At 44.4% G+C, this 72,089-nt stretch overlaps 1 protein-coding gene and 2 non-coding genes across 5 annotated transcripts; all 3 read right to left on the bottom strand.

Moving 5' to 3' along the window:
- Positions 1-31,920: 31,920 nt before the first annotated feature.
- RPS3A (ribosomal protein S3A) lies at positions 31,921-56,162 on the bottom strand. Of its 3 annotated transcripts, none has more exons than XM_073604929.1 (7): positions 56,004-56,162; positions 50,509-50,612; positions 45,577-45,764; positions 40,576-40,784; positions 38,734-38,843; positions 34,751-34,826; positions 31,921-32,093 (listed from the first exon to the last, which is right to left on the bottom strand). In XM_073604929.1, exons 1-7 carry the CDS (start codon positions 56,063-56,065, stop codon positions 32,033-32,035), a joined length of 810 nt encoding a protein of 269 aa, XP_073461030.1. In that variant the 5' UTR covers positions 56,066-56,162; the 3' UTR covers positions 31,921-32,032. The 3 variants fall into 3 exon arrangements, with proteins under 3 accessions (XP_073461030.1, XP_073461038.1, XP_073461047.1); XM_073604937.1 differs by having other exon boundaries at positions 34,751-34,823; XM_073604946.1 differs by lacking the exon at positions 34,751-34,826.
- Positions 45,849-45,915, bottom strand: LOC141125016 (small nucleolar RNA SNORD73). Its single transcript, XR_012241321.1, has one exon. It is a non-coding gene; the product is annotated as a small nucleolar RNA SNORD73 (small nucleolar RNA).
- LOC141125015 (small nucleolar RNA SNORD73) lies at positions 52,421-52,492 on the bottom strand. Its single transcript, XR_012241320.1, has one exon. It is a non-coding gene; the product is annotated as a small nucleolar RNA SNORD73 (small nucleolar RNA).
- Positions 56,163-72,089: the final 15,927 nt, after the last annotated feature.

Raw genomic sequence — 72,089 nt, 5'->3', positions numbered from 1 at the left:
ACAATATAAATGTACACAGAATATTGATGCATGATAACAGCACTAATAAGATAAGAAGAGTGTCTTGAATCATAACCATTGATGTCACGGTACAGATAATATACAATAGATAGATAAAATGGTAACAGCATCAATTTAAGAGCATTGTAATTCCATGAGAAATTCCAAGGTTCCACAAGAACATAATTGGATAAGATTATAATATATAAGGTAAAACCTGCAGGGCCTATGGCCTCACCGAGCCTGTAAAGGTGATGATTGAATAAAAACTTAAGCCAGGTATAAAATAGATGGAAAGACAGCATCATGTAGCTCTCCGCGTTTCGTGGCTGATACGCCACTCGTCAGGAGCATGCGCGTGGTAGTCTAAAAAATAAATAAATGTGAGGATAATCATAATACCATAGAGAGAGATGGGATAACATCACCAGCAGCACTTCAGTGCATACTTACTGGTTGAGGTCCGCAGGATAATGGAGCAGCGTGAGACGCCAAGGCATCCGAGAAGGCCTCCAAACGGGAGCTGCAGTGGATGGCCCAACGGAGGACCCCACACACAGGCCGTCAATCGGGCAGGCGTGAAACCACGAGGATTGACTGTGAATGAGTGAAAATAATTGAATGGGAGTGAAGGAGTGACAACGGGAACTGAAAGTGAGGATGGGAGAAAAGGAAGAAGAGGAAAAGGGCAGAGGCTGTGACAAAGGTAAAAATTGGGAGATGAGTAGAAACCGGCAAAGGGATGCCAGAAGAAGAATTAATAAAAAGGAGCCAATATGTGAAGGAGAAAGTGAAAGAGGGAAACACAAACCAACCATAGAAAATATGCATATACAAGTAAGCCAGTGTAAGAAGGAACCCACTGGAAACAATAGTGGAGTGAAAACAAGGTGACTGGTAGTGAGGGGTATAAATGTGCACATCTACCTAGATGAACAAGATGCCCGTTGCAGAGGAAGAGTTGGGTGCGAGGTAGGAAATCCACAGGGCCTTGAGTGTCAAGACCTCCCGACAGGACGCCTATGTAAGTGCCGTCAAGGCTCCACCCACCACCATCATGCTGCGTGGCATTGATTGGGGGAGGGAGGGCGCCGCTGATCGGAAGACTCCGGCCAGACGGCACCTAACCTCCGTTTGGAGGCCTTTTCGGACGCCTTGGCGTCTCACGCTGCTCCATTATCCTGCGGACCTCAACCAGTAAGTATGCACTGAAGTGCTGCTGGTGATGTTATCCCATCTCTATCTATGGTATTATGATTATCCTCACATTTATTTTTTAGACTACCACGCGCATGCTCCTGACGAGTGGCGTATCAGCCACGAAACACGTAGAGCTACATGATGCCGTGTTTCCATCTATTTTATACCTGGCTTAAGTTTTTATACAATCACCACCTTTACAGGCTCGGTGAGGCCATAGGCCCTGCAGGTTTTACCTTATATATTATAATCCTATCCAATTATGTTCTTGTGGAACCTTGGAATTTCTCATGGAATTACAATGCTCTTAAATTGAGATGCTGTTACCATTTTACTGTCTATTGTATATTATCTGTACCGTGACATCAATGGTTATGATTCAATACACTCTTGTTATCTTATTAGTGCTGTTATCATGCATCAATATTCTGTGTACATTTATATTGTAATAATAAAATTCCTTTGTTCCACTTAATTATCATTCTTTCGCTTTCATGTGCTTCAATTAAAGTCCCACCCTCCTTGTTTTACTCTCAATAGAAACATCCAACTTTTCACCGACATATCCCCATCCGCAATTTAGAAGAGACGACGATCCCTGAAAGTTTTGCTCACCCACCTAGTGAACCAAAACATCTAATACCTCTGGGCCTTCCCCTTTCACCTAGTCTTCACATACAAAGCCAAGACACACTGCTTTGCTAATCTACAAGATGGAAAGAAAGTTCTACTGAGAGCCTCTCCCATCCTTTGGAACTCCCTACCACAATCTGTCTGACTGTGCCCTAATCTATCCATCTTTAGACGATCCCTGAAAACCCTTCTCCTTAAAGAAGCCTATCCTGCTTTGAACGGATACACTGTTTACTTTCTCCATCAACTCATCCCCCACAGCTATTACCTTTTGTATCAATTGACTCTCCCCTCTAAGATTTTAAGCTCTAACGAGCAGGACCCTCTGATTCTTCTTGTACCAGATTGTAACACAACTGCAATGTCTGCCTTCATTTTGTTAAGCGCTGTGCAAACTGTTGGCGCTATATAAATACTGTAAAATAATAAATAATAAGACTAGGACTGATCTCCTAAGACCCCTCTATTCCAAAGACTCAACATCCTAATGCTCGGCAACTATCAACTATATGGTTACAACCGAAAAGGCAATTACTAAAAAAGGGCCTTGTCTACTACCTGAACATTTAAACAACTTCTCTTCAATACTTTACTTAACACCCCATCGAGACTGTACCTATTGTCTATGGGACTCTTTCACTGTAAAGCCTTGCACATGCGATCAGATTTTCAGACGAACGTTCGTCCGTTTTTTTGTTGCATGCTAGTCTCATTTCAAAAGTGAAGAGTACTCACCATACGAAAATTCTCGTACGACAGAATTCAACTTCAGAAGTAACTTAATGTGTTGAATAGTTTTATATTCTTTCGTCTGAGCATGTGTAGTCTTGCGCTTACGATTTTTTTTTTCGGGCAAAAATCATACTAAAGTAAAAAAAAAAAAAAAAAAAAAAAATAATCGGACGTTGTGTTCACGTACGATTAAAATTTTAGTCTGCACAGGCAGCTTTTGTCGTACGAAAAATCAGAATCAGCTGTTGAAAGCACCATACTAACAATCCAAAAATCGGCAGATCGTTCGGACGAAATTTCACTTCAGATTTTCGTATCGCGAGTATGGGCCTCAACTTTACTCCATTCTGATTTACACTTTGCTTGACTTGCGTTCTACATACCCAGCACACAGCTGGGTCATAGTCACCCCACCCCCTGATCTCCTCCCTCTTAGCTCCCATCCCCTATTTTCCCTCACCATTACGACTTTCGTAAGTATTGAACTTTTCTATGTTCCATATTTTTTTTTTCATTACACAGTTCACCTCTGGTGTTCCAAATCCTGCAGTGCCAATGATTTTTCTAACTTATAATCCATAATGGCCCAATAACTTTTACGTGTCTCTGACCCCCTATATCTGCCCATTGCATCTGCCCTACTTGAAAAGCCATCTAGCTACTGATCAAGGTGATCTGAAATCTTATTTACTGTACATTAAGCAGTATCTCCTCCCATTGTTTTTTAGAGATCATGGATATGGTTCAGGGCAGAAACATGTGCCACTCCTAGGGAACTGGCCCATACCTCACAGATGGCAACTTTACGCCTCATACTTACGGACTTGCTCCCTCAAGCAGTTGTTCAGCAGTTGTGTGTTCTTGTACTTGTTGAGCACCTTTTATTCAAATGCACTCCATTTTTGAGCATACTGTTTAGTTCTAATGACAGGGTTTTTTTTGTTTTTTTTTTACTTTTCCTTCTCTATTTGCACCCTCCAATACAGGGACAGAAATCAGACACATCCCCTATTATCAACTGGACCACCCACAAAGCAACCAATCGGGGCAAACTAATCGAAACAGCTTCCAGAGTCAAACACGTTCGAGGGACCACCATTAAAAAACAAGAGCAACAGAAAACCCCTTACACAAGAATTAAAATCTTCAGGTAGACCTCTTACAGGAAATAGATTCAGCGCGCACTGCCTTAAGCACTTGCCGACCGGCTCATGATGATATATACGGCGGCAGAACGGCACGGGTGTGCAAAACGACATACCCGTACGTCACTCCATCATCGGCGGCTAGGGGGGCGCGTGCACGTCACCAGCGGCCATGGAAATGAATAAAAATGCCATAAAGCTACCCCCCATTTTGTAGACTAATAACTTTTACACAAACCAATCAATATACACTTATTGCGATTTTTTTTACCAAAAATATGTAGAAGAATACATATTGGCCTAAACTGAGGAGGAAATTTTTTTATATATATTTTTTGGGGATATTTATTATAGGAAAAAAGTAAAAAATATATATATTTTTTTTTAATTTTCGCTTTTTTGCTTATAGCGCAAAAAATAAAAACCGCAGAGGTGATCAAATACCACCGAAAGAAAGCTCTATTTGTAGGGGGAAACAAAAAAAAAGGACATCAATTTTGTTTGGGTATAACGTCCCACGACCGCACAATTGTCAGTTAAAAGGGACGCAGTGCCATATCACAAAAAAGGGCTTGGTCAGGAATGGGGTAAATCCTTCCGGGCTGAAGTGGTTAAACGTTTTAACAAAAGCTGAAAAATTAAATCAGATGGTCTGGACACCACTATTACACAGTGGACAATGAGCCCTATAAAATAAACAAATAATTTTATAAAATTTTTATACTAAACTTTATGCCACTCCAAAACCTCTCTAATACGCTGGCAAAGAGATTCAGGATATTCAGCTACCTTGCTTTACATGGGACCACACAGAATTAACAGAACGCAAATTAACCAAAGGTAAGGTCAAAGCAGCCTTCAAAAGCCCCAATCCCTCAAAAGGGCCAAGTCAATGTTTTTTCCAGACACTACTATAGGAAATGCTTAGATCCTAATTCCTCACTTGTGCTCCCATTTGCCTCCCCACAAAAACAATGTATGCATGTCACACAAACCGGGCAAAGGTCAATGAGATTGTGTCAATTACCACACAATCTCACTCAAATGTAGACCGCAAAATCATGACAAAAATCTTAGCTACCAGAAGAAACACTTTCCTATCCAAATACATACACCCTGACCAAGTAGGGTTTGTCACCCATAGACAGGCCCCTGACCGAACCAGAAGTCAAATATACATCTCTGCACTACATTCCAACTGGGGCGAAAGACGAGGCAGGTCATCATTAAACCTGCACAAGGACTTTTGACTGTCGTGGAATTGGAGCGATATGTGTTTGGACTCAACTTCTTGAGACTAATAACTATACAGCAAACCCACGGCACAATTACTGGGAAAGGGTTACTAACAGGCCAGATTTGCAAGAGAACAGAAATACATCACAGGTGACAATTTGCTGCTCAGTGATTGCAGTATTCTAGTCTGTATCTCCCCAAGGTAATACTTAAAATCTGGCCCGTTAGTGGGTCCTGAGAACAGGAGTTGAGAACCAATGCTGTAAACAGATCCTATCCCCAATATTGTTCATTTCAGCCCTGGAACCTTTAACAATAAAGCTTGGATGCGATGCCAATATAGAAATGCATCATGAACACAAATGTGCCCTCTTCTCCCATCACCTCTATCCCTAATATATACTGCATTCTGCAACCGTTTTTGTCCATCACTAGTGTTAAATAATTCCTTGAAAGAAAATAGAAAAGTTTTTTTTCATTCAAAAGGCAATCTTAATGCCCTCCCTACACACCGTGTATCAGTGATGGCGAACCTTGGCACCCCAGATGTTTTGCAACTACATTTCCCGTGATGCTCAACTGCACTGCAGAGTGCATAAGCATCATGGGAAATGTCGTTTTAAAACATCTGGAGTGCCAAGGTTCGCCATCACTGCCCTATATCAACAAAGCTACCCTACGTTATATAAGAAACTCACGGATAGCCTCAAAATGGATGACAAATTCCATTTTACTATAACAAACATGCTGCCACCGATATTGTACTTGTTTAGAACTATCCAAGTGGGAAAAACCGTGTCGGATCTCAAGACCTTTCAGCAGAAGTTCCTGAATTTTATATGGGGTGACGAGACTTTGGGTGAATAAATATACTTCATACATTGCCAAAGTGAGGCGAGTCCTGGGAGTTCCAGACCAGGCTAAACATTTTTATGACACTTAGCCCACCTAATTAAATTTCACTCAAACCTTTTTTTATGGATGAAACAAATCACCTCTCCATTCTGCAAGGTTGATCAGCCACCTAATGTGGCAACAGACCAAGGACAGACTTGTTATTCTATTCAACCTTGTCTTTTTGGTTACATTTATGGGACTGGTGGCAACAGATACATTTAGATCCATGCATAATCCCAAAGCCCCATTGCTTCCATAACACCACCTTCACCCCCCCAGGGTTTTATTCTCCAAGATTTTGCATGGTAGACCTACAAAGGCCTGTTATGCATTGCATACCTGTGTGATGGACAAGGTGCTTTAGCAAATAATTCCTGCAGGAAATCTACCAACTACTACACACAGAAATGTATCACTACATTCAAATAGCACACTTTTTAAAAACATTTTTTTGATCTTTTTTCCTTTAAAAAGTAAAAAAGATTTGGGGTGTTTTTGATCCCAGTTCTCTTCATAAAGAGGACCTGTAGTCCTTATATCTATTACAAGAAATGTTTACATTCCATGTAATAAGAAAAGTGATTAAAAGATTTTATAAAAAAAAAACGGACAGAACCCCCCAAATTTTTTTTTTTTTTTTTTAGCAGAGACCCCGACACTGCAGAGTGCATGAGCATCATGGGAAATGTAGTTCCAAAACATCTGGGGTGGCAAGGTTCGCCATCACTGCCCTAGAGAATAAAATGGCAGTCGTTGCAATATTTTATGTCATACTATATTTGCGCAGCAGTCTTTCAAACGCAAATTTTTTTTGGGGAAAAAAAACAAAAAACACACCACACTTTAAGGCCTCATGCGCACAGGGCATTGAGAAAACGAGTTGTAAAGCCACTACCAACGCCAGGGAAAAGCAGCTGTAAAAACGTGCTTTTAGTAACCTTTTGCATTGGGGCGGGACGGGGCTGCTGGATCAAGTCACCGGTTGGCCCTGCCCCATGGCTATATAAGTAATGGAGAAGAACCGGAGGATGAGGACATCGACAGAGAGAAGAAATCAGAAGGGTGAAGAGACGCCGGAGCTGCTTTAACTAAAAGTATTTGTCAAAAACCTGTGTACTGTTTTTATTTGTACCCCATACTCATTCACATAGGCTGGGGGCCCGGGATCTTCCAGATTCTGATAAGCCCTCCACTCGCAGACCCCGACAACCACCGGCCAGGGTTGTCAGGAAGATGCCCTTGTCAAAATGGGGATGAGTTGCGTGAATAAGGGTCTGGTATGGATTTTGGGGGGGAACTCCACGCCCGTTTTTTCTACATTTTGGTGAGGGTTCCCCTTCAAGAAACTCAACACACAAGCTGCACCGCAAGTCGGGTCATCACGATCAGACTTGTGGGGCAGCTTCTATTCAAATGGGCTCTCATAGGGAACCATTGATTTTGACATGTTTAACCACATGCCGAACAGCAACTGCAGTTGTACTGCGGCAGAATGGTACGGCTAGGCGACACAACGTTATGTAAAGTCTCTTCACCCTGTGGCCATTAGGGGGCGCGCGCAGATGCGAGTGCTCGCGGTCTCGATCGCCGCTGACACACAGAGAATCCGGAACTGTGTGTGTAAACAGTTTCTGGTTCTCTGAGGGGAGAAGTGACAGATAGTCTGTTCATACAGAGTATGAACAGCATCTGTTATCTTCCCTGCAGTCCCATCCCCCTTCAGTTAGAACACAAACTAGGACACTTAACCCATTCACTGCCCCCTAGTGTTAACCCCTTCACTGCCAGTGGCATTTTTACAGTAATCAATTCCTTTTTAATCGCACTGATCGCTGTATTAATGCCAACGGTCCCAAAAATGTGTCAAAATTGTCAGTGTCCGCCATGTCGCAGTCACGGAAAAAAAAAAAAAAAAAAATTTAACACTAAAACTATCCCTTATTTTGTAGACGCTATAGCTTTTGATCACTTCTATTCCTATTACTAGGAATGTAAACATCTTTTATAATTGAAATTATTATTACAGGTCCTCTTTATTAAGAGATCATTAGTCAAAAAAGGCCCCAGATCTCATTTACCTTTAACCACTTGAGCCCCGGACCATTATGCTGCTTAAGGACCAGAGGTCTTTTTTCCAATTTGGCACTGCGTCGCTTTAACTGCTAATTGCGCGGTCATGCAATGCTGCACCCAAACGAAATTTGCATCCTTTTCTTCCCACAAATAGAGCTTTCTTTTGATGGTATTTGATCACCTCTGCAGTTTTTATTTTTTGCGCTATAAACGGAAAAAGACCGAAAATTTTGAAAAAAAATGATATTTTCTACTTTTTGTTATAAAAAAAATCCAATAAACTAAATTTTAGTCATACATTTAGGCCAAAATGTATTCGGCCACATGTCTTTGGTAAAAAAAATGGCAATAAGCATATATTTATTGGTTTGCGCAAAAGTTATAGCGTCTACAAACTAGGGTACATTTTCTGTAATTTACACAGCTTTAATTTATGACTGCCTATGTAATTTCTTGAGGTGCTAAAATGGCAGGGCAGTACAAACCCCCCCCCAAATGACCCCATTTTGGAAAGTAGACACCCCAAGGAAATTGCTGAGAGGCATGTTGAACCCATTGAATATTTATTTTTTTGTCCCAAGTGATTGAATAATGACAAAAAAAAAAAAATATTTACAAAAAGTTGTCACTAAATGATATATTGCTCACACAGGCCATGGGCCTATGTGGAATTGCACCCCAAAATACATTCAGCTGCTTCTCCTGAGTACGGGGATACCACATGTGTGGGACTTTTTGGGAGCTTAGCCGTGTACGGGGCCCCGAAAACCAAGCACCGCCTTCAGGATTTCTAAGGGTGTAAATTTTTGATTTCACTCTTCACTGCCTATCAGTTTCGGAGGCCATGGAATGCCCAGGTGGCACAAACCCCCTCCAAATGACCCCATTTTGGAAAGTAGACACCCCAAGCTATTTGCGGAGAGGCATATTGAGTTCATGGAATATTTTATATTTTGACACAAGTTGCGGGAAAGTGACACTTTTTTTTTTTTTTTTTTTGCACAAAGTTGTCACTAAATGATATATTGCTCACACAGGCCATGGGCATATGTGGAATTGCACCCCAAAATACATTTAGCTGCTTCTCCTGAGTATGGGGATACCACATGTGTGGGACTTTTTGGGAGCCTATCCGCGTACGGGGCCCCGAAAACCAAGCACCGCCTTCAGGATTTCTAAGGGTGAAAATTTTTGATTTCACTCCTCACTACCTATCACAGTTTCGGAGGCCATGGAATGCCCAGGTGGCACAAAACCCCCCCAAATGACCCCATTTTGGAAAGTAGACACCCCAAGCTATTTGCTGAGAGGCATGGTGAGTATTTTGCAGCTCTCATTTGTTTTTGAAAATGAAGAAAGACAAGAAAAAAAAAATTTTTTTTTCTTTTTTCAATTTTCAAAACTTTGTGACAAAAAGTGAGGTCTGCAAAATACTCACTATACCTCTCAGCAAATAGCTTTGGGTGTCTACTTTCCAAAATGGGGTCATTTGGGGGGGGGGGGGGTTTGTGCCACCTGGGCTTTCCATGGCCTCCGAAACTGTGATAGGCAGTGAAGAGTGAAATCAAAAATTCACGCCCTTAGAAAGCCTGAAGGCGGTGCTTGGTTTTCGGGGGCCCGTACGTGGCTAGGCTCCCAAAAAGTCTCACACATGTGGTATCCCCGTACTCAGGAGAAGCAGCAGAAGGTATTTTGGGGTGTAATTTCACATATTCCCATGGCATGTTTGAGCAATATATCATTTAGTGACAACTTTGTGCAAAAAAAAAAAAAAAATTTGTCTCTTTCCCGCAACTTGTGTAGCAATATAAAATATTCCATGGACTCGACATGCCTCTCAGCAAATAGCTTGGGGTGTCTACTTTCCAAAATGGGGTCATTTGGGGGGGTTTTGAACTGTCCTGGCATTTTATGCACAACATTTAGAAGCTTATGTCACACATCACCCACTCTTCTAACCACTTGAAGACAAAGCCCTTTCTGACACTCATTGTTTACTTGAAAAAGTTATTTTTTTTTGCAAAAAAATTACTTTGAACCCCCAAACATTATATATTTTTTTTAAAGCAAATGCCCTACAGATTAAAATGGTGGGTGTTTCATTTTTTTTTTTTCACACAGTATTTGCGCAGCGATTTTTCAAACGCATTTTTTGGGGAAAAAACACATTTTTTTAAATTTTAATGCACTAAAACACACTATATTGCCCAAATGTTTGATGAAATAAAAAAGATGATCTTAGGCCGAGTACATGGATACCAAACATGACATGCTTTAAAATTGCGCACAAACGTGCAGTGGCAACAAAATAAATACATTTTTAAAAGCCTTTAAAAGCCTTTACAGGTTACCACTTTAGATTTACAGAGGAGGTCTACTGCAAAAATTACTGCCCTCGATCTGACCTTCGCGGCGATACCTCACATGCATGGTGCAATTGCTGTTTACGTTTGACGACAGACCGCCGCTTGCGTTCGCCTTAGCGCGAGAGCAGGGGGCGACAGGGGTGCTTTTTTTTTTTTTTTTTCTCTTTATTATTTTTTTTGCTTTTTTATCTTATTTTTAAACTGTTCCTTTCATTTTTTTTTTTTTTTAATCATTTTTATTGTTATCTCGGGGAATGTAAATATCCCCTATGATAGCAATAGGTAGTGACAGGTACTCTCTTTTGAAAAAATTGGGGTCTATTAGACCCTAGATCTCTCCTCTGCCCTCAAAGCATCTGATGACACCAAGATCGGTGTGATAAAATGCTTCCCCAATATCCCAATGCCGCTATTTACATCCGGCGAAATCTAAGTCAAAAAATGCTCGTAGCTTCCGGTTTCTTAGGCCATAGAGATGTTTGGAGCCACTCTGGTCTCTGATCAGCTCTATGGTCAGCTGGCTGAATCATCGGCTGCATTCTCAGGTTCCCTGTTGAGACAGGAGAGCCAGAGAAAAACACGGAAGACGGTGGGGGGGGGGGGGGGGCTTTCCCTCCCACGGCTTGTAAAAGCAGTCTAGAGGCTAATTAGCCACTAGGATTGCTTTTACATGAAAGCCGACCGCTGGCTGAAAAGAATGATACCAAGATGATACCTAAACCTGCAGGCATCATTCTGGTATAACCATTCAAAGTCGTGAATGGCGTACCTGAAGACAAAAAAATGGTTAACAATAAAGCACAGTAAACGGTAAAGTATAAAAAATTGCATACCTGAAAAGCAAACATGATAAAACATAACAACAATAAAACATTGCAGAATAGAATACAGTAAAAAAGAGCAGAACAAGAGAGAGAGAATAGAGAGAGAGAGAGAACGACAACTATTTTTTTTTATTTTATATATATTTTTTTACACTTTTTTTGTAACTAACTTTTATAACTGTAACCGGTTCCATGTTCGGGTCTCTCAAAATGCGATGGCATCTTGGGAGACCCTGTGAAAGTGTGCCTAGTCTGTGCAATGCTGTACCCTACGCTAATACTCAACTAGTGAATGGTAGCGTTCAAAACATTCACCAATGCAAAGACCAGGATTGTCAGGACAGGAGGGACAATAATAGAGGGTGTCACGCCTATATTCGCGCTTGCTGCAGACACGACATCTTTTTTGGGGGTTCGTTGGGTAGGGGTACTCGGGAGGACATAAAGAAAATGCCTCTCATGCAGCCGACTGCATTTGGTTGGGGATGTGAATGGGGGAAGTACGGGCGCTGCAGAAGCGGTGGGTTCCCAATTAGGATTGGCGAATGCAGCAGGAAGGGCACTATGGGCACGACGGGCCTGTGTTTGTCTTCTTGGTGGCAGCGGGACACTACTTGTGCTTGCCACCTCACCAGCTTGAACTGCACTTATGGGACTCGCCACGTCACCAAGTGTTACTGCAGTGCTGGTTTGACTACGACCGGGGTGTACTAGGCCGCTGGCGCTTGCCAGTTCAATAAAAAGCTACCAAAAAAACTGTTAGCGATCGTAGGGATCAGGCCTGACTCTGCGAACGCTGCAGTTATGCATTTAGTGTTTTGTAAGTGTCAGTGATCGATCGATACTGCACTTGGGTGGGCTGGGCTGGGCCGGGCGGAGGGGCAAAACGCAGGTGCTAGCAGGTATCTGGGCTGATCCCGCTAACACTGCGTTTTTGGGAACCCTAAACTGCTGGGGACGCTAGTATAGATCTGATCGGATCAGATATTGATCCGTACAGATACTATACCACTAAGGGAGGTGTATGCTGCGTGCGTGGGTCTTAGCGGTACTGGCGCTAATCTGACGCTGCCTGGGGCGACGCATATCACCGCCGGGCGATCAGGGGGCTAAACCTTTATTCGGTAATAAACGGCGGGTGCCCTGACACTATAAAAAATAAACAAACTAACCAGCGTCACCCGTAACAGTTATACGGTGATCAGTGGTGAAAGGGTTAACTAGGGGGCAATCAAGGGGTTAAAACATTTATTAGGTAGTATATGGGGGTCCCTGTCGCTATAAAACGCTGACGGCAAACCTAAATATTTAGGTCCCTAAAAAGCGTCACCAGCGACACTAATACAGCGATCAGAAAAATGATCGCTTAGCGACACTGGTGACAGGGGGTGATCAAGGGGTTAAAACTTTATTAGGGGGGTATCCTAGACCTAAAGGGGGGTAATACTAACTGTCCCAACACTGTAACTGTCACAAACTGCTGGTGTCAGTTTGTGACGGGGGGGGGGGGGGGGTGACGGGGGGACGGATCGGGGTGTTTAGTGTGCCTGGCATGTTCTACTGTGTGTGTGTGTGTTGTGCACTCACATACCTGTCTTCTCTCCTCGGGCCGGAACGGAAATTACCGAGCCGAGGAGAGATGACATCATTTCCTTTGCTGCTGTTTAGCATACAGCAGCAAAGGAATGATGTGATTGGCCGGCGGCGATCGCGAGGGGGGGGCCACGAACGGATGGCCTCCCCCTCACCTCTGATCGCCGCTGGACAAAAGATGACCGCCTCGGCCACCGGGGGGGGGGGTCCGATCGGACCCCCCACCCGCGGAAGGCAAATCACGTATATTTACGTGATTTTACTACAGAGGGAGGCAGGGAGTAGGGCAGGCCGCAGTTCGCTACTTCTGTCGGCAACTGTCCCTACCCCCCACATGCAAGAAAACAACACAGGGGACTATTTCGGTACTGAGGATAATTAAATAATAGTACAAAGGAATGAAGAGAAGGTGGTAGGATAAAAGCTATATTTTTAATAGAAAACCATTTTAAAAGAAGATATATACATATATCTAAATATTAGAGTAATAATAGCATATACAGTTGTAATACAGGACAAAGTAATGTATACAACCACATAAATTGTATCTAGCAATGACAGAGGTTCCAAGAGTGACTTAGGTTCTCGACCGGTTTCGCGGTATTCACCGCTTCCTCAGGAGAATAAAGTCTGTAATGTGGCATAAAAAACAGATAATAGATATATAACAATTCACAGATACATGGTTTTTGTGGTGATTACAGCGAAATCATTAAATAATACAATAGACAATAAGGTACAGGTTGAATAAAAGAAGGACAGGCTCACCCGTTCAGGTATTCTCTGTAGGTATATAGGACCCCAAACAAATCCCCCTGCGACGAACACAGGGGTAACAAAACAGCCTCTGGTGGATAAAATATTTAAGTAATTGAGTGTGGATCATTAAACCACAAGATAGACATAGCGTAGTAGAGTATAAGGGTACCCATCAGAAGCTATGAATTTAGAACCCGGTGTGCAAAAAGGAGAAGGATGAAAAGGTGGTTGGAGAGGACAGGAAGGGAGGGGGGGGGGGGGGGGAAGGGGGGGGGGGGGAAACAGGAAGGGAGAGGAAAGGAAAGAGAAGAAAAGATAATAGGGAATAGGGGGGGGATAATGGGGAGGGGGGGGGGGGGAGAGGGGAGGGAGGGAGAGGAGGGAGGGAAGGGGGGGGGCCACAGGGGGGGGGACGGGGGAGAAGGGGAGGGGAAAGGGGGCGGGGGAGGGAAGGAGGGGGGGGAGGAGAGGGGGGGAAGGGAGCGGTGGGGTGGTGAATAGGACCTATAACTTAGATCCAGGTGGAAAAGGTGAGACTGGGAAAAAGAGAGAGAAATTGCACACAGATAATACGGGCCATCACTTACCCCTACGACATAGATCAACGAGAAGGATGGAATGAGGTAAGGGGGGAGCATATAGTAAAAGGGATCGTGGCATTAAATGGGTTAAACGATCCGGGCGCTCAGGGGTTAATGATTAACACTCCACAGGCTGGGGTCAGTGGTATGCGCAGGGACAAAAAATCACCACAGCAGCTGTAATAAAATAAGGAAATTTTTTATTCCACCATATTAACGAAGGGGGGGGGAAAGAACAGACAGTTACCCACACAGCAAAATAGGGGGGGGGGGAAAGGGGGAACAGCAGCGGTAACTCACTGGGATAAAAAGTATCATAGAGAATATAATAATAAAAATGAATATAAAATTAGGTAGCCAGTACCAGAAGATGACAAGGTAGCAAGTTATATAAAGTCCCCAGTGAGGCAGGGATATTGGGATACCAGCAGAGCAATATATAAAAGTGCTGCAAGCAGCCACTGTGTGTGCGGGCGATGGTGACCAAGCCCGCCGTGGATGGGAGGGGAGATAAGTAGGAAGGAGAAACCAGCCAGCGGGGTAGAAAACGGGAGGGAACAGCGAGGAGGGGGGAAGGTGCTGAGACTTACCCGAGATACTGCTCCTCATGAGGCACGCCATCAGAGGCTGTAGGCTTATACAGCGGCCGTGTCCGGCCGCTATATAAGCACCCCAACCCGGAAGTCAGGGACGTCCTAACGGAGGCGGTCCCTGACGTAACCCGGGTCTGCTCGCCCGCACTGCGCAGGTGCACCATGAGTGCTACTGCGCAAGCGCGCGCTCCCGTCAAAGGGAGTCTAATTCCCAAACGAGGAGACGCAAGCAGTCAAAGGACTGCCAGGGCGGGCATATGTCCGTCGCATAGGAGAGAGACCGGGGCAGCCTACCAACAGGGTCTGAAAGCGGGGGATGGGAGCCTGACCTTGTACAGCAAAAAAATATATGAATATAAAGCAGCAAAATACAACATAATGCAATAAACATAAAGGAAATTTCTATACAGGCATTGTATAAAATTATTATGTAAGGGTGTCAGTTACCCATAACTTATGGGGATAAATCTTGGGCAGACATGGTCAATTCATTAGTACTCGGCCCTGGGAGTGCCAGGGTGGGGAAGTGGGAGGGAGGGAGGGGAATGGGGGGAAAAAAAAAAAAAAAAAAAACACAAGGGGGAGAGGGGGAGGGGGGGAGGAAGGGGAGGAAAGGGAAGAGGGGTGACCATGGACTCATAAGAAAGCCCTATAGGACACCGACTCGTTTAGGCCAGGTGGGGTGGTGGCGTTGAGTCGCTCGATCCAGAGGGACTCCTTCTGCAATATCGAGCGATCCCAATCGCCACCTCTGGGACTGGGTTTAACCACCTCTAATACCAGGAATTTGGCCACGGAATTGTCGAATCTATGATAAAGTCCGATATGTCGGCCAATAGTAGTCAATTTACCGTTTTCTGAGTCATAGAGGTGGTCACCGATTCTCTGCCTAAGTTCCCTGATAGTTTTGCCCACATAAAAGGCTTTGCATACACATTTCATAAGATAGATAACCCCTTTGTAGCACAGTTCGCGAAGGCCCGTGGAACCAGAGTTTCTCCGTTAGGTAGGGTCACTGTTCTACTTTCGTGGACCCAAGGGCACCGGGGACATTCCCCGCATTGAAATGTGCCATTGGGGCCACTGCGCCCGGGTTTGGTAGGATTGTAGTGGCTGGTAGTTAATTGATCACGTAGTGATCGAGCTCTGCGGAAGACCACCTCTGGTGTATGTCTAATGTATTTAGTTAAAATATGGTGTTGAGCCAAAAGATGCCAATGTTTGGCTAAGATATTCCGCAACACATGGTGGTGTGCAGAATAGGTGGTAATAAATCTTACAGTTTCTGTGGGGGGAGGCGGTTTCCTATCTTTGAAGAGCAGAGAGGTTCGTGAACGTGACAGAGATTTATTGTAGGCTTTACGTAGAGAGGTGGAGGAGTAACCTCGTCGTAAGAGGCGGTCACGTAGTGCTTTAGCCTGGCGTTTGAAGTCGTTATCATGTGTGCAATTCCTGCGTAGTCGTAGGTATTGGGCATAGGGTATACTCTGTATCAGGGAATTAGGGTGGGCACTAGTGGCAAATAATAGGGTGTTCCCCGCCGTGGGTTTTCTATACAGGTCCGTTCCTAGGGTACCATCAGGTTGTTTAATGATTAGTACGTCTAGGAAGGGGATTTGTTCTGTCTCGATTTTGAAGGTAAATTTAAGGTTAAGGTCATTGTTATCAAGTTGACGTAAGAATTGTAAAAGTTTTTCCCTGGAGCCCGACCAGATCATGAACAGGTCATCAATAAAACGATACCATACCAAGATATCGCTTAGAAATTCCGTGTATTGGTCATGAGCATGAATATGTCGCTCCCAGCCCCCTAGATATAAGTTGGCATATGCTGGGGCACAGGACGTCCCCATTGCGACACCCTGTATTTGTAAAAATAATTGATCATTAACCACTTGCCGACCGCCTAACGTATATATACGTCGGCAGAATGGCACGGGCAGGCAGAATCACGTACCTGTACGTGATCTGCCTCCCGCGGGCGGGGGGTCCGATCGGACCCCCCCCCGGTGCCATCGGCGGTCGGCATCTGACTGGGAGCGTCGGGAGGCGAGGGGGAGACCATCCGATCGTGGCCCCCCCCTCGCGATCGCTCCCAGCCAATGGGAATCCTCCTCTGCCTGTGTATAGTTTCACACAGGCAGAGGATGTGATGTCATCTCTCCTCGGTCTGGCAGTTTCCGTCCAGCGCCGAGGAGAGAAGACATGTAAGTCCACACAACACAAACACACACAGTAGAACATGCCAGGCATACTTTACACCCCCGATCCCCCCCCCGATCGCCCCCCGATCCCCCCCCAATCACTCCCCCCCCCCGTCACAAACTGACATTAGCAGTATTTTTTTTTTTTTTTTTTTTTTTTTTTCTGATTACTGCATAGTGTCAGTTTGTGACAGTTACAGTGTTAGGGCAGTGAGTATTACCCCCCTTTAGGTCTAGGATACCCCCCTAACCCCCCCTAATAAAGTTTTAACCCCTTGATCACCCCCTGTCACCAGTGTCACTAAGCGATCATTTTTCTGATCGCTGTATTAGTGTCGCTGGTGACGCTAGTTAGAGACGTAAATATTTAGGTTCGCCGTCAGCGTTTTATAGCGACAGGGACCCCCATATACTATCTAATAAAGGTTTTAACCCCTTGATTGCCCCCTAGTTAACCCTTTCACCACTGATCACCGTATAACTGTTACGAGTGACGCTGGTTAGTTTGTTTATTTTTTATAGTGTCAGGGCACCCGCCGTTTATTACCGAATAAAGGTTTAGCCCCCTGATCGCTCGGCGGTGATATGCGTCGCCCCAGGCAGCGTCAGATTAGCGCCAGTACCGCTAACACCCACGCACGCAGCATACGCCTCCCTTAGTGGTATAGTATCTGTACGGATCAATATCTGATCCAATCAGATCTATACTAGCGTCCCCAGCAGTTTAGGGTTCCCGAAAACGCAGTGTTAGCGGGATCAGCCCAGATACCCGCTAGCACCTGCGTTTTGCCCCTCTGCCCGGCCCACCCAAGTGCAGTATCGATCGATCACTGTCACTTACAAAACACTAAACGCATAACTGCAGCGTTCGCATAGTCAGGCCTGATCCCTGCGATCGCTAACAGTTTTTTTGGTAGCGTTTTGGTGAACTGGCAAGCACCAGCCCCAGGCAGCGTCAGATTAGCGCCAGTACCGCTAACACCCACGCACGCACCGTACACCTCCCTTAGTGGTATAGTATCTGATCGGATCAATATATGATCTGATCAGATCTATACTAGCGTCCCCAGCAGTTTAGGGTTCCCACAAACGCAGTGTTAGCGGGATCAGCCCAGATACCTGCTAGCACCTGCGTTTTGCCCCTCCGCCCGGCCCAGCCCAGCCCACCCAAGTGCAGTATCGATCGATCACTGACACTTACAAAACACTAAACGCATAACTGCAGCGTTCGCAGAGTCAGGCCTGATCCCTGCGATCCCTAACAGTTTTTCTGGTAGCGTTTTGGTGAACTGGCAAGCACCAGCCCCAGGCAGCGTCAGGTTAGCGCCAGTACCGCTAACACCCACGCACGCAGCATACGCCTCCCTTAGTGGTATAGTATCTGTACGGATCAATATCTGATCCGATCAGATCTATACTAGCGTCCCCAGCAGTTTAGGGTTCCCACAAACGCAGTGTTAGCGGGATCAGCCCAGATACCTGCTAGCACCTGCGTTTTGCCCCTCCGCCCGGCCCAGCCCAGCCCACCCAAGTGTAGTATCGATCGATCACTGTCACTTACAAAACACTAAACGCATAACTGCAGCGTTCGCAGAGTCAGGCCTGATCCTTGCGATCGCTAACAGTTTTTTTGGTAGCGTTTTGGTGAACTAGCAAGCACCAGCGGCCTAGTACACCCCGGTCGTAGTCAAACCAGCACTGCAGTAACACTTGGTGACGTAGCGAGTCCCATAAGTGCAGTTCAAGCTGGTGAGGTGGCAAGCACAAGTAGTGTCCCGCTGCCACCAAGAAGACGAACACAGGCCCGTCGTGCCCATAGTGCCCTTCCTGCTGCATTCGCCAATCCTAATTGGGAACCCACCGCTTCTGCGGCGCCCGTACTTCCCCCATTCACATCCCCAACCAAATGCAGTCGGCTGCATGAGAGGCATTTTCTTTATGTCCTCCCGAGTACCCCTACCCAACGAACCCCCCCAAAAAAGATGTCGTGTCTGCAGCAAGCGCGGATATAGACGTGACACCCGCTATTATTGTCCCTCCTGTCCTGACAATCCTGGTCTTTGCATTGGTGAATGTTTTGAACGCTACCATGCACTAGTTGAGTATTAGCGTAGGGTACAGCATTCCACAGACTAGGCACACTTTCACAGGGTCTCCCAAGATGCCATCGCATTTTGAGAGACCCGAACCTGGAACCGGTTACAGTTATAAAAGTTAGTTACAAAAAAAGTGTAAAAAAAAAAAAAAAACACATACAAAAATATAAAATAAAAAAAAAATAGTTGTCGTTTTATTGTTCTTTCTCTCTCTATTCTCTCTCTCTATTGTTCTGTTCTTTTTTACTGTATTCTATTCTGCAATGTTTTATTGTTATTATGTTTTATCATGTTTGCTTTTCAGGTATGCAATTTTTTATACCTTACCGTTTACTGTGCTTTATTGTTAACCATTTTTTTGTCTTCAGGTACGCCATTCACGACTTTGAGTGGTTATACCAGAATGATGCCTGCAGGTTTAGGTATCATCTTGGTATCATTCTTTTCAGCCAGCGGTCGGCTTTCATGTAAAAGCAATCCTAGCGGCTAATTAGCCTCTAGACTGCTTTTACAAGCAGTGGGAGGGAATGCCCCTCCCCCCCAACGTCTTCCGTGTTTTTCTCTGGCTCTCCTGTCTCAACAGGGAACCTGAAAATGCAGCCGGTGATTCAGCCAGCTGACCATAGAGCTGATCAGAGACCAGAGTGGCTCCAAACATCTCTATGGCCTAAGAAACCGGAAGCTACGAGCATTTTATGACTTAGATTTCGCCGGATGTAAACAGCGCCATTGGGAAATTGGGAAAGCATTTTATCACACCGATCTTGGTGTGGTCAGATGCTTTGAGGGCAGAGGAGAAATCTAGGGTCTAATAGACCCCAATTTTTGCAAAAAAGAGTACCTGTCACTACCTATTGCTATGATAGGGGATATTTACATTCCCTGAGATAACAATAAAAATGATTAAAAAAAAAAAAAAAATGAAAGGAACAGTTTAAAAATAAGATAAAAAAATAATAATAATAAAGAAAAAAAAAAAAAAGCACCCCTGTCCCCCCTGCTCTCGCGCTAAGGCGAACGCAAGCGTCGGTCTGGCGTCAAATGTAAACAGCAATTGCACCATGCATGTGAGGTATCGCCGCGAAGGTCAGATCGAGGGCAGTAAGTTTAGCAGTAGACCTCCTCTGTAAATCTAAAGTGGTAACCTGTAAAGGCTTTTAAAGGCTTTTAAAAATGTATTTAGTTTGTCGCCACTGCACGTTTGTGCGCAATTTTAAAGCATGTCATGTTTGGTATCCATGTACTCGGCCTAAGATCATCTTTTTTATTTCATCAAACATTTGGGCAATATAGTGTGTTTTAGTGCATTAAAATGTAAAAAAGTGTGTTTTTTCCCCAAAAAATGCGTTTGAAAAATCGCTGCGCAAATACTGTTTGAAAAAAAAAAATGAAACACCCACCATTTTAATCTGTAGGGCATTTGCTTTAAAAAAAATATATAATGTTTGGGGGTTCAAAGTAATTTTCTTGCAAAAAAAAATTATTTTTTTATGTAAACAATAAGTGTCAGAAAGGGCTTTGTCTTCAAGTGGTTAGAAGTGTGGGTGATGTGTGACATAAGCTTCTAGATGTTGTGCATAAAATGCCAGGACAGTTCAAAACCCCCCCAAATGACCCCATTTTGGAAAGTAGACACCCCAAGCTATTTGCTGAGAGTCATGTTGAGTCCATGGAATAATTTATATTGTGACACAAGTTGCGGGAAAGAGACAATTTTTTTTTTTTTTTTTTTTTTTTTGCGCAAAGTTGTCACTAAATGATATATTGCTCAAACATGCCATGGGAATATGTGAAATTACACCCCAAAATACATTCTGCTGCTTCTCCTGAGTACGGGGATACCACATGTGTGGGACTTTTTGGGAGCCTAGCCGCGTACGGGACCCCGAAAACCAAGCACCGCCTTCAGGCTTTCTAAGGCCGTAAATTTTTGATTTCACTCTTCACTGCCTATCACAGTTTCGGAGGCCATGGAATGCCCAGGTGGCAAAAAAACCCCCCAAATGACCCCATTTTGGAAAGTAGACACCCCAAGCTATTTGATAAGAGGTATAGTGAGTATTTTGCAGACCTCACTTTTTGTCACAAAGTTTTGAAAATTGAAAAAAGAAAAAAAAAAATTTTTTTTCTCGTCTTTCTTTATTTTCAAAAACAAATGAGAGCTGCAAAATACTCACCATGCCTCTCAGCAAATAGCTTGGGGTGTCTACTTTCCAAAATGGGGTCATTTGGGGGGGGTTTGTGCCACCTGGGCATTCCATGGCCTCCGAAACTGTGATAGGCAGTGAGGAGTAAAATCAAAAATGTACGCCCTTAGAAATCCTGAAGGCAGTGATTGGTTTTCGGGGTCCCGTACGCGGCTAGGCTCCCAAAAAGTCCCACACATGTGGTATCCCCATACTCAGGAGAAGCAGCTAAATGTATTTTGGGGTGCAATTCCACATATGCCCATGGCCTGTGTGAGCAATATATCATTTAGTAACAACTTTGTGCAAAAAAAAAAAAAAAAAAAAAAAATTTGTCACTTTCCCGCAACTTGTGTCAAAATATAAAACATTCCATGGACTCAACATGCCTCAAAGCAAATAGCTTGGGGTGTCTACTTTCCAAAATGGGGTCATTTGGGGGGGTTTTATGTCATCTGGGCATTTTATGGCCTTCAAAACTGTGATAGGTAGTGAGGAGTAAAATCAAAAATGTACGCCCTTAGAAATCCTGAAGGCGGTGATTGGTTTTCGGGGCCCCGTACGCGGCTAGGCTCCCAAAAAGTCTCACACATGTGGTATCCCCATACTCAGGAGAAGCAGCTAAATGTATTTTGGGGTGCAATTCCACATATGCCCATGGCCTGTGTGAGCAATATATCATTTAGTGACAACTTTTTGTAATTTTTTTTTTTTTTTTGTCATTGTTCAATCACTTGGGACAAAAAAAATGAATATTCAATGGGCTCAACATGCCTCTCAGCAAATTCCTTGGGGTGTCTACTTTCCAAAATGGGGTCATTTGTGGGGGTTTTGTACTGCCCTGCCATTTTAGCACCTCAAGAAACGACATAGGCAGTCATAAATTAAAGGCTGTGTAAATTCCAGAAAATGTACCCTAGTTTGTAGACGCTATAACTTTTGCGCAAACCAATAAATATACACTTATTGACATTTTTTTTACCAAAGACATGTGGCCGAATACATTTTGGCCTAAATGTATGACTAAAATTGAGTTTATTGGATTTTTTTTAGAATAAAAAGTAGAAAATATCATTTTTTTTCAAAATTTTCGGTCTTTTTCCGTGTATAGCGCAAAAAATAAAAACGGCAGAGGTGATCAAATACTATCAAAAGAAAGCTCTATTTGTGGGAAGAAAAGGACGCAAATTTCGTTTGGGTACAGCATTGCATGACCGCGCAATTAGCAGTTAAAGCGACGCAGTGCCGAATTGTAAAAAGTGCTCTGGTCAGGAAGGGGGTAAAACCTTCCGGGGCTGAAGTGGTTAAAGGTAAAATAGTTTTTGGTTAAAATAAAATATAGTAGTGTCAAAATGAACTGATTCAGGGGCCAGGTCGTTGTGTCTTGTTCAGCTAGGAAGGAACCAGCCGTCCGTACGCCCTGCTCGTGGGGGATACTGGAGTAAAGAGCCTCAATATCAACAGCCACGAGCAGGGCGTCAGGAGGGATCTGGATACCATCAAGATGTTGTAGCAAGTCGGTAGTGTCCCTGATGTACGACGGGAGGCTACGGACATGGGGCATTAGGAAGGCGTCAACAAATTTGCTTGCATTGTCTGTTAAGGAACCTATCCCCGACACTATAGGTCTTCCGGGGGGGCGGTGTAAATCCTTATGGGTCTTGGGTAGGGAATAAAAGGTAGGGGTGCGGGGAAATTTGGGGACCAGGAACTCTAAGGTGTCTTTGTCAATGAGGCCTGAAAAGTAGGCCTCAGTGCAAAGAGCCCGGAGTTCCTGTGCAAAGGAAAGAACGTGGGTGGAGGAAATGGGTCTGTACCAGTGTTGATTGTGCAGTATAGTAAGGCACATAGATTGATATTGATGATTAGTCATGAGGACAATATTCCCACCTTTGTCTGATTGTTTGATCACAATATCAGAATGTTGCTGTAGGGACCGAAGGGCTCGGATTTGACTAGAGTCGAGGTTTGGGGAGAAATCGGGCCATTTTTGTTTCTTAAGATCATTAATTGTAGCTCGTAAAAAGGCCCATATCTCGGGGCAGGTATTGAGATCGGGGAACCTGCGAGATCGCAGACGGAAGGATTTTGGCAGGGGTATGTGGCTCTGCTTGACCGGAGGGTCACAGCTATTGGGTGCAGGGAGAGTAGGTACATCTGTCCCTGCTGCCGGTATATTTGAAGAGATATTTACACAATCCATGCTCGCCTGTGAAGCTGCGGGGTCTCCGGTATCTCCCTCGTCGAAGAGGAGCATTAGATCACGGAGAGCCCTGAATTCCTCCATCGAGAAACCCTTGGTGCGCTCCGTGAGTTCGCGCTCTAGTCCCTGATTGGTGCGATCTTTATCATACATGAATCTGAAGGTTAAATTACGGGCAAATAAATAAAGGTCTTTAATTGTTTCAGTAACCCTAAGCGCATCAAGGGGACAAAAGCCCAGTCCTAATTGAAGGATCGAAATTTCCTCATTATTAAGTGTGTAGGGGGTGAGGTTAATGACATTGCGGTCAGTATGGTGTAAGGAAGATGGTGCTATTGGGACGGTGGGGGTTTTAGGACATAAGCATCTAGATTGCTCTGTTGTTTTTTTAGATCTAAAAAAATAGCGTCTTCATTGACTTTAGTGTATTTATTGGTCATTAGACCTGAATTCAAAATTTTTGGAATAGTGCCGTGCAGTGTGGAATAGCCAGTTGCCCCTTCCACAGGGGTATTAGTATCCTGTGAAGTTTGTGTAGGAGGTGCCTGAGTGGGCAAAGGAAAGGATAAAGCTGCTTTTACTGAGGGTTTGGCCTACCGTTGGCCTGGGAGAGGCCGAGGTAGACGAGGCCCCCCCCATACCAATAATAGAAACTTTACCACTGACATTGAATCTGACTCATCACTGTCTTCTACGGTATCTTCTCTAAACACTACCCAATCTACCACTTCATCTGCACTTAACGCCTCACGAAAGAGACTTCGCTTTGGAGGCAACACCCCACCCACAAATCCTAAAAAAGATAAGAAAGGCCCTAGAGGCCCTAGACCCACTCAGGCACCTCCTACACAAACTTCACAGGATACTAATACCCCTGTGGAAGGGGCAACTGGCTATTCCACACTGCACGGCACTATTCCAAAAATTTTGAATTCAGGTCTAATGACCAATAAATACACTAAAGTCAATGAAGACGCTATTTTTTTAGATCTAAAAAAACAACAGAGCAATCTAGATGCTTATGTCCTAAAACCCCCACCGTCCCAATAGCACCATCTTCCTTACACCATACTGACCGCAATGTCATTAACCTCACCCCCTACACACTTAATAATGAGGAAATTTCGATCCTTCAATTAGGACTGGGCTTTTGTCCCCTTGATGCGCTTAGGGTTACTGAAACAATTAAAGACCTTTATTTATTTGCCCGTAATTTAACCTTCAGATTCATGTATGATAAAGATCGCACCAATCAGGGACTAGAGCGCGAACTCACGGAGCGCACCAAGGGTTTCTCGATGGAGGAATTCAGGGCTCTCCGTGATCTAATGCTCCTCTTCGACGAGGGAGATACCGGAGACCCCGCAGCTTCACAGGCGAGCATGGATTGTGTAAATATCTCTTCAAATATACCGGCAGCAGGGACAGATGTACCTACTCTCCCTGCACCCAATAGCTGTGACCCTCCGGTCAAGCAGAGCCACATACCCCTGCCAAAATCCTTCCGTCTGCGATCTCGCAGGTTCCCCGATCTCAATACCTGCCCCGAGATATGGGCCTTTTTACGAGCTACAATTAATGATCTTAAGAAACAAAAATGGCCCGATTTCTCCCCAAACCTCGACTCTAGTCAAATCCGAGCCCTTCGGTCCCTACAGCAACATTCTGATATTGTGATCAAACAATCAGACAAAGGTGGGAATATTGTCCTCATGACTAATCATCAATATCAATCTATGTGCCTTACTATACTGCACAATCAACACTGGTACAGACCCATTTCCTCCACCCACGTTCTTTCCTTTGCACAGGAACTCCGGGCTCTTTGCACTGAGGCCTACTTTTCAGGCCTCATTGACAAAGACACCTTAGAGTTCCTGGTCCCCAAATTTCCCCGCACCCCTACCTTTTATTCCCTACCCAAGACCCATAAGGATTTACACCGCCCCCCCGGAAGACCTATAGTGTCGGGGATAGGTTCCTTAACAGACAATGCAAGCAAATTTGTTGACGCCTTCCTAATGCCCCATGTCCGTAGCCTCCCGTCGTACATCAGGGACACTACCGACTTGCTACAACATCTTGATGGTATCCAGATCCCTCCTGACGCCCTGCTCGTGGCTGTTGATATTGAGGCTCTTTACTCCAGTATCCCCCACGAGCAGGGCGTACGGACGGCTGGTTCCTTCCTAGCTGAACAAGACACAACGACCTGGCCCCTGAATCAGTTCATTTTGACACTACTATATTTTATTTTAACCAAAAACTATTTTACCTTTAATGATCAATTATTTTTACAAATACAGGGTGTCGCAATGGGGACGTCCTGTGCCCCAGCATATGCCAACTTATATCTAGGGGGCTGGGAGCGACATATTCATGCTCATGACCAATACACGGAATTTCTAAGCGATATCTTGGTATGGTATCGTTTTATTGATGACCTGTTCATGATCTGGTCGGGCTCCAGGGAAAAACTTTTACAATTCTTACGTCAACTTGATAACAATGACCTTAACCTTAAATTTACCTTCAAAATCGAGACAGAACAAATCCCCTTCCTAGACGTACTAATCATTAAACAACCTGATGGTACCCTAGGAACGGACCTGTATAGAAAACCCACGGCGGGGAACACCCTATTATTTGCCACTAGTGCCCACCCTAATTCCCTGATACAGAGTATACCCTATGCCCAATACCTACGACTACGCAGGAATTGCACACATGATAACGACTTCAAACGCCAGGCTAAAGCACTACGTGACCGCCTCTTACGACGAGGTTACTCCTCCACCTCTCTACGTAAAGCCTACAATAAATCTCTGTCACGTTCACGAACCTCTCTGCTCTTCAAAGATAGGAAACCGCCTCCCCCCACAGAAACTGTAAGATTTATTACCACCTATTCTGCACACCACCATGTGTTGCGGAATATCTTAGCCAAACATTGGCATCTTTTGGCTCAACACCATATTTTAACTAAATACATTAGACATACACCAGAGGTGGTCTTCCGCAGAGCTCGATCACTACGTGATCAATTAACTACCAGCCACTACAATCCTACCAAACCCGGGCGCAGTGGCCCCAATGGCACATTTCAATGCGGGGAATGTCCCCGGTGCCCTTGGGTCCACGAAAGTAGAACAGTGACCCTACCTAACGGAGAAACTCTGGTTCCACGGGCCTTCGCGAACTGTGCTACAAAGGGGGTTATCTATCTTATGAAATGTGTATGCAAAGCCTTTTATGTGGGCAAAACTATCAGGGAACTTAGGCAGAGAATCGGTGACCACCTCTATGACTCAGAAAACGGTAAATTGACTACTATTGGCCGACATATCGGACTTTATCATAGATTCGACAATTCCGTGGCCAAATTCCTGGTATTAGAGGTGGTTAAACCCAGTCCCAGAGGTGGCGATTGGGATCGCTCGATATTGCAGAAGGAGTCCCTCTGGATCGAGCGACTCAACGCCACCACCCCACCTGGCCTAAACGAGTCGGTGTCCTATAGGGCTTTCTTATGAGTCCATGGTCACCCCTCTTCCCTTTCCTCCCCTTCCTCCCCCCCTCCCCCTCTCCCCCTTGTGTTTTTTTTTTCCCCCCATTCCCCTCCCTCCCTCCCACTTCCCCACCCTGGCACTCCCAGGGCCGAGTACTAATGAATTGACCATGTCTGCCCAAGATTTATCCCCATAAGTTATGGGTAACTGACACCCTTACATAATAATTTTATACAATGCCTGTATAGAAATTTCCTTTATGTTTATTGCATTATGTTGTATTTTGCTGCTTTATATTCATATATTTTTTTGCTGTACAAGGTCAGGCTCCCATCCCCCGCTTTCAGACCCTGTTGGTAGGCTGCCCCGGTCTCTCTCCTATGCGACGGACATATGCCCGCCCTGGCAGTCCTTTGACTGCTTGCGTCTCCTCGTTTGGGAATTAGACTCCCTTTGACGGGAGCGCGCGCTTGCGCAGTAGCACTCATGGTGCACCTGCGCAGTGCGGGCGAGCAGACCCGGGTTACGTCAGGGACCGCCTCCGTTAGGACGTCCCTGACTTCCGGGTTGGGGTGCTTATATAGCGGCCGGACACGGCCGCTGTATAAGCCTACAGCCTCTGATGGCGTGCCTCATGAGGAGCAGTATCTCGGGTAAGTCTCAGCACCTTCCCCCCTCCTCGCTGTTCCCTCCCGTTTTCTCCCCCGCTGGCTGGTTTCTCCTTCCTACTTATCTCCCCTCCCATCCACGGCGGGCTTGGTCACCATCGCCCGCACACACAGTGGCTGCTTGCAGCACTTTTATATATTGCTCTGCTGGTATCCCAATATCCCTGCCTCACTGGGGACTTTATATAACTTGCTACCTTGTCATCTTCTGGTACTGGCTACCTAATTTTATATTCATTTTTATTATTATATTCTCTATGATACTTTTTATCCCAGTGAGTTACCGCTGCTGTTCCCCCTTTCCCCCCCCCCCCCCTATTTTGCTGTGTGGGTAACTGTCTGTTCTTTCCCCCCCCTTCGTTAATATGGTGGAATAAAAAATTTCCTTATTTTATTACAGCTGCTGTGGTGATTTTTTGTCCCTGCGCATACCACTGACCCCAGCCTGTGGAGTGTTAATCATTAACCCCTGAGCGCCCGGATCGTTTAACCCATTTAATGCCACGATCCCTTTTACTATATGCTCCCCCCTTACCTCATTCCATCCTTCTCGTTGATCTATGTCGTAGGGGTAAGTGATGGCCCGTATTATCTGTGTGCAATTTCTCTCTCTTTTTCCCAGTCTCACCTTTTCCACCTGGATCTAAGTTATAGGTCCTATTCACCACCCCACCGCTCCCTTCCCCCCCTCTCCTCCCCCCCCTCCTTCCCTCCCCCGCCCCCTTTCCCCTCCTCTCTCATTCCTCCCCTCTCCCCTCTCCCCTCCCCATTATCCCCCCCCTCCCCATTATCCCCCCCCTTCTCCCCCCCCCCCTATTCCCTATTATCTTTTCTTCTCTTTCCTTTCCTCTCCCTTCCTGTTTCCCCCCCCCCCCCTATTCCCTATTATCTTTTCTTCTCTTTCCTTTCCTCTCCCTTCCTGTTTCCCCCCCCCCCCCTTCCTGTCCTCTCCAACCACCTTTTCATCCTTCTCCTTTTTGCACACCGGGTTCTAAATTCATAGCTTCTGATGGGTACCCTTATACTCTACTACGCTATGTCTATCTTGTGGTTTAATGATCCACACTCAATTACTTAAATATTTTATCCACCAGAGGCTGTTTTGTTACCCCTGTGTTCGTCGCAGGGGGATTTGTTTGGGGTCCTATATACCTACAGAGAATACCTGAACGGGTGAGCCTGTCCTTTTATTCAACCTGTACCTTATTGTCTATTGTATTATTTAATGATTTCGCTGTAATCACCACAAAAACCATGTATCTGTGAATTGTTATATATCTATTATCTGTTTTTTATGCCACATTACAGACTTTATTCTCCTGAGGAAGCGGTGAATACCGCGAAACCGGTCGAGAACCTAAGTCACTCTTGGAACCTCTGTCATTGCTAGATACAATTTATGTGGTTGTATACATTACTTTGTCCTGTATTACAACTGTATATGCTATTATTACTCTAATATTTAGATATATGTATATATCTTCTTTTAAAATGGTTTTCTATTAAAAATATAGCTTTTATCCTACCACCTTCTCTTCATTCCTTTGTACTATTATTTAATTATCCTCAGTACCGAAATAGTCCCCTGTGTTGTTTTCTTGCATGTGGGGGGTAGGGACAGTTGCCGACAGAAGTAGCGAACTGCGGCCTGCCCTACTCCCTGCCTCCCTCTGTAGTAGATTTTTCGGGATGATGGTACTCTACATTTGACAACCTAACCTTTTGACCATAGGCGCTTTCCCTTATTATTTACGTGATTTTGCCTGTCCGTGCCACCTCGCCGACGTAAATCGGCGTGAGGCGGTCGTCAAGTGGTTAAATGCCAAAAAAAAAAAAAGCCGTCAATCTGGCCAGGGCCCGGAAGTGATGTCGGAGGTTGCTATGGTTCTCCAAGGGCATAGAGCCAAGTGGGGGCTATCTTGCCCTCACGCGGCTTCCTGCCTAGCCATTGGCCACATCAATTTGCTTGAGAGCTTACCGACGGCTCTGGGAAGTTTGGAACGGAGCGAGAAGCGGCAGGAAAAGGTTAGGTCAGGGGCACCTCTCCCACTGCCTATAAAAGTGAACTCGTGGGGAATCCACCGCTGTGATTACGTATCTGAAAGTTGGCCGCCAAAGAGAAAAATCAATACCGGGGTTATGGCAGCTAGCTGCTGTCATAACATAATTTTATTTCAAAATAATGACGTACATTCCCAGTTGGCGGACGGAAAGTAGTAAAAGTGATTTTTTTTTTCCAAAAAAAAAAAAAAAAAAAAATTGTGTTTGCAAAACCGCTGTGCAAATACTTTGACATAAAATATTGCAACAATCGCCATTTTATTCTAGTGCGTCTGCTATTAAAAAAAAAAACCCACACAACAGTTTGGGGGTAAGTAATTTTCTAGCAAAAAAAATACTGGTTTAAACTTGGTTAAAAAATAAACTCACAAAATTCCCACCATGGGCACTATTAGGTCACCCAGTGGAAGATGAACACCAGGAGATTAAAGCGATTGTAAAGTCTTGTTTTTTTCCCTATAAAAATAAAACATGCTGCAATGGATTTGCAGAGCAGCCTGGATCCTCCTCTTCCCCGTTATCCTGGCCCCTCCCTCCTGTTCAGTGCCCCCATAGCAAGCAGCTCGCTAAGGGGGTCACAGCTCCCTGTGTGCATTCAGACACGGAGCCCCACCCACTCTCCCCTGATTGGCAGCAGCGGTAGCCAACGGCGCCGTTGCGGTGTCTCAGCCAATCAGGGGGAAGAATCTCAGACAGATGAGACACTCGTGGACATCTCTGGACAGAGAAAGACCTCAGATAAGTATGGGGGGGCTGCTGCACACAGAAGGCATACCACCACTTTAATGGCGTTAATCTTTGTAGCTGCTAGAACCTCTATTGCCAGATCTTGGAAACCCCACATTTCCATTTAAACTGCTAAAGGCCAAACTGTCGTGGACCACAGTTCATGAATGCCTTTCAGCTGTCGTACATGATAAAGTAACTTTCTTTGGGAAAAAAAAAAATCTGGGATCCCTGGATTACATATCTTTCTGGAGCCTCGTAATATGCCTGTGATAAAGCAATTCTGCAACGGACAGGTTGCACTCCCCCACATGCTTTACCTCAATTTAACCATTCCCTTGACAGTTTAGGGGTGAAAGCCTGAAGAGCACACAACAGACACAGGTCTGTGATCACAGGGCTTAGGCCATAGCCAATCGGGGTGTTCCGAATGACTTGGACACCCATAACTAAAAAAAGTGTGCTCCGCCTAGGACCTATAAAATTTACCTAGCGTGCAGGAGGGTTTTTCTATACATCATGTTGTAAAGTGATGTGCAAACTTATGGCGCTTTATAAATCCTAAATAGACCCCTTTCACACTGGGGCGTTTTTCTGGCGCTTTAGCGTTAAAAAAAGCGCCTGAAAGAAGCCTCATCTGCAATCCCAATGTGAAAGCCCGAGTGCTTTCACACTGGGGCGCTACGCTGGCAGGGTGTCAAAAAAAAGTCCTGCAAGCAGCTTCTTTGCAGCGCTTTCCTGTTTTTGCCACCGGGCTGGGTGTGCCAATGGCCCGAGCCCTTTCACACTGTCAGCGCCCAAAATACGCCTGAAAAATGCCCCAGTGTGAAAAGGGTCTCAAGTGGCGCTTTACCAGCATTTTTCGGGCGCTGGCAGTGTGAAAGGGCTCGGGCTTTCACATTGGGATTGCAGATGAGGCTTCTTTCAGGCGCTTTTTTTTTTTAACGCTAAAGCGCCAGAAAAACACCTAAAAAACGCCCCAGTGTGAAAGGGGTCTAAAGCGTTACTAAACCCAGTTATATGAAAATAGTTCATGTGTCTACCCACAGCTTATAAATCATTTTACATTAAAATATTGCCACCATTATGGCTGATCTGTATACCACGGTCAAGGTAACCTGTAGAGTTTGTCCAGAGCGGTGTTCAGGTAGGAGAATTCCACTATAGCCTGTATACACGCCCACATGTGTGATGTCAATATCATGTGACCTGGCTAGCTCTGAGAACAAGGAAATGTTCTCTCCAGCATAAAAGATAACTGAGCATCTGCAGGTTGGCTACCCTGCCTGTGCGTTAGCTGGCCTTCCCCAGATACAGTGCAGGAGGGAAGGATCTATGCATACAGGATCAAAGAGCCTTTATACACAAAACAGAGGTTTAACCCCTTAAGTTCAACAGTGGGTATAACAAGCATGCTATTTTTACCGTTCTGGGTTTAGTAACACTAAGAATGCTGTACAAGGTCCTTCATAGTTTCACACTGAAACAGGTGAAGCAATAGGCCTCCGTTTAGATATCCTGAATATCTTAAGCCTATTCATCCTAAGCTACACCATGGGAACATTGTAACCATTTCTCCGTCACTTTGCTCTTCTGCATGAAGCAATAAAAAATTTTTGGAAACGACACATGGTAGACAGCAAATTAAAGAACAGATGTTTATTTTACAGGCTGAATCAGATTGTCTCAAACAGATTCCTGCACAGGGGGTTCATAACCATCCGCCCTTTCGACTTTGGCGCCTGTATCATCTCCAGTTGGCTTGCCAGAACTGCCACCCTCTCCGTGCAGTTCCATGAGTTTGCCCACTGCAAAAGAGAAATTGGAGAAAATTAAAAAAAAAAAAAAAATTCAAGGAACAGAACTGTGCTGAAACTTAGGAATATGGGAACATCCATCAGAATAATAATATATATATATATATATATATATATATATATATATATATATATATATATATATATATATATATATATATATATATATATATATATATATATATATATATATATATATATACACACATATACATACATACACACATACACACTATTTTTCTTATGTATAACAAATCAACACATATCAAATGTTTAAAAAAAAAAAAAAAAAAAAAAAAAAAAAGAAACTAGAACAGCAAAACATTTGAACCCGTCTACTCAAGTAATCCATTTTGAATATATATTCTATACTTTCAAACCATTCTTTTATAGTGGGTTTTCCCAGCTCCAACCATTTTTTTTTATTTAAAAGGGATTATCCCTTTTGCTGCATTCAATAGGTATGGTATCAAGGTTCTCTTTTTTGTACTGTTTGCGTTATGATATAGACATACCCATGCATCATTTTAGGATTTCCTCTCCTGTAATTTCCCTTATATAACAGTTTCCTGCCAAGACTCCTTAATTTTTGTACATTCCCACCAAATGTGGGTCATAGTACCTTTCTGATTGCAACCTCTCCAGCATGGGGGGGGGATTGAATTTGATGGCATCTTGTTTAGCTTTCACAGGAAATATATACCATTTTGCTAAACATTTAGAATTAATTGCTTTTGCGTTCATATTGTCGCATTGTCACGTATCGCTTCCAACACCTTGGTCACCTGTTCTTCCAGTCGTTTACCCAATTCCTCTGCCCATTTTTATATGAACGGAGGTGCTCCCAGCCCCACCATCTCCGTGAGTATTCTATAGGTCTGTGATATTCTGTGCTTTAATGTTGACTGTAAATGACAATTCCTCAACTAATTGGTTGTGGTAATGAAGTCACAAAATGCTTTAGCTGAAAGTACCTCCAGTTATTAACCTTCATGTTTTCAGTTTTGTGCATTATTTCCTGCATAGATCTTATTTTTACTTTGTTCAATATGTCTTAATTGTGCTTTTCCTATCAAAAATTCCATAAAGCAAATTTGTTTTCCGAAAAAATTGTGTTTGCAAAACCGCTGTGCAAATACTTTGACATAAAATATTGCAACGATTGCCATTTTAAGCTAGTGTCTCTGCTAAAACAAACAAAAAAAGTTTAGGGGGGTTATAAGTAATTTTCTAGCAAAAAAGTACTGGTTTAAACTTGTAAATAAAAAAAGTGCCAGAAAAAGCCTGGCCAGCAAGTGGTTAAAATATAAACTCACACAATTCCCACCAAATTTCCTATCAAAAATTCCATAAAGTGCCCTTTACCAGGTAAAAAAGGTCTCTGAAAGTTCAATTAATGACGAGTTATATTCCCATTTTTCCTGCCTATAAATTAAATCCCACACTTTAAAAACATTTCTTCAGATCATGTGTGTCTAGGTCTAGTGTTCTGTATTTTGGTGGAATCCAACTGTTCTTTAAATTTGCGTTTTACTTATTGTGTTCACCACCTTAACCCATCTTTTTCCACATGTGTTGCTAACCCCCCCCCCCCGCATGTGTTTTATCTCTACTTAATAGTGCAAACTGTACTCTTGGCTTTTTGTCTTGCCATATGTATCTTAATATCTTTGTCCCTAAAGTCTTAATGTGCAAGGGAGTGTTATTGGTATCGTCTAGAATTTATACAATATTTTCGGGAGTATTACCATTTTTACCTTGTTATTCTTCCCATTCATGACAGTGGACCTATTGATATTTTCCTGATCTGTTTTGATCCCCCCCCCCCCAAGTGGTTAGTTTTATTGCCAGATATTTTAATTTCTTTCTCCCCCAGGTAATTGGAAATTACCTCTGTAGTGCCAATTCCCCTTTCTTACTTAGGCTTATATTTAAGATTTCCGATGTTATAGGATTGAGGATTTTAAAATTTTGAAGTTTCCCATATCTCTTCAGTTTTTGTTAGGTTTGGAAGTTTTATTCTAGGGTTGGAAATGCAGAAGATATCATCTGCATATGCCACAACCTTATGTTCATCTCCACACCCCCCCCCACCCCCCCCCCCCCCCCCACAGCTGTGCTATTCCGCATGGTTGCCAATAAGGGTTCCAGCAACAAAACATAGAAGCGACAGTGGGCATTCTTGTCTCGTTTTGTTTTATTGAACATCTCAAAGGATAAAGACATACTTCCATTGACCTTTACCGACGCGGTGGGGAGATTATAAAAGTTTTTAATCCATTTTCACTCCTATTCCCAGGTTTTCTATTGTATCCATCATAAATACCCAGTCTACCCTGTCAAATGCCTTTTCGGCAGTAGAGCGGAGGGCCTTCCTCCTCTCCTTTTCTGTAACAATAGTAATGTTCTTATGCAATTTTCTTTACCTTCTCTGTTATGAACCCTGTCTGATCTACATGGATCCATTCCAGCATCAACTTTTTTTAATCTTTCGCTAAAATTTTTTTTACATACAAATTTTGTATTTGCATTTCCCCACCTTAGGTATGTCTGTTACAGACTCCAATAATGATTCTCTCATCTCCCCCCTCTCCCAAATTATTCAGGTATCCACAAGAGCTGCACAATTAATCGTCAATAATAATTACCGCAATTTTTTCCCCGTTGCGATCTTGACAAAAGTATTTCCCCCGATTCTTTCTATGCAGAGAATTCTCTGCTCTGCTGAAGCCACAGCCATCAAAAGAAAGGAAGAAAAAAAAACGGGCAGTCTGCCAAGTATCACAACATTCTTTAGCAGTGGGACTGTAATGGAAATTTGTAAGTTCTGTATATAATTGTATTGTATTTTGTATGTATTGCACTCTGCCCTCACTGTGCACACGGCACTAATAATGTTTTCAGTAAATGTTTACATTCTTTTGAGTCCTGATTAGAATAAGCCTGCCTATGTAACTCCCCTTGTTACCATAAACGTACAATTGTAATATTAATGTGATACCTACGTAATCATGTGCATAAAAACCTTCAATTGCGTCATAATAAAGCAGAACAGTAATTTGGAAAGATGCTGAGCGTATCTTTTGTGTCTGTTCCCTACTGCAGTAGATATTATTAATTTGGAACCACTAATCAATATGAGGATAGGAGTTGCCTATCATCAATTTAACCGAGTCAGAACCAAGTCTAAACAATGTAAAAATTTGTCAAAAGGAATAGACTTCGATGTGTAAACGAGGAAAGTTTAAGCACTTAAACCTTTTTCTGACATTTGTTGGTTACATATTAAAATTTTTCTTGCTAGAAAATTACTTAGAACCCCCTGTGCTCTCCCGGTGGGTGCTCCCTCAGCCAGCAGCTTGCTACAGGGGGCACTCGAGCCGAGTCAGAGCTCCATGTATCCAGAGCCCCGACTCGGACCCCTCTCTCCCGACTGGCTGATTTTGATTGACAGCCACAGGAGCCAATGGCGCTGCTGCTGCATCTCAACCATTTAGGAGGAGTGTCTGGGACAGCGACAACACTACAGAGAGAAAGTGCTCAGGTAAGCGATTAGGGGGGCTGCCACACAGGTTTTTATCTTAACTTATAGAATGCAGTAAGATAAAAACCTGCCTTTACAACTCCTTCAACTGATAATCGCCAGTCCCCAGGGCATGCAACGTACTATCCATTCGTGGATCCATGCAGAAATTAAAGTCCCCTGCCAGGATTAATCTGCCTTTCTTAAAGTCCGTCAATTTGCATAAGACCTTTTTCAAGAAACCTTTCGAATACTTATTGGGACCGTATACGTTAGCCAATGTACATTCCATCCTTTGTAGGTTTCCTTTCAAGAATAGATAGCATCCCTCCGGGTGCACTTTACTATTGGGGAGTCACCGTAGAACCACATTGGATAAGGTTTTAAATATAGTTTAACATTTGTATCTAATGCTATATGTGTGTCTCCTGTAGGAATATTATGCCTGCCAAGCATCTCCTAATTTATTTTAAATACCTTTTTTCTAGGGAGTTCAACACTCTTCCATTATGTGTTAAACAATTTATGGTTGTCATTTTAATTCTCCATCTCCCATATTCCCCCCCCCCCCCCCCCATCTATACACCCACAAAAAAAAGGCACACTCGAGAAGCTGGGAGAAAAATAAATGACTAACCACTTCCGTTGTGAAGTCTTTATGCGGTCTGCTGCGGTTTTTTGAGAGGTGTAGAGGGGTGTCAGACTTACACTGTCACTGAAAAGCACTCCACATCAATAGGGGGGTTGCTGATCTTCCTGTCCCTTGGGGGATGATCTGCTGTCTCTAGCCAAAGCCAATATCCCAGTGCTCCGCTTGTCTGGCCAAGCTCTCTCATGCCGAGCGCCAAAGCAGACACCTCCATTTCCGCTCTACCCCGAGCACCGCCGAGTATAGTCAGGGTGTCTGAGTACGCACTTCGTTATCTTCTGTTCCAGGTCTCGGCTGAATCTACCGCTCCCTTCACACACTCGCATCTCCTGCGCTGCAGTACCGACACACCACTGCTTTCTGCCTTCCCCCTTCGGTACAGGTTCGTGTACCTAGCTTGTGGAGCTGGACATGTAGTTGAGGGTTTGAGGTGAAGGGGGGGGGGGGTGCGAAGTCACTGCCACTACATGGGGAGGGATGGTTTCATCTGGATCCTCCTAGCATAAGCTCTCTAGAAGTGCCATTCCTAGGGCCCCCCCCCCCCAATCTCAAATGATCATTTGGGACCGAAACAGTTTGTCATCACTGTTCCCACACAAGTACGCAGATTATGTATGTACAGTGGGGACGGGAAGTATTCAGGCCCCCTTAAATTTTTCACTCTGTTATATTGCAGCCATTTGCTATAATCATTTAAGTTCATTTTTTCCTCAATGTACACAGCACCCCATATTGACAGAAAAACAGAATTGTTGACATTTTTGCAGATTTATTAAGAAAAACAAATATCACATGGTCCTAAGTATTCAGACCCTTTGCTCAGTATTTAGTAGAAGCACCCTTTTGATCTAATACAGCCATGAGTCTTTTTGGGAAAGATGCAACAAGTTTTTCACACCTGGATTTGGGGATCCTCTCATTCCTCCTTGCAGATCCTCTCAAGTTCTGTCAGGTTGGATGGTAAACATTGGTGGACAGCCATTTTTAGGTCTCTCCAGAGATGCTCAATTGCGTTTAAGTCAGGGCTCTGGCTGGGCCATTCAAGAACAGTCACGGAGTTGTGAAACCACTCCATTATTTTATCTGTGTGCTTAGGGTCATTGTCTTGTTGGAAGGTAAACCTTTGGCCCAGTCTGAGGTCCTGAGCACAATGGAGAAGTTTTTCGTCCAGGATATGCCTGTACTTGGCCGCATTCATCTTTCCATCGATTTTAACCAGTCGTCCTGTCCCTGCAGCTGGAAAACACCCCACACAGCATGATGCTGCCACCACCATGCTTCACTGTTGGGACTGTATTGGACAGGTGATGAGCAGTGCCTGGTTTTCTCCACACATACCGCTTAGAATTAAAGCCAAAAAGTTCTATCTTTGTCTCATCAGACCAGAGAATCTTATTTCTCACCATATTGGAGTCCTTCAGGTGTTTTTAGCAAACTCCATGCAGGCTTTCATGTGTCTGCACTGAGGCGAGGCTTCCGTCGGGCCACTCTGCCATAAAGCTCCGACTGGTGGAGGGCTGCAGTGATGGTTGACTTTCTACAACTTTCTCCCATCTCCCGACTGCATCGCTGGAGCTCAGCCAGTGATCTTTGGGTTCTTCTTTACCTCTCACCAAGGCTCTTCTCCGCCAATAGCTCAGTTTGGCTGGACGGCCAGCTCTAGGAATGGTTCTGGTTGTCCCAAACGTCTTCCATTTAAGGATTATGGAGGCTACTGTGCTCGTAGGAACCTTGAGTGCAGAATTTTTTTGTAACCTTGGCCATATCTGTGCTTTCCCACAATTCTGTCTCCGAGCTCTTCAGGCAGTTCTTTTGACCTCATGATTCTCATTTGCTCTGACATGCACTGAGGTGTAAGGTCTTATATAGACAGGTGTGTGGCTTTCCTAATCAAGTCCAATCAGTGTAATCAAACACAGCTGGACTCAGATGAAGGTGTAGAACCATCTCAAGGAAGATCAGAAGAAACGGACAGCACACGAGTTAAATATGAGTGTCAGAGCAAAGGGTCTGAATACTTAGGACCATGTGATATTTCAGTTTTTCTTTTTTAATAAATCTGCAAAAAAGGCAACAATTCTGTGTTTTTCTGTCAATATGGGGTGTTGTGTGTACATTGAGAGAAAAAAAATGAACTTAAATGATTTTAGCAAATGGCTGCAACAAAGTGAGAAATTTAAGGGTCTGAATACTTTCCTTCCCCACTGTACACTTCATTACGTTTCTGAATCTGCATTAGAGTGCACTAAAGATCAAGTAGTAATTAGAGCAGCTATAGTAGTTGGTTTTCTATATGATGTGATGCAAGATTGATATTGTACAGGACCAAGAAGAAAAAGTGGTTTGTGAAGGTCCAATTCCCCTAAACAGCAGGCAACCAAGCATAGTTGACATTTGTGTGCCTTCAAACTGATGTCTTATAAAGAGAACACAAGCAAAGACTACATTAACAAACTTACGCTCAAATTTTGGCTTCTTCAACATCTTGACTTTACGTACATAGACATCATGAAGAGGGTAAATTGACTGACAAGCTTTTTCAATGTCTTTGCCTACGCTGTCTGGAATTCTAAAAGGGAAAGAAAAGAAGAAGTTATAAAAAGCGCCACATAAGTGTCCTACAAAAGATTTGCCACGTTACACTATATAATTTGCAGTATAAAAAGGAACCTATTGCAAGAGGTTAGGAGCTGCCACTGCTGATCTCTTTTTGATATTGCCAATTCCCAGGCTGTCACTCTGAAACTTTGACTTCGGAGCTGTGAGTCACTGACCCGAACAAGATGAGGTTTGAAGCTTCTTTACAGCATGCTTGTTCCAGGTCCAATTCAAAGCCAGGCATCTAGCATTTGTAGAAGAAGGCAGCCCAAAATGACAGCTCTCCTCATGACAGGGCAACCTAAAAGTTATTACAATTTATAACATCCTATTGCCAGAAAGAATTTCAAATTACTAGAAGGTGGGACACTTACAAGGCAGCAGTATTCACACTTTCAAGAATGCTTATTTCTTGATCAAGCAATTAGCTTATTTCCTTCACCATCTTTAAGGCACAAGCATAATGACCCAAAAATTGAGAAAAAAAAAAAAAACCCCAGCAGTTAATATCAAAGAAAGTCAAACCTAGCTCTGAAAACAATGGTCTGCTAAAGAAAACTGGTACACGATTAAAAAAAAAAAAAAAAAAAAAGCCTTTTAAAATTTCAATTAAAGAGCAGCCCCAAATCTCTTCTGGGGTTCCCCACCTGCGATCTTAGCTCCTCCTCTACTGTGCCTGCTCCCATAGCAAGCCTTGCTATGGGGACAGTTGTGCAGGCTTGATCCTGAGCCAGGCTAGGTGCATCCACTTCGGCTCAGCCCTGCCACTCTCTCAGAATTTGACAGACGAGAGAAGATTGGCAGACAGGCACAGCATCAATCGATACAGAACTCAGGCAAGTATTTGGGGGAAGTTTTACCTTCAGAACTTTTTTAATGGTATAATACAAAAAAAAAAAAAAAAAAAAAAAAAAAAAAAGCAAATTTGCATTTATTGTAAAGATGTATATTTGCCCAGACATACAGTTTAACCGCAACGACAGGAGCCAAGATTTACCAGATGTCCTTGAGGAAAAGTGGTCCCATAATTACCCAATTATTCTCTCTGAAGGATGAAAATGTTATTTGATATCTACCTTTGAAGGAGAAAGAACATTTTAAAGAAGTCCCCCCCACCCCCACAAACACTACAAAGAGTTGGTTAAGCATGTCAAGCAAAACATACTGTAGTGACAATCATAAAAACTGTGCTGTAGTAGTAAAACTTCCAGCTAGGTGTCACGTTCAGATACCTGCCAAATGGGAAAACCAAAACACTGAAGGAATCCTGTCAAGACTGCATTTATAGGCACGCACTGGCAAAGCAAATATGCATTTAGTGAATACCTCTTGATCCATAGAGCAGGCCAGTGCTTTGGAAAATAAAATAGGATTAAGGGATTTTTTTCCCCCGCTTAAATTTAAGATATTTTACTTGCCTGCTCTATGCAAGGATATACCTCTTATGGAGTCCAACACCAGTGCTCTTCACTTCTCTGAATACCCCCTCAGCAAGGTGTGAGCTGAAGGGGGCACCTGTGCAGGCGTGCTTATAAACCAGGCTATGTGCATATACACTCAGCCATGCCCCCTGGTCCACCCTTACAGGATCTGACAGCAGCAGGAGCCAACGGCTCATGAAGAAACCCTTTGCAACATTAAATTTCCATGTTCAGAAATAATGTAAAAAAAAAAAAAATCAATTTTGCTTGAATGATACTTACAGCTTGTTAACAACCTCTTTTAGGTCATTCGTTTGGACTTCCCGAGTCATGATTTCCATCATTTTCTTGCGAATCTGACGGACTTGCTGATGCTGGGCATAGGACGTCTTCCTGATCTGATTATTACGTTTTTTAGTAAATCCAACGCAAAATAGACGGAGCAGGTAGCCATCTGTTGTCTTTACATCAACATGAGCTTCAATCATGGTCTATGGGAGGAGAGAAAAATTTTTTTTTTTATATATATATATATATATATATATATATATATATATATATATATATATATATATATATATATATATATATATATATATAACTACAAGCAATCACCGACTGTTCCAAAAGCAATACCTTTTCAAACATTATCATGATTGGAAAACATTTTGTTTTACAGCGGCAGAAGCTCTGCCGAGTACACATCCGACAACGGCTGTGAAATGAATGGGGAGTGATGTCACCCGTAATGTTATTATTGGGCTTCCATTGTCAGACGTGTCATCTGCACCTGCCTCCACAGCAAAGCCGCGGCTGGCAGCTCAGCGTGGGACAAGAGCTTCCGCCGTTAGAAATTGGGTCAGATTGTCGGCAGAAAATGTATGTATGCTGATTTTCTTCTTTACAGGGCTAGACAGGTTAGTGTTAGAGGCTATAGATGCAGGGATTTTAGTTTTAGCATGGACTTCTACTTTAAGTGGAGGTCAAATGCAGGCCGGAAAAGCTCACATGAACTCAAGTGGCACCACAACATGAATGGGCCTCCCTCCACTCCAAAAACAATCACACTGCGTTTAAGGGTGGCCATTAAGAAATAATGGCACTGTAAGCATGTTACATGTTTTTGTGCCATTCTGAAATTGCAGGCATAATCACACAACTCCAAAACGCTCAGGTTTGAATGGGGCCTAAGTCAGTCAAATTAATTTGTTGTACTTATTTGTAGTTAAGTTTACCCAGGACAAGAATGCAAATGATAAATTTCAGAGTTTAAATATATACTTGTTTCAGGTCTGAAAGTACTATTACTACTACTAATACTATAGAGCAGTGGTGGCGAACCTTGGCACCGCAGATGTTTTGAAACTACATTTCCCATGATGCTCATGCTCTCTGCAGTGTTGTTGAGCATCATGGGAAATGTAGTTCCAAAACATCTGGGGTGCGAAGGTTCGCCATCACACGCTCTCTTCACTGACATGGAACAAGAAGCAAGGATACATTAGAATGATCGCAAAGGCATAATGAATATAAAAATATATATATATACACACATATATATATATATATATATATATATATATATATATATATATATATATATATATATATATATATATATATATATATATATATATATATATATATATATATACACATACATATACATACACACATATACATACACACATACATATACATATACATACACACACACAAGGTTCAAAACATTAAAATCAATGCAGATTTATGCAGGCTTACATTTCTTTAGGAACTTTACATTTCCCATTTACTACACTGCTGAACCTTAACATCGCTGCCAGAGCCATTTTTGCATGTTTAAAAAATCATTTTAGGCCTAAAGATTACACAAAGCAGACGCCCTAGAGGATTAAATAGTGGTAGTACCAATTTTTTGTCACACGATATTACCGCAAAAGTCTAGGAAACACACAATTTCAGGGAAAAAAAAAAAAAAGTAAAAAACAGTAAACAGTTGAAAAAAAAAACAACAGACTAACCTGGATTTTAGGGCAAACAAAAGCAATAAATTACCTCAAATTTTAGGTAAAATATGAAAAAAATACAAGGTTGCACCAAGTAAATAGATGCCTCAAAATTTTTGTGCGCCCATGAAATGGCAAACTTCAGTACCCTATTTTTTCTATAGGCGATGCTTCAAAAGCCCCCTATAGGTATCAGTTTAGTGTTACGGATGAAGTCTTGTGTTAGAATTATTGCTCTCACTCCGGTGTGCGCGGCAATATGCAACGTATATCGCAATCAATGTTTTCACGCGTAGGCGCCCCGACACATGCATTTACATTTGTGTGTATATGTGGGGGTGGGGATTATGTGCTTGGGTGTAACTTTTTGCAAACAAAAAAAAAAAAAAATTTTCTTCTTCATCATATAAAAGGGACATATGTCCCCTATGTGATGATTTTTAGGTGACCGGTTCTCTTTATTGAGATATGCAGGGTCTTTGTCTCCCCTGTGCTCCACTAAATGTTTTGCAATGCAGATCACATTGCAAAACATTTTCCGGCTGAGATAGCTGGGGACACGAGAGCTTGACCCGTGACATCAGATATCACGTTCCGGGTCACAAGAAGACGCGTGTCGGCTCTTCCGTTCTACCCGCTAGCACCCACCATGGAGCTCCCGGGACTGCTGATGAGCAAGCAGAGCCGGGTAAGCATGATGGGGCACAGTGGCGGGGGTACTGGGGGTGTGTGCAAGCGATCAGGTGGACACAGAGCTGCCTGAATGCTCTCACCCAACAGGCAGGAGTCGGCCTGTCAGTTTCACACACAAGACACCGGATTTTGAGCGATACCCCCCCCCGCTGTTAGCTGTGTACGATGTACGGACCTGGCAGTGAAAGGGTTAAAAGACATTCTTTCTCCAGTCAGGGCAAAGTGAAAAATTCCAAACATTTTACCCCCCTGCCCCCAATCAAGTTTGTATACTTAAGTTAGCCATACACTAAAAGATTTCCCTGTTTCAGACCTGCCTGTTTTGCTCCAGTGTTAAAATAGTGTTAGGGCTTGGACAGGTGTGACAGTATTTGGGCCTGGCTGTCCAGGTTCAAGCACTATTGCATAGTGCGGGCTGCGTGTACCCTCACACTTGGAAGCCCTGCTTTGTTTAAAGTATAATGTGGGGTAGCAGCAATGGAGTATGCTAGGCAAGTATTCAAGCCTTCAAGATGGGCTAAGTGCAAACTGTCACCTTGCCTAGAATATGCCAAAATCAAGAAAAATTTGGCATAAGTAACATCAATGCTGATATTTTCCTTCAAAAGGCATCATTTACTATTTTCTCTATAAACTGTATTCTGTCTTGACAAACAGCAAAATGAATGCTAAAATCAGCATATGCAATTGCATTATGTACACAGTGCACATGTCCCTCTATGCTTGGCATTCCCAATGCCACGGGAGATAATAGCTGCACTCCTTGGCTACCAGTCAAGTTACATTAATATGTCACTTGGGATTCCTATGGATTTGAAAGTGCCTTGAAAATAGAAGAGAAATGAATGTGCGGCTGAAGAGCCTGTGTTTGCCTCGAGTAGTAGTTGTGATCAGCAGGGAATAGGACCACTGTGGGACTTTAAAAGTCGATCGGAAACACATTCATGGTGCTGCCGTGGCAACCACGAACAGTGCACATGGGAAGGAGCTTCTTTTAAGTGCAAGCAGTGGACAGTTCTTCAGTTCAAGAATACAGGAGTAGGACCACACTGTGGAACAGGCAGCCATCTACAGAGTAGATAAATATTAGTGTGGGAAATATAAGATGAGCATTTAGGATACTGGTTTACGATGATGCCAGAACCGATTTTTAACTAAAATCTGTAGTTATATTTCCTCTCTATTGTGTTTAAGTGATCTGTGATCCTAAAGAACACCTTTAAATATATATGAACAGTGACTACCACGTTATGTCTAAATCTGAAAATGTTACATATAGAAGCTTATTAGTCCTTCGATGTGGTGGTTGTATTTGTTCCCCCCCCAGGTATTTTTCACCTGCCAAACCTGCAAACACTCCCTGTCCTAGGCTGGCAACACTCACTTCAGTGTAACTATGGAGGGAGCCATGGGTGCCCTCAGGCTGGACTACAGGACACTGCATTTCTGGTAAGGTCAACAGGTATTTTTTGCAATAAAATATTCTTAGCTTGAAAATAGGAAATTAATGCAGCGACCACATATAAGGTCTGGTAAGATACAGTATTAGAAAAAAAAAAAAAAAAGTTCGTTCTTGGCTTTAGCAATCCCGAAAGGACAAGTTCACCCTTTAGAACACATTACACCTGTATTCAGAGTGTAACAGGTTCTAGTCCCTGCCCTCATCAGTGCAACAGCAAGCTGGGGTCCTCCCCACACCAGCTTGTCACATTTTGAAAACTGTGCAGCTGAGGGAGGCTCTGCCCACACAGCTGCATCATTCATTTACAGGAATCAGAATGTAGAAAATACAAGTCCCATCTGTCACTGTGGCAAACTTGTAGTTTAAATGAACAGCGAGCATGCCGCCAATGAAAGGTTTCCACCTTCTGGTACAGGCACACCTCTGCTAAGAGGGAAAAAAAAAAAAAAAAAAAAAGGGTACAACTGCAGAGAATGAGGTAGGGTATTAAGATAAACCAGGGGTTACCAGGATAGGATACACCACCTTAATCCAACAGGTTCTGTGATTTTTTTGCAAACGCGCATTTTGACTTAATACAATATATTTCTGGTGCTGACTATACAGCAATATAAATACATATATCTTGCCTATTTCACATGCTTATGAGTAACCTGAAGTTTATCAAAACTGAAAGCAAATCCCACAGATCATAAAATCTGTTTAAAATGAGAAATATATCTCAGCTTATTCAAGGAGTGCATATGAGCGTCTCCTGAAGCAAAACGCCTGAAGCTCAAAAAAGTACATGAGCTTCTTTTTGGCAGAGGGCAAGCATTTTTGGCCCCATAGACTTCAAAACAAATTCCTGACCGAAGCAGAAAAATGCTCGAAAAACGCTCAAATAGCAGCTCTCCACCTTCTCCCTCTCCTCCTAGTACTTTCTATTGGCTAATCAAAAAAAAAACCTGAAACTGTAAAAAACACTTGTAATACACTTCAAAAAAAAAAAAAAAAAAAAGTCAGAAAAATGCCAGTCAATTGATACGCTCAGGTGTGAATGGAGCCATATTCTGACTTCCAACCAATACATTACTAATATATTGAAATCAGTAGGGCTTGCAAAACTGTCCAGAGACTTACCTGCCACTTCTTGACCATAGAGCACATCTTGTCGCGGGTCAGATCCATGCCATGAAAGTTGGTGAGACAGTTCTTGCCCTGAACATCTTCAGTAATCAACTTGAATTTACGGAAGGCCACTTCATCATTCTGCAGGTCAGCAAGGCTTACCTCAAAAACACGCCCTTTGAGGCCATCAGATGCAATCTCTACATTAAGCAAAAAATAGGAAAAAAGATATTTAAAAGAAAACTTTTCTAAAGTAAAACCAAGTTAATTATAGTGAGTAAGGGAATGTCAGAACGATCTCAAAGTTAGTAATCACAGATGTCATTTGGGACCGAAATGTCCTCATTCATTCCCATTTTTAAAATACCAATACTACAAAATTAGGTTTGCACCAATACCAGTTTTTCTATGACCAAGTACCGATACTTTTCCTCAAGTACTCGCCGATACAGATTCCTATTTTTACAGTTACATTTCTATAACTAGATTTTTTTTGGGTGGAGAGGGGGGTTATTGTTTCAGCTGTCAGTGGTGATTTCCTTGCCCGCAGTGAACATGCCCCCATGGCGGCGATGAATAAATTAGTTTTTTTATATATTTATTTTTGGATATGTATTATAGCAGAAAGTAAATAAAAAGCAATAATTTTTCAAAATCATCGCTCTTTTTTGTTTATAGCGCAAAAAAAAAGTCTATTTTGTTTGGGAACAGCGTCGCACGACCGAGCAATTGTCAGTTAAAGCGATGCAGTGCCTTATCGCAAAAAAATGCTCTGGTCATTAAGGTGGTAAAATGATCATACCAATGTAAAAAAAAAAAAAAAAAAAAGTCTCAGCTTTTAGAACTAAAAGATTTATACCTTGCTTCCACCCTTCATATAGCTTCATGTCTGGCTCCTAGTGTGTGTATGTATATATACACACTTCATATCGCTTCATGTCTGACACACACATAACGCTCTTTTTGTACTATGAAAGGCTAATTTTTGTTTTTTGAATGATGCTGCTACTACTGAACGTCTTAGGCCTGGTTCCCACCTATGCTTTTTGGTGCTTTGTGCAGAAACGCACTACAGTTCATTTAACATGGTTTCCTAAGGGACACGTTCACATCTATGCTTTTCTTTCAGCCGCTGCATTTCAGGAAAGGGTCAAGGACTTTTTTCAACGCACAAGGGTACATTTTTTGCTTGTTTGGTTCAATAGACTTCAATGGAGAAGCTGCAGAAAAGCATGTTGTGCGTTTTTGCCGCAATTTTTAACCACTAGACATCCGCGCTATGGCCGAATGACGGCCACAGCGCAGACCTGCATTCCCGGGAGGCCGTCATATGACGGCCTCCCCTGTGCACGCTCCCTGCTCACTGAGACTCGGCTGATCACCGATCCGAGTAAGGGGCCGGTCCCGGCCCCTTACCATGTGATCAGCTGTCAGCCAATGATGTAAACAAAAGATCGGTAATCGGCTTTTTTTTTTTTACTCGCGCTGACAGCGCGAGTAGAGAAAAAAAGCTGATCACCGGCTCAGGTGTCAGGGACATCGGTCCCGAAGTTGAAGCACAACATCTGCATCATCAGTGCCACCTAGAAGTGCCGCCCATCAGTGCCCAACACTACCGCCCATCAGTGCCCACCACTGCCGCCCCATCAGCGCACATCAATGAAGGAGAAAAATTACCCGTTTAAAATTTTTTAAAACAAAATATAAAAATTTTTTTTTTTTTTAATTCAGTTTTTTAAATTTTTTTAACAAAAAGTAAAAACCGCAGAGATGATCAAATACCCCCAAAAGAAAGCTCTATTTGTGGTGAAAAATTATAAAAATTTCATTTGGGTACAGTGTTGTATGACTGCGCAATTGTCATTCAAAGTGCGTTAGCGCTGAAAGCTGAAAATTGGTCTGGATAGGAGGGGGGTTCAAGTGCCCTGTAAGCAAGTGGTTAATCTGCCTGACCGCAAAATTGGCAAAAAATAAATAAAAACTGCAAATCACAGCAAAAAGCATTGCAGAAATGGATCAAAAGCAAACTGCACAGGTTTTCGGATGAGAATATTTACATGAAAAATCTTTGTACATTCGCTGAATGAAAGAATGTCGTTTGAAAATTTCACTTGCATTTAACACAGTTTTAAAAATGAATGTAATTTCTGAATGAAAACTACATATACTGTCTGAAAATTCCTTTGACCAAAAAGTTTGATTCTGCTCCTTCGAATTTTCCTGTCACTGGTCAAAAACTCACGTCGTCTCAACCCCACTAAAGATTAGAAAATCGAAGGAATGTTCTTAAAAAAATAAATAATTTTAAGGAAGACATTGTTTTTGTGTGGCCAGCATAAGTGACAGCAGGCACAGGTAGCTTTTGTCAAGCCACCTGCCTATGACAAGGGAGTCTGTCATACAAAATATATTACAGTTCTGTCTAAAAATCTGCAAAACAGTCTTTAAAAGAGAAAGGCAAGTATAAATGGGGGGGGGGGGTATAATTCCTAGGTGGGTGCAGCATTGGTCCAATGCTGCATCTGTCCCCCGGTGCCTGAGAACAGAGCACTTAAACCCCAATAACTCAGTTTTCAGAGCTCCGTGAGCAGACAGCTGCAGACTGTCAGTCACAGCTCTTTGCTTGTCCCCCTCCTCGCTCATTGGAGCGCTGGGCTGTGGAGGGGTAGGAGCGATTGGCTCAGTCTCTCAGCGCCTTGCTGAGAGGCTGAGGCGGGTGTCAGTCCAGGCACCTGGCGGATCTAGACTTTGTTGCCAGGATGACGCGGTGCTCGGACTGATATCTGACGTCAGCAGAGAGCGGACTTCAGCCTGCTCTCTGCAGAAAATGGGTCGCAGGAGTGCAAAACAAATTGCACTCCTGTGATCCATAGAAGTACAGCCAAACAAGCTTTGGTTATACTTCTCCAATTTTTTTTTTTTTTTTTCTAAATAAAACATTTGATCTGAGTCTGGTGATATTTAGCAGATTCAACCTCTAATAGTATATATACACAGTATATTTCTTCTGTCTGTTATTCTCAGAGTAGATTAGAGATTTTGCTTCCTAAACATATAGTTGTTTATTTATATTTACCATATATCTATTATAGATATTTAAGGATAAATAGCTTTTTTTTAACTTTTCATATTAAATAAAATATACACCACACTTTAAAGCGGAGTTCCACCCATATAAAAGTCAGCAGCTACAAAAAGTGTAGCTGCTGACTTAATAATCAGACACTCACCTGTCTCATGAAGGCAAACGAAGCGTTGCTGCTCTCCTCGGCATTGTGACTGTGGACGCCGGCTGTGGCTTCACAGCTAGGCAATCTTCTGGGACCTGTGACGTGTCCCAGAAGATTGCACGGAGGAAGGGGGGAGAGGTGAACGGGAGAAAGTGGGAGCTGAATGCCCCTGAAAAGAGGGTATCTGCCCCCCCCCCAAAAAATATTACATGCAAAATGTTGCATGTCAGGGGGTCACCTTTACTTACAGTGGAAGTTACATTTTTGGGCGGAACTCTGCTTTAAGGTTATTATCCGATTAATCGAAACAATACTCGGCCAACTAATTGATTATGAAAAATAATCGTTAGTTTGCTACCCTACAGGAGTCCCTTTTGGCTTAACCAAGTCTCCCCTTTAAGAGCCAGTATACACCACAATTTCTGCATAAGGGCAGGTTCACACCAAAAAAAAAAAAAATATCCAGATCCGTTCCAGACTTGTTTCTGATTGAACAACTAACACATATTTGATACGTTCCAAATTATTCTTTCCCCACTTTACTCATCTCAATTAAGGACATGTGTGTTAAGCATTTTTTATGCGCTTTGCAGCACTCCAGATATATGCTATACAAAAAAAATTCAGCATGTTCCTACTTTTGTTGACTGCACTGGTGTGAACTAGGGCCACCGGAATACATGAAAAACACTGTGCATGTGTTTTTGATGCAGATTAAAAATGCACTGACTGCATGTAATGACAGTAATGCTCAATGTGTTCAATTTGAGTCCATAAGATGGGATAGCTTAGTCTACACCAGGGGTCTCAAACTGCAGCTGCTGCGAACGTCCCATGAGGCATTGCAAGGCTGACAGTTACAAGCATGACTCCTACAGGCAGAGGCATGATAGGACTTGTAGTTTCGCAACAGCTGGAGGGCCGCCAGTTTGAGACCCCTGGTCTACACCAATGCATATAAGCCACCTCCACAAGACTGGTTTTGCAAGCAAAGAGAAATGAGCATAAGCTGCTGCACCAGTGGATTGGTCCAGCAGCCACAATCTCTGCCATTTACACAATAAGGTATGCAATCTCAGGAGGAGATTAGGTTAGTAAGGCTATGAGGGCTTTTAGAGCCGGTTCACACAGGGGCGGCTTCAAAGTCGCCCGACTCTAAAGCCTCCCCGTACAGCGAGGCTTGCAAAACAACTTCTGTATAGAAGTCAATGCAAGCCTCTCTGAAGTCGCCCTAAAGTAGTACAGGAACTTCTATCCAAGTTGGAGCGACTTCAGTCGCTCCTTTTAGAACAGTTACATTGTACAGAATGGAGCGCGACATGTCAGGCAGCTAAGTCGTCCGACAGGTCGCCCCTGTGTGAACCGGGTCTTATGGGGCAAGTGTAAACATACATGTATCCTTATACTGTAGTGATCACAGAATGGAATATACTGTCGAGACAACTTAGTAACTGGATTGTTTGGCATGTTCTTTACCACAACCGTACCCTAAACTGAATTGGCATCAGATGGAATCTACATCTAACAGTAAATAAAGCAGAATACACTCAAGACATGACAGTGGTAAAAGGCTTACCAACAAGATCTTAGGGGAGATTAGTAGTATAAGAAAACTTGACTCAGACAAAACGATCCTCCCAACTGTTAAGACAGTTCGGCTAACACGCCTAAAAGTTTGCACCTCTCAATCACAAATCAGCTCACTGACACTTACTGGTTCCTTGTGTCCTTGTTACCAAAGTCTTGCCAAGGTTGCGGATATTGAACATGGCTGGTGCTTTAACATCATACCAATCTTTTTTGGAAAAGGGGTCAACACTGGAAAAAAAAAAAAAAACAAAAAAAACATGCATCTTAAAACTAGTTGGTTGCCTAATTTTAAATCACGCTGGAACACAAAGATGGTAAAACATTTTGTAGACTAATGTTACATATTACAAATTAGTAAGAAATCTGCTGATTACCATTTTAGGACTATGCAAAGTCCTGTAGGTCTTTGGCCAAACTATCTATGAAGCTGTGATCAAACATACACTATGGATAACGGGCTTCCTTCAGAAAACTACTTCCTCCTATAATAACTTATGATAATCCTGCAGATATACACCAATGAGAAATTGTTCAGACCACTGGTCCACCACCTAGTCAAGTGCAAACAATCATTAGGTTTAGTAATAACTTCTAGGCCCAGAGTTTGAAGACCATTTTCAGAGTGCCCAATAAAGCCGGGTACACGTGGCCGAATGTCGGGAGACAACGGCCGGTTAAAAATGTTTTACAAATGGCTGACATTCAGTTTGTGTGTATATCACCCTGTCCAACAGAAGCCGTCTTCTGTCAGCTGGACATGCTGCAAAACCAGAATCCAGCCAACTCCCAATCAGCACTCGCAGCCAATGGCAGAGTGTGCTGATCGGAGTGGTTTTTTTTTTTTTGGGGGGGGGGGGGGGGGGGGGAGTGCTTTCACACTGAGGCAATGTGCTGGCAAGACGTTAAAAAAAAGTCCTGCAAGCAGCATCTTTGAAGCGGTGTAAAGTTATGCACTTTGGGGCTAAAGAAATATGCAAGCATCATACATACTAGGGGGGAGTACAACTGGGGGAATCAATAGTGGAGAAGAATCTGGGGGGTTTTGGAAGATCATATAATAGCATGCAATGCCAAGCTGCAGTTTCCAGACTTCAGAGAGAAAGATATCATTTTGCCCCTGTAGAAATCATTAGTAAGACCTCAACTGGAATATGCAGTTCAGTCTTGGGCACCAGTTCTCAAAATGGATAATCGGGGAACTGGGGAAAGTGCAGAGAAGAGCAACCAAACTGATAAGAGGCATGGAGGAGCTCAGCTATGAGGAAAGATTAGAGGAACTGAATTTATTCTCTCTTGAGAAGAGATTAAGGGGGGATATGTTCAACATGTATAAATACATAAGGGGTCCATAGAGTGAACTTTGTGGTGAGTTATTCACTTTACGTTCAACACAGATGACAAGGGGGCACTCTTAATGTGTAGAGGAAAAGAGATTTCATCTCCAAATACGGAAAGGTTTCTTCACAGTAAGAGCTGTGAAAATGTGGAATAGACTCCCCCCTCCAGGAGGTGGTTCTGGCCAGCTCAGTAGATTGCTTTAATAAAGGTCTGGATTCTTTCCTACATGTACATAATATAACCAAGTACTAACATTTATAGGTAAAGTTAATCCAGGGAAAATCCGATTGCCTTTCTGGGATCAGGAAGGATTTTATTTTCCCCTGCTGTAGCAAATTGGATCCTGCTTTTCTGGGGGTTTTTTCACCTTCTTCTGGATCAACTGTGGGTATAGGATTGGGTATATGGGATCGTATGATATTTTTTATTTTTATGGTTGAACTAGATGGACTTGTGTCTTATTTCAACCTGACTGTGTAACTATGTAACACCGCTTCTGACCGAAATTAATGGGCACCGCTGTTGAAGCACCTGCAAAACGCTTCGGCGCTACGTCAGGCATTTAACCCCTTCAACGGCCCATAGCGGGGGTTAAAATCGCCCGAATAGCACCGCTAAAAGGACGGTAAAGCGCCGCTAAAACTAGCAGAGTTTTACCGTCAACGCCAGCTGGCTCCAGTGTGGAAGCAGCCTAAGGGAATGTCAGAACGATCTCAAAGTTAGCAATCACAGATATCATTTCGTACCAAAACACTTTGTCATCATTCATTCCCACTATAAATAACCAAAGCCATGAATCTAAAAAGGTTACTAGGATCAACCCCTTGCTGACAAACTGCCGTTGTTAAACAGCAGTAGGTGGGCTCTACTGCGCAAATCGCCACCGGGTGACACGATGTCCACCGGGCACCCACGATCGCTCCTGAGAGACACAGAACGGAGATCTGTCAATGTAAACAGACAGATCTCCATTCTGTGAGGGGAGGAGACAGATCTGCTGTTCATACTGGTTATAAACAGCGATCGGTCGTGCCCTCCAGGAAGTCCCATCCAACACAGTTAGAAACACTCCATAAGACATTTAACCCCTTCCCTGCCAGTGACATTGACACAGTAATCGGTGCATTTTTATAGCACTACTCGCTGTATAAATGTCACTGGTCCCAAAAATATGTCAAAAGTGTCCCATCTGTCCGTCGCAATACCAAAAAAGAAAAAAAAAAAAGCCATAACTCTTTCCCACAGTTTGTAGACGCTATAACTTTTGCACAAACCAATCGATATACACTTATTGCGATTTTTTTTTACCAAAAATATGTAGAATATTTATTGGCCTAAACTAAGGAAGAAATGTGTTTAAAAACATTTTTGGGGAAATTTATAACGGCAAAGAGTAAAAGTTTTTTTTTTTTCCCAAAATTGTTGTTTATAGCGCAAAAAAAAAAAAAAAAAAAAAAAAAAAATGCAGGTGATCAAATACCATCAACTTAAAAGCCTGTCCCCCACTCAGTGTAGTTGTTACGACTAGACTTGGGAAGAGAAAATTTCTGCTAAAGCCCCTTTCACACTTGTGCGACTTATCCTGCAACTTGGGACTGCAAAGTCGCATGACAAGCCGTACCCCGTGATTTCTAATAAGTACCATTCATATCTGTGCAACTTCAAGTCGTACCAACTGCAAAGTAGTCCCTGAACTACTTTGGTCTGACTGATGTGAGTTGAGGTCCATAGACCTCAAGTTTAGACAAGCATTCCCTGAAATTGAAACCAAATTGTGTGACTTTAAAGTCGCAGCAGTGTGAAAGGGACCTAAGCTTACTATTGCTGCCTGTGTCCCCCACTGGAGAAATTCACCTCTGCGCCTGTCACTGAAACCAGAACACAAAACGCTGCTGTCACTAAGACAAAATCTCCCCTACAAAACAGATCCCATTACTTCCTGTGCAGCTAGGAAGTTATGGGGAATCTGCTCAATGGGGACACAAACCTGAAAGAGGTCCTATCACTTCCCTACTGTCCGAACACAAAACACATTTTAGCTGCTGGGCTTTAATCACCACTTGTAGAGCCAGGTATCCTGTCAGGATTTCTGAGGCTGGTTCCATAACAGAGTCCAGCAGCCTCAGAGCTCCTCGGCAGACATAGGAGCCCACCCTGGACCTCTCAGAGCTCCTCGGCAGACATAGGAGCCCACCCTGGACCTCTCAGAGCTCCTCGGCAGACATAGGAGCCCACCCTGGACCTCTCAGAGCTCCTCGGCAGACATAGGAGCCCACCCTGGACCTCTCAGAGCTCCTCGGCAGACATAGGAGCCCACCCTGGACCTCTCAGAGCTCCTCGGCAGACATAGGAGCCCACCCTGGACCTCTCAGAGCTCCTCGGCAGACATAGGAGCCCACCCTGGACCTCTCAGAGCTCCTCGGCAGACATAGGAGCCCACCCTGGACCTCTCAGAGCTCCTCGGCAGACATAGGAGCCCACCCTGGACCTCTCAGAGCTCCTCGGCAGACATAGGAGCCCACCCTGGACCTCTCAGAGCTCCTCGGCAGACATAGGAGCCCACCCTGGACCTCTCAGAGCTCCTCGGCAGACATAGGAGCCCACCCTGGACCTCTCAGAGCTCCTCGGCAGACATAGGAGCCCACCCTGGACCTCTCAGAGCTCCTCGGCAGACATAGGAGCCCACCCTGGACCTCTCAGAGCTCCTCGGCAGACATAGGAGCCCACCCTGGACCTCTCAGAGCTCCTCGGCAGACATAGGAGCCCACCCTGGACCTCTCAGTTCTCCTCGGCAGACATAGGAGCCCACCCTGGACCTCTCAGTGCTCCTCGGCAGACATAGGAGCCCACCCTGGACCTCTCAGTGCTCCTCGGCAGACATAGGAGCCCACCCTGGACCTCTCAGTGCTCCTCGGCAGACATAGGAGCCCACCCTGGACCTCTCAGTGCTCCTCGGCAGACATAGGAGCCCACCCTGGACCTCTCAGTGCTCCTCGGCAGACATAGGAGCCCACCCTGGACCTCTCAGTGCTCCTCGGCAGACATAGGAGCCCACCCTGGACCTCTCAGTGCTCCTCGGCAGACATAGGAGCCCACCCTGGACCTCTCAGTGCTCCTCGGCAGACATAGGAGCCCACCCTGGACCTCTCAGTGCTCCTCGGCAGACATAGGAGCCCACCCTGGACCTCTCAGTTCTCCTCGGCAGACATAGGAGCCCACCCTGGACCTCTCAGTTCTCCTCGGCAGACATAGGAGCCCACCCTGGACCTCTCAGTGCTCCTCGGCAGACATAGGAGCCCACCCTGGACCTCTCAGTGCTCCTCGGCAGACATAGGAGCCCACCCTGGACCTCTCAGTGCTCCTCGGCAGACATAGGAGCCCACCCTGGACCTCTCAGTGCTCCTCGGCAGACATAGGAGCCCACCCTGGACCTCTCAGTGCTCCTCGGCAGACATAGGAGCCCACCCTGGACCTCTCAGTGCTCCTCGGCAGACATAGGAGCCCACCCTGGACCTCTCAGTGCTCCTCGGCAGACATAGGAGCCCACCCTGGACCTCTCAGTGCTCCTCGGCAGACATAGGAGCCCACCCTGGACCTCTCAGTGCTCCTCGGCAGACATAGGAGCCCACCCTGGACCTCTCAGTGCTCCTCGGCAGACATAGGAGCCCACCCTGGACTTCTCAGTGCTCCTCGGCAGACATAGGAGCCCACCCTGGACCTCTCAGTGCTCCTCGGCAGACATAGGAGCCCACCCTGGACCTCTCAGTGCTCCTCGGCAGACATAGGAGCCCACCCTGGACCTCTCAGTTCTCCTCGGCAGACATAGGAGCCCACCCTGGACCTCTCAGTTCTCCTCGGCAGACATAGGAGCCCACCCTGGACCTCTCAGTTATTGCATTACACAGGAGTGCAGCTACATAGGACTGCTAGGGAGAAGTCCTAAATTAAAATGCAGAGCCCAGGAATACACATCCCCCAGTACAGGCTGAGGAGCTCCTTACACAGGGTACTCACTATAGGACACCATGAGATGTGTGTGCGGGGTGCACCTCTCAGGGCACGCAGGCAGCCCCAATCCTCCCCGCTGAGGTAAGCACACATTACTGCCAGGCGGCCAACAGAGAGCGCCAAGCCGAGCCTCTGCCAGGCCTGCAGTCATGGAGCCCGGCTCGTCCTTATCCACCTTCTATCAGCGCCATCCTTCCCCTAATTCCCCGCCACACACCGCCTAGCGCCTCACACACACCTCGCCCTCACTCCCAGGCCTCTATTTCTACTCACATCTTCTTCTTGGCACCTTTCTTGCCGCCTTTGGTCAGCCTCTTGTTCTTGCCGACTGCCATCTTGCCCAGCTGGGAGAGAAAGAGGAAACGCAGGCCGCACGCGCGAGACTTCAGCGAGAAGGCAAAACCAGAGAGAGGGACAAGCCGCCTGGAAGAAGCTGAGGACCTCTGGTGGGCGGAGGAGGTATAGCGCCAGTGGAGGGTGATAGTAACGCACGTGGAAAGGTCACTGGTGAAGGGAAATGATCAGCAGTTCAGGGATGTGGGCTGGAGAGAGAGATAATAAAAGCGGAACTGACCTGTGAATAGAAAGAACAAATGTCTTCTTATGGAGCATCATTCTTGAGGTGATTGAAACCGTATTAGAGCAATTGTGACAAAGAAAATTGAGTACTGTCTGTGATACTTTTTTTATTTGCACTAATGATATGTTAGTGTAAATAAAAAAAGTATCATGGACAGTACTCAATTTTCTTATGGAGCACAAATAGAGATCGATGACTACATAATGCTCTAATCGTATGTGGTTGGTTTCTCTTGCTACCTGTGTACCTTCTTCTGTAGAGAGCCATGTTTCATGTGTTTAGTGACAGATACACAAAAGTGAGTACACCCCTCACATTTTTTTGTAAATATTTTATCATATCTTTTCATGTGACAACAAAATGACACCTTGCTACAATGTAAAGTAGTGAGTGTACAGCTTGTATAACATATAAATGTGCTGTCCCCTCAAAATAACTGTGGATCCTATAAGGCTCTGGTGATCTCCATGTCCAAGAGGGTTAAGGCATTGCTGGAAAATAATGGCGGCCACACAAAATATTGTCACTTTGGGCCCAATTTGAACATTTTCACTTAGGGGTGTACTCACTTTTGTTGCCAGCGGTTTAGACATTAATGGCTGTGTGTTGAGTTATTTTGAAGGGACAGCAAATGTACACTGTTATACAAGCTGTACACTGACTACTTTACATTGTAGCAAAGTGTAATTTCTTCAGTGTTGTCACATGAAAAGATATAATAAAATATTTACAAAAATGTGTGGGGTGTACTCACTTTTGTGAGATACTGTATGTTTTTCACTAATTGGGATGCTGTTTAGCTTTGACATTCAGTCTGGCCATACACTATACAATTTTCTTATTCAATTTCCTTTAGATTTACCTTCAACTATGTAGTGCAAGGGCCTGCCTGATTGCATACAAATTGGAAGTGTTTAGGTTTGACCACATATTATATGGTTGTGGTAAATCTAAAGGAAAGTTGAACAAGAAAATTGTACAGTGTATGGCTAGCCCAAGGCCCCGTTCACACCTGAGCGTATTGGAATCACGGGCAGAATTGCAAGACTCTGCCTGCGATTCCAGAATCGCAACAAAATGTGCAACGTGATTGGGGTGCCATTATTTCTTAATGGCGCCTCAAACGCAGTTCAATTTTGTCGTGATCGTTGTGCGACAAAAGACAATAATTGCAACAAAACACACAATGCCAAACACACCTGGCTCAGTGCCAAAATTTGGTACTTGAGCTTCTTTGGTGTGTTTTTGGAGCAGAAAATGAATTTAAAATGAATTAAAAGGTTAAAATGAATGGTGCTGCTACAAAAACGCACTACAAAAATGATTTAAAAAAATTACGTAAAACGTATTAAAGTAAAACTAAAGCTAAAACTTTTTTTTTTTCATTTTAGATAGAGTAAGGGTTAATTTTTTGCCATCTGTGTCCCATTGGGGAGTTTTACCTTTACTTCCAGTCTCATAGCCAATACAGGAAGTGCAAGAAAATCCTTTTGTCACCAGAATAAGTGTCTCCACAGGAAGATATCCCTTCTATTCCTGTTCTGGGAACAACTCAAAATTTAGAATTTGTTTTTTACTTTCCCTTTCTGTGATAATGGTAAACAGATACATAGAGAGGGCAAATCTCTCCAACAGGGACACAGACAGCAATAAAAACCTGACAGGTGTTCTAATCCCTCTCCACGCTATCCACAACACACAAAAAAAAAGTGCCTTTAGTTATACTTTATATCAGCATTTTTAGCGCAACTCCATGAAAATGAAAAAAAAAAAAACCCACCCTTGCAATGAACACCACCACACTGAAAGGGTTAAAGCAGAACTACTTACTTCCTCCTTAACAGTTTCAGTCCCTCTCCAGTACCAGCATCTTCTTCTCGAGTTTTTAGGGTCTTTGGGCATTTCTATTGGCCAGCACAGGATGACGTTTGTTCTTTGCATGTGCAGGAGTCAGTCATCCTGGCACACAGGGACCTTGTCAGCAATGTAAGCTGAGCTGCACATACATAGCTCAGTTTACATGCCACAGAAGACTGGTAGCTAGCATGTAAGCAGGGTGAGTTTTATGCTGCCCCAGCTGGGAGGGTTAACCTTTGACTTTGATGAGGAATTACTACTGTCACCGGCGCTGTCTATGCCTTGTCCTTGTCCCTTCGGGCACAAGCACCACCTGCATCAGATTAAGCCCTTAAGGAAAGAAATGGGCACAAGTACCTATGACCTATCTACCACAAGGTCTAATACATTACAAAGTGCGGATGACCCCTTTAGCAGCAATATATGGAGCACCACGTCACGAGAACATATATGGGCAAGTGTTCCCCTATGTGCCTGAGCCTTCTGGCAACTGGAAGAAGAAGAGAGACCCAAGCTTTACAGTAGAGTTGTGTGAGAGAAGCTCAACGTACCAGAACACATGCAAAGCTTCAGAAAATACAATTAATACATCAAAGCAAAGTTCCACTGCCTGTACCTGTTCTACAACACTGGAAGACATATCACGATGGACCGGGTGGAGATAGTAAAGCCTGATGGTCCATTCCCGGTCCTCCACTGAGATCAGGGTACCCACCCCATCACAGGAAATCCCATATATCTGCCTGACCCCAAAGTCTATGTTTAAGAATTGATAGTTGCGTTGCATTTTTTATTTTATTTTTGCACACGCCTGTTTGACTTTAACTGTTTCCACTGTTTCATGTGATGATAGCCTGCCTGCTCGCAGTCTGTTGTAAAATGCCTTCAGTTCTGCTTCAATTGCTCACTTAGTCTAGGGGCAGAGGGATAAGGAGAAATTACTTACCTAATGCATCATTCCAGCAGTCTCCCTCCAGTGTTGAGACTAGCTTATTGCAGTTCCTCTGTAAGTTGTGATTAGCTCCAGTCGCACTCCAGCTTCTTAAACAATACAGGGTTAATGTCCCTGCGTTGTATGTGATGACGCCAAGGCTCCATGCACAGGCCAGAACTTTGGCCAGAGGTGGAGAACGATGGATCCAGCTGGAGTGGGGAGACAGGTAAGCCTGTTCTACAATCCCCTAGATATTAAAAAAAAAATGTGTTGCGCTCTGATAAAAAGATATTATTAATACTGTATATACACAAAACATATTATAGCAAAAACTTTAATGAAGTGTTCAATATGTAAATTATTAAGACCAAACTTGACATCAATATACAATATCCAAGTGCTCAAAAGATCAGTGCAAAAAAAGTCCAAAGTACAAAGATGGAATTTATAATCCCCTGTGCAGACACTATATTTAAAAAGGTGCTCTCTATGGTGACCCTTCACCCTCCCTTCTAGATGTATTCTCAGCTTCAATATCTGACCCTCATTACAAAGGTCAGACAACCCTTTGCCCTTTTCATGATCAAGTCAGGTAGCTTTGCCACGTGCATAAAGTGAAGCATCACAGATGCGACATGTAAACACCCACGTCTGCTGCCTATTGGAGCTTAAGGGGGGCAGTTGATGGGTGGGAAAAACGTGGCTTAACTGCACATTTTTGACACCCCCAATCCTCAAGTCTAAACAAGGCCTAAGTAATTAAATCAGTTACTGAAAGCGCTTAAAGGGGTTGTAAAGTCAGAAGGTTTTTTTATCTTAATGCATTCTATGCATTAAGATAAAAAACATTCTATGGGCAGCAGCCCCCCTTCAGCCCCCCTAATACTTTCCAGAGCCCCAACTCTGTCCAGCAATGTCCACGAGTGTCTCAGCCATCTGAGACTCTCCCTCATGATTGGCTGAGACACATGCGCCATCGGTTCCTACTGCTGTCAAGCAAAGTCAATCAGCAAATCAAGAAAGAGAAGTGGGGGCAGGCCGCAGCTCCATGTCTGAATGGACACAGGGAGCTGTGACACGGCTTGGTTGCCCCACAGAGCTTGCTGTGGGGGCACTCGACGAGATGGAGGGGCCAGGAGCAATGAAGACGGACCCGAGAAGAGGAGGATCCGGGCTGCTCCGTGCAAATCCACTGCACAGGGCAGGTAACCATCCTCACCTGTGATCTGTTTGCTTGTGTGTGTATAAAAGGTCCGTGGGTTTCTGGACTCCTGACAGGCTCTTGCATCTTTCGTCCAGTGCTGCACTGACGTTTCTGGATTCCGAGTCATAGGGAAAGCAAAAGAATTGTCAAAGGATCTGCGGGAAAAGGTAGTTGAACTGTATAAAACAGGAAAGGCATATAAAAAGGTATCCAATGAGGTGGCCGAATGGAGATCTGAATAGACGTGCCTGGGGTGAGCTACTCCAGGCATAGAATGCACCTGGAGCTGTACTCACCCACGGACCGGCGCTGACCCCACCAGAGCCCCAGGGAGTCCCACAGACTAGGAGGGCGCCATCTGGAATTGAGATCACGGCGATCGCAGAGCTCCGGCCACCTGAAAGGAAAGGCGGCTGCTCCGGCCTACTCACCGGGAACAGCAGCCATCTTGCTCCCCCTGGATGCCGTGACGGCGCTGCTTCCGGCTGTTACACCTGCCCTGAGACCGGCTCTCCTCCTGTAATACAACTGGGGACATCCAGCCTGCAACTCGGGGCCGCTCTAGTAGGCCTGCCAGTGGGACCAGGTAAGTGACGGCGGCCATCTTGATACATCCGGAGGCCTCTCTGTCTCTCCTGGGCCCAATCTGAACCCCAGCCACCCCCAGGAGCACCCTGGCCTGGACAATCGAGACACCTGACAGGGATATTAAGTGAACATTCACCCCCATCTGTGCTTAAGGTTCAGCCACGGCCCTGGCCCAAGAGACTGAGTGTGGCAGCCATCTTGCTACACCCCGGCAGCCCCCTGTCTCCTCTGGGCCTAATCTCAGCCTCACCCACCCCTGGGGGCACCCTGGCCTGGCAGATTGTGGCCCTCGACGGAGATACTAGCAAGCACCTACCACCATCAGTACGCGGACTGTGACCACGGCCCCGACCACAAGTGGCAACCATCTTGCTCCACCCAAGCTGCAGAATCCACATACGCCCTTGGTCTCCTTACCCCTCTGAGCCTGGATCACTACCTGCACAGCCACAAGAGTAGCCCAGCAGGGTCGGCGCCCACCTGTGATCCCCATTCGTACAACTTTGCAGAGGAGCGTGACCGACCATGTATGGCTAAAGTAATGAGCTGCTGAGCTCCGTAATCACCTGTAGTTGACAGGCTATCTTTCAGTCATCGCACATCTTTGAAAAGCATGTCCGCACATAGTACTCGACCTACCGAGTCGGATTTGCAACAGGGCACAATCCAACGATACCTGCTCCGCACATCTCAGTCTGACCCCCGTACTCCCAAAGACAAGATGGCGCTCGCTCGAAACCCGGGGAAGGGCAAGCCTCCTCCCCCTGCTCAGCCGGCGATAGACAGCAGTGAAGAGTCGGATGACCCCCGGTCCTGCACTCGGGCCTACCAGCTGTGGCGTCCAGGTCTGGGACCTCTGCTGCCCCGCTTCCGGACACAGGCCCTGGGGATATGGCCCCTCAAGCTTCAGGAGGATTGCCTAGATCTGAGGCCTCGACCCTTCTAGCGGCCTTCCTAGCGGAGTTTTAGTCCTGGGCGATCAAAATGGAGACCTCACTCCACAAAGACCTCCAGGCCCTCCAACAGCAGGTCTCAACTAATAAGACCGCAGTGTCTACCCTAACTGATATTCAATCTGACCATGCAGCCCGCATCACATCCCTCGAGCGGGCCTCCAGGGAGCACCTGCACCGTATACGACAACATCAACTGCGCATAGAAGATGGAGAAAATAGGAGCCGCAGGAATAATATACGGCTACAAGGCATACCGGAGGCCACGGCAGGTACAGACTTAAAACCTTCTGTCACTGCCATCCTCAACATAGTCCTGGGAAGAGAGGCTTCACCCCCCATTGAACTAGACTGGGTGCACAGAGTGGGGGGGCCGAGGAGAGAACATAGTGACCACCCACGCGATGTCCTCTGCAGGGTTCATGTCAGGACCTTGGTAGGAGACCGAGTTGCTGAGAGGGCTCCCCTTGCGGCCGAGTGCAGCACAACCCTGAAGATGGCACAGGGATGTGGTGCTCACAGAAGCACGGGTTGCCTGGAAGTAGGAGCCGGTGTTGGTGGCTTAATAGAGAAAGTCCGTAGAGGCAACGTGCTTAGGGTCCAAGGAGGGGACCAATGGTAGTCCAATAGGAAAATCCGAAGCCAGGCCAGGGGGTCAAACACAGTAAGCAGTCCGGGAATCAAAGCAACAAGTCCAGGTACTGGAGACAGAGGAATGCGGAGTCCGTTTAGCCAAGCCGGGATCAGATGCAGGAAGCAGGCAGGGAAAGTCAGAAGCAAGCCGGTGGGTAAGCCAGGAGGTACAGAGGAGTCGATAACAAGCCGGGTCGGTACACAGGAAGTCAGGACAACAGGAATCACAATCACAGGAACACAGGAAGAGCTGACGATAATCCAGCAATGTGGCACTGTCAGTGGAAGGTTTAAATAGACAAGGCACAGTATCACGTCGTACGCACACCGTTCCGTTCGTGCGTTCGCACCATCGCGACGTTGCTACACACGCGCATTCGTCCGAATGTGGCGCCAGGCGTCCGCCTAGTAGAAACATTGCACACCCGTGTGCGTTGATGCGCGTTAGCGCGACCTTGCCTGTGCTGGTTTGCTAGCCTATTTCCCTGACAGTTCATCATTACACCCTTAAAGAAGAACTTATGCGCAAGACCTGGCGTTTGGGTCCTGTGGACATTGATGGTGCTGTTATCCACCTATACCCAGAACTCTCTCGCAACACTCTCCACATGCGCCACATGGTCCGCCCACTACTAGACCTGATACGTCAAGGCGGAGCAACTTACACGTGGGGACACCCCTTCAGTATTAAGGTGACCAGGGCGGATCAACTCCCAGCCTTTTTCAGCTTTCTGGAACAAGACCCAACTGATGTACCGAACTGGCTGGATCCGTCAGATGACTACACCAGGGTGCAAACACGTGACCGTCTCCCACAACGACGCAGGCACCCGAGGTCCAGATCACATTCTATAGGCCCTAGAATACGTCGGCCTACCTCCCCAGAAGATTAAGGTACCTCTAAGACATTGCCTGAAGCCATTTCAGTGCTCCCCATATGACTAGCACCATCCCAGTACACTGCTCATCACTTGTCTCCTGGTCAGGTCGATGTTTGGCACTCCCACCCACCCTCTACAGTTTTTTTTTCTCTTCTTTTTACATTTTTTCTCCTTTGTTCCATCTGTTTTCAACTGGATATGTTACGCTGGGAGAAAAAATGACCTGCTCCGTACCCCAATGTCTCAGAATAGCTGGTGCAAAGCATTGGCGGGCCTTCTTCCTGCCCTTTGCTAGTGTGCTGTACCTAGCTGGGTTTCGGGAGAGCCTAAGGGACTGCAAATTTGGATATGTAATTGTTGAGCTTCTAATATATTTTACCGCACTGGCCTAATCTTTATGTGTTTAGCGGATATGTCCCACCTGGATACGGGTGGAGGGGCCGACAGATTGACTGGCTGGGTCCACGGTCTCTTGCCATTATCCACGTGGATACTTCTAGCTCTCCGTATACAGTTTCCCATACACCGGTTAGTCTCATCTTAAAATGTTATTACACATTATTACTAATTTCAGTATTACTACACAGATTTTTTTCTGGGGCCCCTGTTGGGGTCTATAGATAGTATATGTTGAAAACGTTTACTCCCCCCCCATGATATTTCATGGATTGATGTCTCCTTTGTGAGGGAGAGAGGGCGGGCTTTTGCGGAGACATTTGCCCACGTGGACCGCCATCCTCCTTCACAGACGATCTGATGTGTGTTCTGCTGTTTAAATTTTTTGTTACACTGATGTGCCTCAGTTTTTTTTTTTTTTTCTTTTTTTTTTTGCCACTTCAGCTTGAAGGTTTCTCCCGGGAAAAGATTTTTCAAATATTAAAATTCAAATTTCTTTCCCATCTTATCGTCACATCATCGTGGCTTTACATTTGCTTGGTACTCCAATTTAGTATATTACAAAACAAAAGAGGATACATAATTATCCCAACGATAGCTAATGCTTCCCTTTTACCCATCCCCCCCTCCCACCCCCTACCCCCCCCCCGAGACCATATCCATCCAGTCCTCTGCATTCCTCTACTTATGTAGACCACATCTCAACCGCATTTGGAGATTCTTTAAATTTTTCCCAGTCTTTCCATTTTGTTTCAAAGGCCCCCATTTTTGTCCCTTCGCTAAATCTTAGGTACTCCAAGCACTGAATCTCATTAATTTTATTAAACCATTCCCTCATCTTTGGCCTCTCTTTCCTTTGCCAATACTTAGGGATTAAGCTCTTAGCTGCATCAATAAGATGTGGCAAAAGTGTTCTGAGATATGTTTTAGTCGGCATATCACTCATGTGGAATAAACAGATCCAAGGGTCATTTGGGACGTCCAAGTTTGTTATCACTTTGATAAATTTTCTTACTTCGCCCCAAAACCTTTTCATTTCCGGACATAGCCACCAGATATGGGCCATTGACCCCATCTCTGAGCAGCCCCTCCAACAAAATTGCGACTTATCCCTATGTATTTTATGCACCCGATCGGGAGTCAGGTACATTCTGGTCAGGCATTTAAAATGTAATTCTAGGAGTTTACTATTAACTGAAGTGGCTGAGACTCTTTTCAAGATCAGGGAGACTTCTGTATCTGTAAGATTTCTCCCTAACTCCTTTTCCCATTTCCCTATATAGTCCGGGGTTTCTAACCTTTCTAAATCAACTAGAACTTTATATATCCGGGAGAAACCCCCCCTCCCCTCTCTATCCACGCATATTTTTTCTAGTGGTGTTAAATTATCCACCGATCTTATTGGCTGTGGGAGTGAACCAACATAGTGTTTTAATTGGCTATAGCGCCAGGGGTTAATGACTAACATATCTCTTTTGTCCTGCATCTCTTGGAATGAGCATATTCGACCCCTATGCATTATGTCTTTTAGTTGTATATTTTCTTCTAGTAACCATTTACCAAACCATTCCTCTTTCCCTGGTGCAAACTGTTCTAAATCTTTAAGTGGCATTAAGGGTGAGTTATACTCCCAGTGTTCCTTTCTGTGAAGGGTGTCCCATATCTTAAGTGCGTGTTTAGTGATTGCATGCGTTTCAGTGCTGTACTTTCTCTGTTGAGGCGAAATCCATATAATCTTATCCAGTTTAGTGTCACTAATTTTATTTTCTATTACTACCCATTGTTTTTCTATGTTTTTGACCCATTCAGTCACTCTGGCTATAGCGATAGCTTCGTAATATTTCCTTATATCTGGTGCTCCCCATCCCCCTTTACCTTTAGTATTAATCAATTGTGAGAATTTTAATCTAGGTGGCTTTCCCCTCCAAATAAATTTTGAAAACATTAAGTGTAGACTTCTGAGGTATGTATGTGGGAGTGTTATTGGTATCATTTGCATTTTATAAGTTATTTTCGGCAGTATAACCATTTTATATATGTTGATTCTTCCCGCCCAGGATAGTTGACCCAGATGAATTCTACTCAATTCAGCTTTTACCTCGTTTAACAGTGCTATAAAGTTCGCTTGGTATAGCGTTTCGGTTGATGTAGTGATTTTGACCCCCAGATAATTCAGTTCTTTTTTCCCCCACACAAAGGGGAAGTGTTTTTGGTAGGAGTGGTCACTCTCCTTGAAGTGGTTTATCTCAAGTGCTTCAGATTTAGTTGGGTTTACTTTGAAATTTGATAACTTTCCGTATTCTACTAGGTTAGCCATGATATTTGGTAGGGATATCCTTGGCTGGGTTATATACAGCAGGATGTCATCTGCAAAGGCGGCCAGTTTGTATTCCATATTCCCTATTACGACCCCACTAATATCCCTATTCTGTCTTATCCTTAATAGAAGGGGTTCTAACGTCAACAGGAAGAGCATGGGGGAGATTGGACACCCCTGCCTTGTACCATTGTACATGTCGATTGGGTCCGAGAAGGTCCCATTTATTTTCACTCTTGCCGATGGTCTTGAGTATAAGGCCCTAATCCATTTACACATCCTCTCCCCACAGCCTACCTCCTCGAGCGTACTCATCATGAAGTCCCAGTCTACTCTATCAAACGCTTTTTCAGCGTCTATGGATAGAAGTAGACCTGGGACTCCGCTCTTTTTGATTTCCTGGGCTACTAGGAGGGTTTTGATGCTGTTATCCCGTCCCTGTCTACCTCTAATAAACCCCACCTGGTCCGGATGTATGATCTTCTCTATTACCTGCTTCATTCTGCTCGCAATCACTTTTGCGAATAATTTAGTATCCACATTTAGCAGGGAAATAGGCCTATAGTTTGAACAAACTGTCGCATCCTTATCCTCTTTTTGAATAACCGTAATATTGGCTGCCAGGGCTTCTCTGCTCATTTCCCCCTTGTCTCCTATGTCGTTCATATAGGCACACAGTTTAGGGATTAGATAGTCTTGGTATTTTTTATAATAAAGCACTGTCAACCCATCCGGTCCTGGGCTCTTACCTACTTGTGTTTCTCTAATTGCCTTTCTAACTTCAATCTCTGTAATAGGGGACTCCAGTGTGGTATGCTCATTTTCCGATAATTTAGTCATTCCCACTTCACTTAGGTAATTTTTGATCTTCGCTTGTTTTTGTTCCCTCTCCTTAGGTGTTACATTTCTATTTATGGAATAAAGCTCACTGTAGAATTCTTGGAACGTCCTTGCAATATCTGGATCCCTATATTGGATCTCGTTTGTTCTAGATCTTATCTTGTCGATATATTTGTTATTTTTTTTTTTACTTAATATCTTTGTCTACCAGGTCGGTTACTGCCTACATACCTTTCTTTTTTAACAAGGTTATACTTCTTCCTATTTTCCTGTTCAATTAACTGCCGTATAGCCTCCCTGCTCCTAAATAGTTTTGCCAGTGTTTCGCTATCCCCCTTTTTCTTATGATGTTGCTCTAATTTAATGATTTCCTCCTGAAGCACGCGAAAGGTCTCTCCCTGGCTTCTCTTTTTCTCTACCCCCGCCTTAATCATGATCCCTCTGATATAGGCTTTATGGGCCTCCCAGACCATAGTTTCTGATGTTTCCTCAGCGGTATTAACTTTAAAATAAAATTCTAGTTCTTCTTTAATAAGTTTGTCTATCTTTTCATCATGTAGGAGGTCCTCATTAAGTATCCAGCTACTGCTCCGTGTTTCATGCTTGCTTAATTTTATTTGTAGGCTAACCGGGGCATGGTCCGAGAACGTCATTGGCCCTATGCTTGTACCCTCAACCTCTTCCACATAGCGATGCTCCACGAAGAATAAGTCCAGCCTAGAGTATGTCGCGTGAACGGGGGAATAGAAGGTATAATCTCTTATGTTCTGATGTTGCATCCTCCATATATCTACCAGCTGCTGATGACGCAGTTTTTTCCTGAGTTTTTTCATCCACTTGCCTTCGGACCCCCGAGCACGCGACGTACTGTCTTTACCTGGCTCTAAACATATATTGAAGTCTCCTGCGATAATGGCCCTACCTCTCTTAAAGGTTTCAAACTTTGCCAAGATTCCCACTAGGAACCTTGCTTGGTTATTATTTGGGCAGTAGATATTTGCCAGGGAACATTCCATCCCTTTCAAACTACCTCTTATGAACAAGAAGCGACCTTCCGGGTCAATTACTCTCTCCTCTATTGTGAACCCAACTCCCTTTGCAAAACCAATCGCCACTCCTTTTGCCCCTCTAATCGGGGAGTCTCCATAGATCCAGTACGGAAACTCGCTTGTAGCTATTCTCTTGCTTTTGCCTAGGTATAGGTGGGTCTCCTGAAGGAGGACCACCTCTGCTTTCAGGGATCTCAATTCTCCCATTATGTTCGCACATTTTATGGGGGAGTTGATGCCCCTCACATTATATGTGACTATATTTATCCCAGCCATCCTGTTATTTTAGCCCCATTTACACCTTTACGTAGCCCCTCCTGGCTGAATAGTCGGATCCACCAAGGATTGGATTGGTCTCGTCCTACCCTTAACCCCCCCACCCCCCCTCCCTCAACCCCCCTCCTCCCTCTCCACCCGTGTACCCTCCCCCCCCCATCCCCCCCCCTCCTCCTGCCCACCCACCTCCCTCCCCCCCAATCCCTCCCGCCCAGCCCCTCGCCTTTTCCCCTTTCCCATCAAGTTGGGGGGAGTATTGGGGTGCCACATGAGCCCCCTGAATGAAGAAAAAAGAAACCCTGGCCTACCCACTCCACCTGGCCACACAGTTTACTCCCCAGAGGTTGAGCTCAGAGGAGGGTCTAGTCTGGCCAAGAGCTTCCCCCTGGGTGTAATCCCAGCCATCCCTCCCACACACCCTCCACCCACCCCCCCCCCCGCCCCCACCGACAATGGATCGTATAGAGAGAGAAACAAAGAGGGAAGAGAGAGAGAGAAAGACAAATCCATTTTCAATCACTTTTAACATTCGAGGCCTCTTTCAGTCCCTGTGTTCTTTTGTCATTAGTATTGGTTTCCAAGTGACAGGGTCCCCTAAGTGTTCCTGACTTCCGCTTTTCTCCCACCACCCCGGGATCTCCATTACTGGGATTCCAAGTCGATCGCAGAAATTCTGGGTCTCCTCCGGAAATCTCAGCACCGCCTTTCGGCCGTCCTTACGTCCAGTAAGATTGGCAGGGAAGCCCCAGGAGTATTGGACCTCGTTCGCCTTTAAGGCAGCTAGTAATGGCTTCAAAATTCTTCTTCTGCTTAGAGTTTCTGCGGCTAGGTCCTGGAAGATGTGTAAATTTGTTTCACCGTACTTCACCTGTGGGTTTCTCCTTAAATTCATGCTAATCTGTTCTTTGTCCCGGAAGCTATGGAATCGCACTATTACATCCCGCGGAGTGTCTCCCCTAATTTCGGATGGTTTCCTAATTCGATGGACTCTGTCTAGGTTTAAATTACCGCTGATATTGCAAGGGCTCTTCAAATCTTTGAAAATTTCCTCCATTTTTTCCTGTAGGTTTTCTTTTTCACCATGCGCTTCCGGGAGGCCTCTAATCCGGAGGTTTTTTCTTCTGCTGCGATTTTCTTGGTCTTCCATTTTGTACCTTATATACCTCTGTTCCTTCTGGAGCACTTCTATCTGCTGTCTCAAGTTTCTTATTTCTTCTCCTTGTTTGTCCACTGTTGCTTCAACTTCCTCCACTCTGGTTAACAGGTGGCTCATGTTCTCATTTACAGCGCTGATCTCACCTCTGATTGAGGCCTCCAGTTTCGCAAACATTTCAGCGATTTCTCCCTTGGTAGGGAGCTGGTTTGCCTGCTGGATTTCTTCTGCAGTTTCTACTTCTACCTCGTTACTGGGGGGTCTTGAATCCATCTCCGCCATTTGTTTTCTTGTACCCATTTTAGCCGTTCGATCTGGCGTTTTATTCTTTGCACCTGTTGAATTACTTTCTTTGTTACTTTCATTCATCATATATTTTCTGATGGTTCCCGGGCTTGCACTTGTTCTGGGTGGATTTGCAGGTCCTTTTGTTGATCTTCCTCTCATTTTTTCTACCTATACCTGGTTAGTGGTTCCTCCTCTATTATGTGTGGTGTGTTTTCTGACTTTCCCTATGGCACTGGGGATTACCTTGATCCCCCAAAATATTTAATTCGTTGCACCGTAGTATTTACTCCACTTATAGTGTTATATTTTAGCGATATATTATTATACTACAGTCACTTTTGTATGTGGATCAGTACGGCAGTCCCCTAGAATGCGATTATTTCCATACTGCTTACATCAATGGGATTAGTCCACTATATCATACACCCAACTTCCAACACAGGAATAAGTCAGCCTATTGTTATAGTGAGATATTGTGTATTTGTGATCTCAAGTTGCAGCAAAGTCGCATATGCAGGTGCAGCGGTGTACTGGTCAAACAGAAGTGTGCAGTATCCATATAGATTGACACTACTGAGAGTACTTCTTTGCGTCCCTTACCCACCCCCCAGCACCGATATAAACCAGCTTATTAGTATGAAATAGTTTCATATGAGAGAGGAGTCTTGTTATGGTAGAGTCACGTATACTAATAAGGCAATATAAAGACACATATAAGGCAATGTTTCTATACAGCTTGGCAGATTAGCAATGTTGGAAATAGTCCGAGGCCTCACTTAGCCATCTTAAATACAACAGCAGACCAAGATTAGTGTAGGGAATGATGTTATACTTGATGCTACTTTGATGCGATATAGTCGCAAGTGGAAAGTCGCAGTAACTGACACAGTATGAGCAGGTATCCTTGCACTTTAGCAACAAGTGATTTAATGCATCACTTACCCATCTTCAGGCAGCTAAAAGAACCAGAGTCTTACCCACTTTCTTCTCTCCTGGGGCATGCGCCTGTTCCATGCGATTTCTTTGACTTTACCATCAAGCTTCTGTATCAGGTTCTGTATCGGGTTATCACTCTCTGCTACTCTCAATCCCTCCTCTCCCCTTCGATCCCGGCGAGCCGTCCCATTAGGTTCTGATGGGTAATGGACCGTGCATGTCTCCTCTCCTCTCCCCTCCTCTCCCCCGTTTGCGGAGGTTCAGTGGAGCCGTCCAAAATCCTGTCTTGCAGCGGCCGCTGTAACTAAGAAGTCAGGGCACCGCTCCCCCCGTTTCCACCCTCCTCCGTTGGAGCCCAAGGACGAGAGACCGGGAGCCGAGACCGCCGGAACCGACAACGCCGTTCGGACAGGGGTGAAGGGGGGGGGGGGGCGGCCAGAGACTAGTGCATGGTCCACGGGCCTGTTTTAGCAGGCATCACGGTGTGAGGGACACCCAGCAGCCCAGGCTCAGCTCTGACCCGACCCCACCCACATCCGGCTCCTCCTCCTCTCCCCTGATGTGCCTCAGTTAAGCTACATATGCCTGTTATGCTACTGAGCTCACGGCTCAGATTCTCCACCTCGACCTCCCACCCTCAATAGGTCCGGCACAAACTGTGCCTTCATACGTGATTTTTCACGTGGTGTCCCATTTTTTGTGGACCCCTTAGATTTGTTAGGCTCCTTATTTAGGTGTCCCCCTTACCTAGTCTTGCCACCTTACAAGTCCCCCCCATCCCTCTTCCTCCCTCTGCTGTCTATAATCTGACTCTTTTTCTCATTCCACTATGGCCCACACAGTACTATCTCGTCCTCGCCTGAAATCTTGCTCCTATAATGTAAATGGCCTCAATATTGCATCCAAGAGAGGGCAAATCCTCTTCCAAATGCATAAACAACAGGTCAATGTGTTACTGTTTCAGGAGACTCATTTCCACATGAACTCCACCCCTTCCTGCTCCAACAGGTACTTTAACAGATGGTTCCACAGTACAAACCTCTCTCAGAAAACCAAAGGCGTTTCTATTGCCTTACACAAAACGCTTCCGATTGACCTGATAGATCAGCTCTCGGACCCCCAGGGAAGGTATGTGTTTGTAAAGTTCTCCTTATGGGGCACAAAATTCACTATTACCAACCTTTACCTACCAAACACTAATCAAATATCGTCTGCTCTGAGGTACATGAAGATTTTGTGGGAATTTGCAGAAGGTAAACCAATTAGAGGCGGATATTTTAACGCCCCCCCTGGATCCACTCTTAGACTCATCGACCTCTTGCTCATCCATCTCCTTTACTAAGCTAAGGGCATTCAAACAGGCTATGTACTATCTATGTCTATTCGACATTTGGCGGGTTCTGTTTCCAAAAAATCGCAACTATACCCACTTCTCACAGGTCCATCACTCTTATAGTCGTATTGACTATTTTCT

The sequence above is a fragment of the Aquarana catesbeiana genome, linkage group LG01, assembly GCF_042186555.1.
Source record: "Aquarana catesbeiana isolate 2022-GZ linkage group LG01, ASM4218655v1, whole genome shotgun sequence".
Classification (NCBI taxonomy): domain Eukaryota; kingdom Metazoa; phylum Chordata; class Amphibia; order Anura; family Ranidae; genus Aquarana; species Aquarana catesbeiana.
The sequence above is the reverse complement of the archived record's forward strand: the minus strand, read 5'-3'. Positions and strand labels throughout refer to the sequence as shown.

Coding starts and splice junctions, on each gene's coding strand:
- RPS3A (XM_073604929.1), bottom strand. CDS start 56,065: ATGGCAGTCGGCAAGAACAAGAGGCTGACCAAAGGCGGCAAGAAAGGT. Junction 40,785..45,576: donor CTATGGTCAAGAAGTGGCAG/GTAAGTCTCTGG, acceptor CTCCTCCCATAG/ACCATGATTGAAGCTCATGT. Junction 38,844..40,575: donor AAAGAGGTTGTTAACAAGCT/GTAAGTATCATT, acceptor TTTCCCTTTTAG/AATTCCAGACAGCGTAGGCA.